Source organism: Pistacia vera, unplaced genomic scaffold (assembly GCF_008641045.1).
Source record: "Pistacia vera cultivar Batoury unplaced genomic scaffold, PisVer_v2 Contig441, whole genome shotgun sequence".
Lineage (NCBI taxonomy): Eukaryota > Viridiplantae > Streptophyta > Magnoliopsida > Sapindales > Anacardiaceae > Pistacia > Pistacia vera.
This window is the reverse complement of record NW_022196270.1, coordinates 672,009-732,720: the sequence shown is the minus strand read 5'-3', so window position 1 is coordinate 732,720 and position 60,712 is coordinate 672,009. Positions and strand designations below refer to the sequence as shown.

The 60,712-nt window shown below is 35.2% G+C and overlaps 5 protein-coding genes across 7 annotated transcripts; 3 read left to right on the top strand and 2 right to left on the bottom strand.

Annotated features, from left to right (window-relative positions):
- Positions 1 to 5,118: 5,118 nt before the first annotated feature.
- On the top strand, positions 5,119 to 8,523 carry LOC116144306 (alpha/beta hydrolase domain-containing protein 17C). Of its 2 annotated transcripts, none has more exons than XM_031429772.1 (7): positions 5,119 to 5,646; positions 5,750 to 5,786; positions 6,033 to 6,269; positions 6,375 to 6,422; positions 7,355 to 7,797; positions 7,938 to 8,021; positions 8,352 to 8,523. In XM_031429772.1, the coding sequence occupies exons 1-6, from the start codon at positions 5,336 to 5,338 to the stop codon at positions 8,008 to 8,010; spliced, it is 1,149 nt and encodes a 382-aa protein (XP_031285632.1). In that variant the 5' UTR covers positions 5,119 to 5,335; the 3' UTR covers positions 8,011 to 8,021; positions 8,352 to 8,523. The 2 variants fall into 2 exon arrangements, with proteins under 2 accessions (XP_031285632.1, XP_031285631.1); XM_031429771.1 differs by having other exon boundaries at positions 8,346 to 8,523.
- A 3,237-nt stretch (positions 8,524 to 11,760) lies between these two features.
- LOC116144310 (DNA-directed RNA polymerase 2, chloroplastic/mitochondrial) lies at positions 11,761 to 20,735 on the top strand. Its single transcript, XM_031429775.1, has 19 exons — positions 11,761 to 12,812; positions 13,094 to 13,309; positions 13,408 to 13,541; positions 13,630 to 13,696; positions 13,836 to 13,894; positions 14,271 to 14,388; positions 14,587 to 14,700; positions 14,816 to 14,947; positions 15,034 to 15,450; positions 16,600 to 16,650; positions 16,726 to 16,796; positions 17,558 to 17,642; positions 18,232 to 18,384; positions 18,519 to 18,593; positions 18,693 to 18,782; positions 18,875 to 18,922; positions 19,287 to 19,401; positions 19,481 to 19,584; positions 20,011 to 20,735. Exons 1-19 carry the CDS (start codon positions 11,892 to 11,894, stop codon positions 20,119 to 20,121), a joined length of 3,081 nt encoding a protein of 1,026 aa, XP_031285635.1. The 5' UTR covers positions 11,761 to 11,891; the 3' UTR covers positions 20,122 to 20,735.
- A 1,110-nt stretch (positions 20,736 to 21,845) lies between these two features.
- LOC116144317 (kanadaptin) lies at positions 21,846 to 30,409 on the bottom strand. Its single transcript, XM_031429782.1, has 12 exons — positions 29,919 to 30,409; positions 29,522 to 29,607; positions 29,328 to 29,407; positions 28,708 to 28,763; positions 27,614 to 27,662; positions 26,797 to 26,943; positions 26,453 to 26,548; positions 25,278 to 25,391; positions 25,012 to 25,142; positions 24,453 to 24,694; positions 22,473 to 23,303; positions 21,846 to 22,374 (listed from the first exon to the last, which is right to left on the bottom strand). Exons 1-12 carry the CDS (start codon positions 30,236 to 30,238, stop codon positions 22,325 to 22,327), a joined length of 2,202 nt encoding a protein of 733 aa, XP_031285642.1. The 5' UTR covers positions 30,239 to 30,409; the 3' UTR covers positions 21,846 to 22,324.
- Positions 30,410 to 33,260: 2,851 nt separating this feature from the next.
- LOC116144301 (cell polarity protein mor2) lies at positions 33,261 to 49,628 on the top strand. Of its 2 annotated transcripts, XM_031429767.1 has the most exons (19): positions 33,261 to 33,361; positions 33,467 to 33,582; positions 33,903 to 34,021; positions 34,443 to 34,488; positions 35,717 to 35,789; positions 35,871 to 35,928; positions 36,491 to 36,586; positions 37,253 to 37,370; positions 37,445 to 37,711; positions 38,005 to 38,106; positions 38,262 to 38,342; positions 38,723 to 38,999; positions 39,090 to 39,203; positions 40,152 to 40,783; positions 40,883 to 41,079; positions 41,487 to 41,709; positions 43,100 to 43,219; positions 45,032 to 45,805; positions 46,271 to 49,628. In XM_031429767.1, the coding sequence occupies exons 2-19, from the start codon at positions 33,487 to 33,489 to the stop codon at positions 49,328 to 49,330; spliced, it is 6,453 nt and encodes a 2,150-aa protein (XP_031285627.1). In that variant the 5' UTR covers positions 33,261 to 33,361; positions 33,467 to 33,486; the 3' UTR covers positions 49,331 to 49,628. The 2 variants fall into 2 exon arrangements, with proteins under 2 accessions (XP_031285627.1, XP_031285628.1); XM_031429768.1 differs by lacking the exons at positions 33,261 to 33,361; positions 33,467 to 33,582; positions 33,903 to 34,021; ... (6 more) ...; positions 38,005 to 38,106; positions 38,262 to 38,342 and adding an exon at positions 38,390 to 38,485 and having other exon boundaries at positions 38,642 to 38,999.
- Positions 49,629 to 50,581: 953 nt separating this feature from the next.
- On the bottom strand, positions 50,582 to 55,137 carry LOC116144305 (amino acid transporter AVT6A-like). The gene is made up of 6 exons (XM_031429770.1): positions 54,403 to 55,137; positions 53,827 to 54,313; positions 53,502 to 53,654; positions 52,576 to 52,779; positions 51,422 to 51,887; positions 50,582 to 51,007 (listed from the first exon to the last, which is right to left on the bottom strand). Exons 2-6 carry the CDS (start codon positions 54,248 to 54,250, stop codon positions 50,869 to 50,871), a joined length of 1,386 nt encoding a protein of 461 aa, XP_031285630.1. The 5' UTR covers positions 54,251 to 54,313; positions 54,403 to 55,137; the 3' UTR covers positions 50,582 to 50,868.
- Positions 55,138 to 60,712: the final 5,575 nt, after the last annotated feature.

Sequence of the window (60,712 nt, the reverse complement as noted above, 5' to 3'; positions counted from 1 at the left end):
ATACCCCGCACTTGCTTTGTAAGCCTGAGTTCGAAACCGGAATTCCATCGAATCCTGCAATAATTGAGAAATCGTTAAAAATTGCTTTGCCATGCACTGAAAATTACATTACAAAACCTGAAACTTAGCAATCTCACACATCAAATTAGACTCACTTTTTCAAACATTGAAACTTCACACAGTGGGAACCCATAAAAGATGGAGAGATTCATTAATTTCATGTGCAATTTTTAAAAGAAAAAATGGGTGCAATGTTAGGTACAAAAACAAAAGCATGGCCCATCAAAGCTAAACATTTTGTTGTAGTGATTAGTGAGTGATGGGTGGAGCCTTTTTTGTGCATAAAATTTGCTTAAATCCCTCACTAAATGTCAAAGGTATCGAAACACTCTGTTTCCAATTATGAGAAAAATGCTTCCTGTTTCTCCTCCTTAATGACCCCAAACCATGAGGCCATGACCCCTTTTCCATGGTGTCCAAACTCTTTTGTGACTTTGTGAGCTGTTTTTTAGTATGTTTTTTTTTTTTTTTTTTGGACAAAATTTCATCTTTTGATTGATCTAATGTAATCTATTTTCCAGTTTTGTATCAAGGTCATGGTCGACAACGTCATTAGCATCAATATTTGTCACTATCATCAATAAACTTGTATGTTTGTTATTGACGAATTTGTTCAAAAATACTATAATGAAAGAAACATAAGAGTTTGTCGCTATGTATTTAACCAAATAGAAGTGTTCGGTTCCTATAGGACCTATGACTAGAATAACTCTAGAGGGGGATAAGGCTAAGCAGAGCGAAAAGGGTTTTCCATGAGGCCATGACCCGTTTTCCATGGTGTCCAAACTCTTTTGTGACTTTGTGAGCTGTTTTTTAGCATTTTTTTTTGGGACAAAATTTCATCCTTTGATTAATCAAATGTAATATATTTTCCAGTTCCGTATCAAGGTCATGGTTGACAATGTAATTAGCATCAATATTTGTCACTATCATCAATAAGAAAACTTATATGTTTGTTATCGACGAATTTGTTCAGAAATACTATAATGAAAGGAACATAGAGTTTGTCGCTATGTACTTAACCAAATAGAAGTGTTTGGTTCCTATAGAACCTATGATAGAATACCTTTAGAGGGGATAAGGCTAAGCAGAGCGAAAAGGATTTTCCATGAGGCCATGACCCCTTTTCCATGGTGTCCAAACTCTTTTGTGACTTTGTGAGCTGTTTTTTAGCATTTTTTTTTTTTTGGACAAAATTTCATCCTTTGATTAATCAAATGTAATATATTTTCCAGTTCCATATCAAGGTCATGGTTGACAATGTCATTAGCATCAATATTTGTCACTATCATCAATAAGAAAACTTGTATGTTTGTTATCGACGAATTTGTTCAGAAATACTATAATGAAAGGAACATAGAGTTTGTCGCTATGTACTTAACCAAATAGGAGTGTTTGGTTCCTATAGAACCTATGATAGAATACCTTTAGAGGGGATAAGGCTAAGCAGAGCGAAAATGATTTTCCATGAGGCCATGACCCCTTTTCCATGGTGTCCAAACTCTTTTGTGACTTTGTGAGCTGTTTTTTAGCATTTTTTTTTGTTTTTTTTTGGACAAAATTTCATCCTTTGATTAATCAAATGTAATATATTTTCCAGCTCCATATCAAGGTCATGGTTGACAATGTCATTAGCATCAATATTTGTCACTATCATCAATAAGAAAACTTGTATGTTTGTTATCGACGAATTTGTTCAGAAATACTATAATGAAAAGAACATAGAGTTTGTCGCTATGTACTTAACCAAATAGGAGTGTTTGGTTCCTATAGCACCTATTATAGAATACCTTTAGTGGGGGATAAGGCTAAGCAGAGCGAAAAGGGTTTTCCATGAGGCCATGACCCCTTTTCCATGGTGTCCAAACTCTTTTGTGACTTTGTGAGCTGTTTTTTAGCTTCTTTTTTTTTTTTTTTTTGGACAAAATTTCATCCTTTGATTAATCTAATGTAATCTATTTTCGAGGTCCGTACCAAGGTCATGGTCGACAACATCATTAGCATCAATATTTGTCACTATCATCAATAAGAAAACTTGTATCTTTGTTATTGATGAATTTGTTCAGAAATACTATAATGAAAGGAACATAAGAGTTTGTCTCTATGTATTTAACCAAATAGAAGTGTTCGGTTCCTATTGGACCTATGACTAGAATACCTCTAGAGGGGAATAGGGCTAGACAGAGCGAAAAGGGTTTTCCATGAGATGTGAAATGAAAACTATTAGACTCACACGAAGTTTGTGAACAAGTGATTGTCTGATACTAAGCAAGGAATATCCGTCTTTCGGTTAAACAAGATGTATTGAACTCATCATTCATTCAATGTCATCATGTTTGATTGAGTTTATTTAGTGGTCAAAACAATTTATTTAAAGTTATAATCACTTTTAAAGTTTTTTTTTAGGTTGTTTGGTTGCATTTCAAATATACTTATAAGATTTTAAATAAGTTATTTAAATATGATCTCGATAAAATTAATATCGAATCTCCTAATTAAAGAATTATCTATCAAAAAGTTGCATCTACATTTGCCTTTAATAATTAGACCCCATATTGGAGAGATGGTTGTTGGTTTGGGTAACGCTCAAATCAATTAATTATTGCATGCGTAGATGATTATTAATTATTTATAGGTACTATGGTAAAGGCATTTTTCATGTTAAATATCATTAAAATTAATAATAAATGCAGGAAAAAATTAGTTAGGGCGAAAATGTTACAAGACAATCTCTAGTCCTTACCATATTTGGTTACTTTACACACAAATCAGTATCACCTACATGCATAATTAATATTAAATATCATTTATAGCCATAATATGACCAAAAAGAAACGACAAATAAAAGCTAATTATTCAATTAATTCCGTAAGGTATGATTTAATGACAAAAGAGTAAACGACTTTTTCCCATCAAAGGTTTGCCTCTATGACACTTTCTCATCTAAAAAGTTTTAAAATACAACTTTCCCATCAAAAATTTATATTCTACTAATGTCCAAAATATACTTCATTTTCTCAATTGGCGTTTAGCGAGTTACTAAAAGTTAGGGTAAAAAGGGTTTTGTAGAGTAAAGATCGGTGGATCCAATTGTGGTGACCGATTGAATATTTGCCGCTGAAATCAACCAGAAATCAGCGAAGAACAAGAAACCTTAGCTCTGCAGTGGTCGACAATCAGCGCAAAATCAAGTGTCGAAGTGAGAGATATTTTGTAGAGAAAAGACTGAAGGTTCAAATGGTGGTGACGGAGTGAATTTTTGCAACTTGAATCGGCTTTGTGTATTAATAGAATATAAACTTTGGGTGAGAAAGTGGTATTTTGAAACTTTTTAGATGCAAATGTCATTAAGCAAACCTTGGGTGGGAAAAGCGTTTACTCAATAATAAAAATCCTCTTTTGGTTTCAAAAATAATAAAAATTCTCTACCGTTAAGTTTTAAGTATTAAATTAAACGATAAGAGGGTAATATGATAATATTTACAACTTTTTAATAGTATAAATTTTATCAATTCATTAAACATCAGGGAGTTTTTTGTTATTTTAGAAATCTGAAGAGAGTTTATGTTATTTTATCATATCTTTAACCCATACTTCATCTCCAAATTATAAATTCGAAAGTGGTCATATAAAACACTCTTAAATAATCCCTAAATCAATTAGCTTTTTCATTTGAAATTATAATTATATTTTAATCATAAGCAATTTACAATATTAAATACTAAATCAAGGCATGAATAGGCCAAATGGATGCAAATCTTTGCTCATTTTTTTAATTAATTATTGATTCTATGGGCCTCTTTTTAATGGTATTTATTGGTATACAACCATTCCTAGATCTTATCCTATTGTATTTTTAATTATTAATTATACCATGGAATCTTAGTAAACAAAACAAGAAATTTTTACCATAAAATTAATATTTGCATAGGCAAAATAAAATGGGTAATCACAAAATTCACAATAATACAATAGATAAAGCAAGTTTCAACTTATTTATATAATTAAAAATTATATTATATATTTTTTAACGAGTTATTATTTAACAGCCCATAATATATTAAATTGATATTTTTTTAAAAGGTTATTATGGATGGATTAATATACAAGATTTTGTTTTCGGGCTTTCTGAAAACGCGATTTTGACAATTTAGGAACTCACACTCTATTTAATCGAGGGAAGTGATTTTAAATCTCCATCAAATTGATCACTATTCTTACTGTTAAATATACTTCTATTTTATTTTATATATAAAATTCTCTTTAAACCCCAATTTGATATAAAAAATAGCTTTACTTAATTAGGGTTTTTATTTGCACTCCTTTTCCCTTTAATTTGAAACTTAATTAGTTTTTATTCTACCATTTTTTCCTAATTTTAAACTTAATAAGGTTTTTTTGTTTACATCACTTTTTCCTCAATTTATTAATTATGTTTTTTTTTTCTTTATTTATAACCCTTTTTCCCAATTCCAAATCTGAAACTTACTTTTTTTTTTTTTCTTAAGATTCAAATTTATTTACTTTCTCCATAACTTTAGTATTATAGTTTCATCAAACAAAGAATTAATTGAATATAAAAAAATTCATTCTAATGGTTTATGTTATAATTAAAAGTAAAAAAATAAAAATAAAATAGAGAATAATAAATGTTTATTAAAATTAAATTTGTCAAACTAAAAGTAAATTTAAAAATGAGAGATAACGATTAATAATTAAAATATGTGATTAATTCATGTATTTTTAGAATATTTCTCATTTTAAAGTAATAAAATTGGATCAAGAAGGAATCTTTATCGTTAAAATCACTGTCTGTGACGGAGCTGCCCATACACGACACAGCAATTTACAGCCGTTACACAACTTCTCAAATCTCAAACAAACAAAACACAATACGCTGGCAATTTTGTTTATTTTTTATTACAAATTAAATAATTAAGTAAACACTTTCATTGCCCTACAAGGACACGTGTCATCCCATCACCAAACCCCGTTCTTCATAATTCAAAACAATCACCATCACCCCAATCACTACCCAGTTACTTTAATTATATATCTATCACACGTGCTCTCTTCCATTTTTTCGCCGGAGTTGCCTCCGCTTTTCCCCCAAACCCTCATTTTTTCTTTTCCTTCACTTTCTCGCCATCCAAACGCTCCCTAACTCCGTCTCTGTTCGTGTTTTGTCTTTCTTTTGTTCTAGATTCGACTATGTATTGACCAAATAGTTTCGGAGTGGAATTAGAGTTTGAGTTTTATAGTTTTTGGTCTTAAAATGGGGGGCGTCACGTCTTCGATGGCGGCGAAGTTCGCTTTCTTTCCGCCGAGTCCGCCGTCGTACGAGGTGGTTACGAGAGCGGGGGATGAGGTGACGAGGAAGCTGGGGATGTCGGGGGTGGTCATGAGGGAAAACGTGGACGTTTTGAAGCTGGATACGAAGAAAGGGAATCAGGTGGTGGCAGTATATATTAAGAACCCTGCGGCTCAATTGACTTTGTTGTTCTCGCACGGTAACGCTGCTGATCTGGGTCAAATGTACGAGTTGTTTTATGAACTCAGTGTCCATCTTCGAGTCAACTTGATGGGGTCAGTATACTTGTAATTTTTTTTTTATATGTATTTTATATTTTTATGTGAATGTTTAGGGCTTTGTATGTGTAAAGTTGTTGAATTCGTGGTGTTTATGCAGGTACGATTACTCTGGGTATGGCCAATCAACTGGGAAGGTATTGTTTTTGGATTTTTGCTATGTTTGGTTGCTGAGAAATTATGGGAAAATTGGAGAGATATGAATTTGGGCCTTTTGATGCTCTAATAAGCTTGGCTAAGCTTTTACACAGTTGTTAAGAATTTACTAGTTTCTTTTTTCTTGTTACCAAAGTTTTTCTGCAACTAAATGAAGTACTAGATTCGATTTGACATTTTATTGGAGATTGCTGAAATTTTGGGTTGTTATTCTATGTTCTGAACAGCCAAGTGAGCAAAATACTTATTATGACATAGAAGCAGTGTATAGATGTCTTCAAGAGAAATATGGGGCGAAGGAGGAAGAGGTTATCTTATATGGGCAATCAGTTGGGAGTGGACCCACTCTAGATTTGGCCACTCGACTACAGAGATTGAGGGCTGTAATTCTACACAGTCCAATCATGTCTGGCCTTCGTGTCATGTATCCAGTGAAGCGAACCTACTGGTTTGATATTTATAAGGTGTTTTTCCTCTGTGTGATGCACTCTTTCAGACGTTTGAGGTCTTTAATTATTTGATTTATCTGGAAATAACTCGTTTTATTGATTCTATTGTTTATGATGCAGAATATTGACAAAATAATTTTTGTGAATTGTCCAGTCCTAGTCATTCATGTAAGTATTTCTTAACTGTTAAGTGATTGTTTAAACTAATAGGTTTGGATCATGAACAAATGCTTTTAATGTGACTGTTGGTATTTAATGATGTAGTACCAATAAATTTTCTCATTCTGCTTAAATTGTGGAGGCCTTTTTGCATTATCCTGAAATGATTAAGGATTCATAGCATACATATTATAAAAATGTGGAACTCTAATCATATACGGAGTCACTGGGTCACCTGCTGTTGATTTTTTGGGCAAATGTAAATACTGAAATGGAGAGGGAATTTTCATACTTTTATTTGGATATATATCCTACATGGGAAGCAAACTCTCTTTTAAGCTGGCGAATCCTGCTGATCACTTGTTGATTAAGATCATCAGCAGTACCATCAAATGTTTTACTGGTAACTCAACCTTGTTCTGAAATTCTGTTTAGTTTTTATCTGAGCAGATTCAGCCATGTGAACTTGATGAAGAATTGAGGCTGATCACCAAATCTAACTAGTTTAATCATCTTATGTAGTCATGTTCTTTATTAAACAGCCATTCAATCAATTTTAAGGGGGTGCCTTCACTATATTTTCCTTTTGATATCTTATTAAGGGATTTTGCTATGTATATACATCAGAATTTGAGGCATGCTTAGGTGTATGTGAGCCCATGCATGATGAAGATGTATGACACACTTTGGTGTTTTGCACTCGTATTTGCATATGAACATATATTGTTATCAATCTCTACCATGAGGTTTAAATGAGCACGCCCTCTAAATATAACTGTGTATAACGTTAACATTCAGGCCATTGTTAAATGGTAGGCTTGTTGTTCTTTACGGAGTGAAATTTGTCTCATACAAATTTGGCATCGTGTACATTTTGTAGATTCTGAAGCAACCTTATTCACCAAGATATGCTGCTTTCTGACTTTGCATGTCACTTGCAGGGAACTGCTGATGATGTTGTTGATTGGTCCCATGGTAAGCAGCTTTGGGATCTCTGTAAAGAGAAGTATGAGCCATTATGGATTAAAGGAGGGAATCATTGTGATTTGGAGCTTTACCCCCAATACATCAAACATCTCAAGAAGTTCATATCAGCGATTGAGAAATCACATTTGAGAAATGGATCTGGGCTTATTATGGATCAGTCAGGGAATCCCAGGAAGAGCACAGATTTTAGAGATACATCCACACCAAGTATAGATCAGAGAGAGAAATGTAGACCAAGTACCGACCAAGGAGAAAAACCAAGAGCAAGCGTTGACCATAGAGAGAAATCAAGAACCAGCATTGACAGGAGAGAGAAATCAAGAAAGAGTATGGATCGCCCTGAGAAAACTGTTAATGGGACAGAACTGCCAGAAAAAGCCAGGAACAGCATTGACCGGTCAGATAATCTAACTGGCTAAAGAGTGTTTTTGCTTCTTTTTTTCCCTGCTGCTTTAAGCAATTGTGCCACCATAGACTGGTGCACATTCTTACAACAGCATGGTTTTCTTGACTGCTGGAACTGAATTATTGTGGCAGGTTTGGAGGCATGATGAGAACGGTTAGACTATGCAATATTGATTGTTTTAAGCCTACAGCAACAAATGTCTAGAAAGAGGAAAGGTCAGTCCACAAATTGCAGTTGTAATTTGCTTCACGTTTAGTTATTTGATTGGTCAGTGGGGTTGTCATGGTGATAGGAAAAATGTCTTATTGTTTCTTATATACATTTTCAGAGTAAAAATAGGAAATTAATTTGATCAACCTAATTATGTATCTTAATTTATTGTCTTTCCAAGTTAATAAATCTTGCCGGCTCTCTTGCTCGCCTGATTTTGTATTTTGATTGGACCTGATTGCAATATGAAAGTGGACTTCTTGGAGTCTACAATTTAGATTGGCCCTCTCTCCAGAAAGCCCATCCCTAACTCATAGTTTTTCTGCCAGTAACAGTTCTAAAAGGTGACAATATAGCCACAATACCGTAAGAAAAACTTCCTGCCCCTGTGTCGGCTTGGGAGTAGGGAACCAGTGAGCAATATTATGCAGTAGTACTCTGATTACTTTTCCTAGTATTTACTCTGTAATGGACATGAAGTTAGAATTTCAGCACTGATTATAGCTATCTGTAAATATCTGAGTGTAGTTGAAGCTTATTTGTATGCTACTACTAAATCAAATCACTAACATACTGCATAAGGAAAGACTCGAGTTCTCTGACAATCGTCTTGAGGGAGTATTGTCAAATTTATTCACTGTTACTTGGAATATTCAATTCTTGGAATGATTTATGAAGAAATCTTTGCCCTTCTCAAATTATGTTAAATGTTGGTCGTCCAAGAATGTGGTTGCCATCTAAATTGTCTGATGGAGGAGGCAAGTATATTTTGGAGTGGTTCCAGTTTCTAAAGTTGAACATGCCTGGCTCATGAGCAAAATAAATGTGTTTTTCGTGTTGTGTTAATTTTAAATGGACTGACATTAGCCCTCTCGGTTAAATATCATCATTTCCATTATCTGTATACAAAGACTTCGTATTATCTACCAATGTTTTAATAACCAATCCGGGGTGAAACTCGNGAGTCTCCAATTTAGATTGGCCCTGTCTCTCCAGAAAGCCTATGCCTAACTCATAGTTTTTCTGCCAGTAACAGTTCTAAAAGGTGACAATATAGCCACAATACCGTAAGAAAAACTTCCTGCCCCTGTGTCGGCTTGGGAGTAGGGAACCAGAGAGCAATATTATGCAGTAGTACTCTGATTACTTTTCCTAGTATTTACTCTGTAATGGACATGAAGTTAGAATTTCAGCACTGATTATAGCTATCTGTAAATATCTGAGTGTAGTTGAAGCTTATTTGTATGCTACTACTAAATCAAATCACTAACATACTGCATAAGGAAAGACTCGAGTTCTCTGACAATCGTCTTGAGGGAGTATTGTCAAATTTATTCACTGTTATTTGGAATATTCAATTCTTTGAATGATTTATGAAGAAATCTTTGCCCTTCTCAAATTATGTTAAATGTTGGTCGTCCAAGAATGTGGTTGCCATCTAAATTGTCTGATGGAGGAGGCAAGTATATTTTGGAGTGGATCCAGTTTCTAAAGTTGAACATGCCTGGCTCATGAGCAAAATAAATGTGTTTTTCGTTTTGTTTTAATTTTAAATGGACTGACATTAGCCCTCTCGGTTAAATATCGTCATTTCCATTATCTGTATGCAAAGACTTCGTATTATCTACCAATGTTTTAATAACCAATCCGGGGTGAAACTCGATAGAGTTGTCGGGTCTCGGGCTTACTAGTTTAACCGGCTTGACTAGCCGGTCAATTCGGGTGTCCAAAAGTTTAAATTTCAGCAAATACATCCTTGAAACTTATGTTAAGTCCATACAGGTTTGCAATTTATCAAACACACTCCAAATACAAATTGGCAGTCGATTAGTGCGTGACGGCGACACACCAAATGCAATCCTAATCATCTCTTGAGCCATTTCCCAGAAAATCTATCTAAGATCAAGCCGAAATCGTTTAAATTTCAACCAGATCTTATCACCGTCGACGTCGATAATCTAGGCCAAATCTCACTACTGTCAGCGTCGACAACCCTCCCTATCATCACGAAAATACTCTCTTCAGTCTCTTGAGTCTTGATCAAAACCCATATCACACCACTCTCGTTTGCCTCACCAAACATTGATTGTTGTTGTCATGAGTTTTTTCGATTTCTAGTTGATTTACTCATCGAAAATCACTTCCGTCGCAACCATTGCACTCATTGACACTTTCTCTTCAAAATCCTCAACATCTCGACTTTCAATTGTTCGTTGGTTATCATCCTAATTTCTAGGGTTTTTGGTGAATAGAGAAATTGATAACTCGGGTCTTGGTTGAATCGGTTCAATTGGTTGGGTCGGGCCGAGCTTGGTTTTAAAACATTGGGTCCGTTTGGTTCTTTATTTCCTACCCTATTCTCAATCATATTTTCAAAATAACTGTTTGTTTTATTATTTAGGAAATACTATTATATTTTATTTAATAACTTTTAGACCCTTTAGGTTTATTAATTTAATTAAACACCCTTAGGAAAAAGTTTAAAAATTAACAAAAACACCCCCACCCACCTATAGTTGCCAGATTCCGGCAACTACCGTCGGTGGTGATCGGAATCTATCACAACGGTATAAAAAAGACCGAAACTGATCGGTAATTAGCCGATCTGGTCGTCGTTGACGGTCATATCTTTGGCCATCTCTAACAAACAAATCTGGCCTTTTGTGGCGTTGACGGCTAGATCTGGCATTTTCTGGCCAGATCGACGCACGATCGGCCAGATCCAATCGATCTGCATCGTAACGCCATATTCCGACAAGATTTCGGCGATGGTGGCTGGAATCTGGCACTGTAGGTGGGTGGGGGTGTTTTTGTCATTTTACTGGAGTGTTTAGTTAAATTAGCAAACTTAAGAGGTTTTTTTGTTGTTAATTTTTAAATTTTACATTGTAATAATCATCCTATTCAACTACCTAATATTATTCCCAATATCTTATCCAAAATAACCAACCAAACGGACCCATTGTTATCTATGCCTCAAACCAGCAAATACATAACTATGTATTTTTTCTCCTAATCCTAAAAATTAATATAATCGGTGACATAAACTTTATTGGTTTAATGCTTTGATAACCTGTTGTATATTCCAATGATAATATTCTGGATTAAAATTGATTAAAACAATATGTTATCTATATCTTCTACTTATTTATTGTTATATGCCGCGTAAATAATATAAATAAATTCTGAAAGATAATCAAGAAATTTTGAATAAAAAATGGTAATGAATGATTTGATAATCGAAATTTTCTCACTCATCTTGAGTTGATTATCAAAAATATTTTAATAACATAATATTCATAGTTTTTATTTTCCGAAAAACCCTCTTTTAATATGATAAAGTAATATTATTTTTTTCAACCTTTGTTTAGGTTTTAATTTTTAACCGAAGAGTAATGCTATGTTTACTCACGATCTTACCAACCATCTTATTATTTTTTATAAATATAATGTATAATATGGATATTATACGCATAATATGGATATCATATATAATTTTAACAAAGGTAATAAGACGATTAATAAACTCGTAAGTAAGCATCGCATTATTGTTTAAACGAATATCTCAATCAAATTATTGTAGAACCCCAAAAGAATGGAAAATTCTGGGTGAACCCGACCCTTTTCAATTCTATTTTCTTCTAATTACGTATCAAGAAAAAATCTGAACAACATAGATAGAATATTGATAATTGATATATAAAAGGCCTAGCCAAAAAAACCCAAGGTTTAAGAAGGGTTCAAGTTTAAGGCGGCTACTTCTTCTTCTTCTTCTCTATGAGTTCATTTTTTTTACAAAACCATTTCATTTCATCTCCAAATCATTTCTTTATGCCATCATTCATTTTCCATAAACAATTTTTACTTATTAATTGATGTTCAATACCAAAGCCCCTATCTCTGCCCACAAACTTCATCTCTTGGGTCCTTGTGATAACAATAAAACCCTGCTTCTTTATCGAAACCCTGAAAATATTTCCTCAGTTATGTGGAGAAACGTTGCTAGGCAAGCAATTTTGAGATCTTCTTCCCTTGATTGTAAAAAACCCTTTTCACGTGCTTACAGCTTTCTGGGGTTTTCTCAAGACTCGATTTTTCGTGGACAGTGCAAATTTGGATGTTTGGAGCTGGGTTCTGGCGGAAATCATGAACTGGGTTCTCGTCCGGTTGGTGAGATTTTTAGTCATGAGGATTATTTGGGGAGGCCATGTTTTGGAGTTTTGAAGAATGGTAATTGGGGTAATGGCTTGTGTTTGAGAGGGTATGCCAGTGTAGCTGAGGCTGTTTCTTCAACTGACGTTGAAGAAGATGTGTCAGTTGTTGACGAAGTTCGGGAGTTGTTGCAAGAAATGAAGAGAGAAGAGCATAAAGAGGGAGTGAATACTCAGAGAAAAAGTAAAAAAATTGGGCACGGAATGGGTTCTAAGAAGTATCAAATGCTTAAGAGAAGGCAAGTGAAGATTGAGACTGAGGCATGGGAACAAGCAGCCAAAGAATATAAGGAGCTTTTGCGGGATATGTGTGAGCAAAAACTTGCACCAAATTTGCCATATATGAAGTCATTGTTTCTGGGATGGTTTGAACCTCTGAGGGATGCTATTGTTAAGGAGCAAGAGCGTTGTCGCATTGGGGAAAATAAGAAGGCGTATGCTTCGTATTTTTTTCGGTTGCCGGCTGATAAGATGGCGGTTATTACAATGCATAAGTTAATGGGGCTGTTGATGACTGGAAGTGACCATGGACGAGCTCGAGTTGTGCAGGCTGCTTGCATGATTGGTGATGCCATTGAGCAAGAGGTGGGTGAGATTTATTGTTATATTCAATAACTGGCTCTCTTGATTTGAATCCTTTGGTAATCTTGTTCGAATATGATTGAGTATATGATTCTTAGTAGGCCTATGTAAACATCGGGCATGAATTTTACCTGGTGAAACTTAATATTTTCTAGCCTCATGTCAACGTAATGCATTGTATTTTGGGCATGCTATTGTGAGTACACTTAGTGCAACCTCATGCCCTCCACCCTTTTTTCTTTTAAACTGAGTGCTGATGTAGCATTATTTCCTTGATGGTTCAGGTTAGAATTCACAAGTTTTTGGAGAAAACAAGAAGGAAAAAAGGATATATAAGTACTGAAACTGCAGGAGGAGAATCTGATGCTTCTATCATAGAACAGGAGAAGTTGAGAAAAAAGGTCACCAATTTGATTAAGAAACAAAAGCTTCCTGCAGTGAGGCAGATAGTGAAGGAACAAGATGATTGCAAACCATGGGCCCTTGGAGTGAAGGCTAAGGTTTCCATGCTCTCTTACAATGTCTAGTATGAGTTTGTGTTTTATTTGATTATATGCTTCTTAAATATGTGGTATTTGGTTGGTCTTGTACTTTCCAGGTTGGAAGCCGCCTTATTGAATTGTTGATGCAAACAGCTTATATACAGCCTCCACTTAATCAGTTGGTTGATAGCCCACCTGATATTCGACCTGCATTTGTGCATACGCTAAGAGCTGTGGTAAACGAAAACAAGTGAGTAGTCATTCCTCACGTCCCCTGGACAGATAAATTTTTCCTGTTAATCACCTCAAACTGGTGTTTTTGGCTTTTCTTTGAGCAGGGCCAGTGGCAAAAAATTTGGTAATATTGAATGTGACCCACTGGTTCTCAAAGGGCTGGAGAAAACTGTGAGTGAATCCTGTCATTATTGTAGTTCATTATTCTGGGATATTAGAGTCGCCTGTCTTCAAACTTTTGTTGTAGTTATTTTTGTTTGCATTCAGTTTTTTCATCCATGAGGAACTATAAAAGTTGTTTCTTCAACAGGCAAGACATATGGTGATTCCTTATATGCCGATGTTGGTGCCTCCAGTCAAATGGACAGGGTATGGTAGCTTAAATTCACGTTGCCACTTTTGCTGCCTTTTCTCTTATCTTTACCTTTGAACATTTTGCATTGCATTTAGACCTTATTAAAACTTAATGACCTTGGAGACTAAATCTCCTTAATATACCTAAAGGCTTGTTCAATTGAAACTGAATCTTGCTTCTAATGGTCTGACATAAATTAGTAAATCCAAAGACAGAAACTGGATAACTTGGAAATCCAGTATTGATCTTCATAATGGGGGGTCAAACATAGCTTTCAAAAATTTCACCATGCTTTTTTAGAAATGTGTATAAACAGCTTGTCAGGCTAATTGTTCAAGCTTGCATGGTCAACCCTTTATTTACTGCCCCATATATTTCTGTCCTTTGCAGTTATGATAAAGGAGCACACTTGTTTTTGCCATCCTATGTCATGCGAGTACATGGAGTTCGACAACAACGTGAGGCAGTTAAGAGGGCCCCCATGAAGCAACTAGAACCAATTTTTCAGGTTTGGAAAATAGTTAGATTTGCTGCATGATTGTTTTTATTTTTATTTTTTTTCTGTTTGATCTGCAAAATCTATTGTACTCAGCTATGGGACTTGTAACCACTTTTTGTACTTGTATTCATATGTATGTTTCATGCAGTTAACTCTGCTTTAAAAAGAATGCTTAATCTTAATCATTTGTCTAAATAATCTGTTCAGGCCTTAGATACGCTTGGAAATACCAAATGGAGGGTAAATAAGAGGGTCCTTAGCGTCATAGATAGAATATGGAGTAGTGGAGGCCGTCTTGCTGATTTGGTGGATCGTATTAATGTGAGTTATTTCATTAGTTTTATCCTTTATTTTCTTGGTTATTCGATTTTTCATGTTCAATATCTTCTATGAGATCAGTTCGATTGACTCATAGCTGCCAACTTCTACATGGCAGATTCCTTTACCAGAGAAGCCAGATACTGAAGATGAAACACTGCTTAAGAAATGGAGGTGGAATGTTAGAAGTGTGAAGAAAGAGAATATGGAGAGACATTCTCAGCGTTGTGACACGGAACTTAAACTTTCGGTAAGATCATGTCCCTTAATCTATGGAAAAATAATCAAAAACATTCCTCATAGGATTTATGTGAACTCTTTACAATTGGGGAGCAGGTAGCACGTAAATTGAAGGAGGAAGAAGGTTTTTATTACCCGCACAATCTTGATTTTCGAGGGCGTGCATACCCCATGCATCCATACTTAAATCATCTTGGCTCAGATCTCTGTCGTGGTATCTTGGAGTTTGCAGAGGGACGTCCTCTTGGCAAGTCTGGCTTACGCTGGTTGAAGATACACCTAGCTAATCTATATGCTAATGGTGTGGACAAACTATCTCATGAAGGTCGATTGGCTTTTACTGAGAACCACTTGGATGATATATTTGATTCTGCAGACAGACCACTGGAAGGAAAACGGTGGTGGTTAAAGGCAGAAGATCCATTCCAGTGCTTGGCTGTATGCATGAATCTTGCCGAAGCTTTGAGAAGCTCTTCCACAGAGACATTTATATCACATATTCCTGTTCATCAGGTACCCTTTTCATTTTTTCCCTGGATCCTGCTCGTTTCATCTCTTTATATTTTACTAAAAAAATTTCCTTGACTGAATCTTCATATTTTCTGAGAAAATTTGATAAGTTGATGTGGTAGAAATCACATTAATAAATTCTGCTTTAAACAGTCTTTAATCTTCTTAAGAGAAAAGATGGATCTTGTGTAAGGGAGTTACACTGAGCTTAGCCAACACTGGGTGCATAAAATCTGTGTGCTATACTCTCTTTCCCACTTTGTGTTTGTGTGTGTACTACTTTTTGTGTATATTTTCAGTACAAAAGTAGATGGGATATGTTTCTCTTGCCAGGTTTATCAATTCAAACAGAAAGCTAAGTTGTGTTTGTCAACAACCTTGATGCTGGAATTGTGTCATATATTGGGTTTTTAACAGTGTTTTAAAACCCAGGCCAGTTGAACCGGGACCCAGGGCCTTCACTGGCCCGGGTTACCAATTTTACTATTCATCAAAAACCCTAGAAATTAGGATGACGATCGGCGAACAATTGAAGGTTGGGATGTTGGGGGTTTTGAAGAGGAAGGGCTGGTGAGTGGAAAGATGGTGATGGAAGTGATTTCCGGTTAGTGAAACGACCGGAAATCACAAAACTATATTGGCAGCAACATTGGCGAGGTGACTGGGGATGGGGTGAGATAGGTTTTGGTCATGAGGTTGAGGGGAGATCTTTCGTGGTGATGGGGTGTGTTGTCAACGCTGGAAACAGGCCGTATTTGGCCTGGGTTGTCGACGCTGGCGATATAATTTGGGGTGTTTTTGCAAGATTTCAAACTTGTAGGAGCTTATGTGTGATTTTCAGGGGTGTTTTTGCTCAATTTTAAACCTTTTTACATGTTGATGTTACCGGTTTGGTTCACTGGTGAGACCGGTTCAACTGGTCAACCTGGGACCTGGCCACTTTGCTGGGTTTTACCCCGGGCCGGGTTTTAAAGCCTTGGTTTTTAACATGAATGTTATGCATTTTGATGGGTGACCACAAATTAATCATCTGTTCTGTCACTTTTTCCTTTTAAATATCAGTATCTCATCTCTATTCACACTCTGGTTGGAATCTGGTATATTATTATTGTTGTAGTGCTGAAAAGTTTCTTCCCTCTTTTTTTTCTCTAGGATGGTTCCTGCAATGGTTTACAACACTATGCTGCACTTGGAAGAGACAAGGTTGTGGTTTTTCTGCATTTGGCAGTTATGATTAAAGCTGTTATACTATTTTCTAATTGGAAATTCTCTTTTCAGTTAGGAGCAGTCGCTGTTAACCTGGTTGCAGGAGAGAAGCCTGCGGATGTTTACTCAGGAATAGCCGCTAGGTAGGCTGTTTTTCTCTTTGTGAAAAATGAATCCTTCGGGTCACCGCTTTCTTTATTTTGTTGAAATAGTGAGATTCAAATGAGTATTTAAATTTCTTCTCCTTTAAAGAAGAAAGAAAATAGGTAACCATTGATAAGTGTGCTTTTGTTGAAACAATTCATTTAAGTATAGGTTTATATGAAATTTGAAATATAAAGAATATAGTTTTAGTGACAGAAGTTAACTTTTGATTTGATAAAGGAGGTCCTGAATTCTGGAATTTCATACCATTTCCTGACAGAATAGAGGAAGCTTTAAATTCTACAAAAAGAGAATGGGAAAAATGTAGAACTAGTAGCTGCAATGAGCATGATCCCATACTTAGTTTTTGATGACCATAGTGTGATGCCAACTCTTCATGAGTAGATGCTGAATTCCTGTAGGGTTAAAGCAGGTAGCAGTCTGCCCATAAACTTGTTTGACATTATCTATTTTGTTATGCGAGAGCTTGTTATAATTGCTGGTGTTACAATTAGATATGCAGTGCTTGAAAACCAGAAAAACTGACAACTAATTGTATATGCCTGATAAGTATAACATTTTAACCTAACATCTGTGGTTAATTACTGTTATTTTAGTTTGATTTGTAGATTCTGCTTAAAATCCGTAAAGATATTTTCATTTTATATCTAATATTTATGGTAGTGCAAAACCAATTAAACGTCTGATTAAGTCGGTTAAGGCAGCTATATGAGGATGAGAGGTCATATTTTCTTTGCAGGGTATTGGATATTATGCGGAGAGATGCCCAACAGGATCCTGCAATTTTTCCCGATGCTTTGCATGCAAAGATCTTACTAAGCCAGGTTTTCAGCCAACTTTTATTTTTTTTTATTAGAATGGTATCATCAAAGGGTATATAATTTAGATGAAATTAAACTAGTTAATAACCATGTATGTTATCCGGTAGATACATAAGTAGACTATAGACTGCAATGCATGAGAGAATTGGTTATTTGGGACTGTACACTGCCATTTACGGTCCATTTGATATGGCTTCTTTAATTATAGCTCTTTGTAAATATAAATCTTAATGAAAAAATTGTTGGTTATTTGGTTTTATAAATATAGAAGAGTTTACTGGTAATTAATTACTAAGATTTTATTTAAAGAAAGTATAAAGTTGAATTTCTAACATAATATTGGTTATCCAAAAGAGAGCTTATTGGAAAAGTTTGCCCTAGATGTAAAACAATTTATGTCGTCACCCATAAGCTTTTCTTGAGTCGTAATGAAACAACATAGTAAGAACTGGAAAAAGAAATAGGGAAAAAAAAAAATTGTATTGAAACGCTCTTTTGTCTAATGGATAACTCGTAGCAAATGCATTTTCCTGTTTGGTCTGTGATTTTGTCTTGTCACTGATAGTTATTCTGATGGCTGGACATCAACTAGGTGGATAGGAAACTAGTAAAGCAAACTGTGATGACATCAGTATATGGTGTGACTTACATTGGTGCTCGTGATCAAATCAAGAGAAGGCTGAAGGAACGTGGTGTGATTGCAGATGATACAGGGACTTTTGGTGCTTCTTGTTATGCTGCAAAGGTAAGACAAACACTCTTTCTTGTCTACTTTCCTTTCATTCCTCAAATTTCAGTGGCTTGCTCTAGGAAATCCTGTGTCTGTTCTTGTAAAGATTTTATCTTTAATGGCAAGATTGGATTTTTCTCCTTGAGCAGGTAACTTTAACTGCTTTAGGAGAGATGTTTGAGGCTGCACGTGGTATCATGAACTGGCTTGCTGAATGTGCTAAGGTGTGTCTTTCTTCTTTTAATATGTTTATAACACACTTGTGTAAAATATGCTAAGTTGTCATTCTATTAGTTATGATTACAAATCTTTAATTGTTACAGGTTATTGCATCTGAAAATGTGCCAGTACGGTGGACAACTCCTCTTGGCCTTCCTGTTGTGCAACCTTACCGGAAATTAGGGAGGCATAGTGTAAGTATTAGATACTATCACCAATTTTAATCACATATGTGAAGACTTAAAAACATTTCCAGTCAATTACCTTCTTTGTAAATTTGATTCAGGTCCAAACTTCCCTTCAGACTTTAACTTTTAAACGCGAAACCGATAAGGTATGTGCCTTTGTTGTCTTTTTTATTTTGGTAACCATGAAACAATATTTATTTATTTATTTATTTTTTCGCTTTCTTTATTTTGTTGTTGAGTTATTTATTTCACTTTACATATATATGATTTAGTGGTGTTCATCTTCCATGCCTAGCACATCTAAATGAGAAATTCTATGATAACCTGCTTTTGTGACCAAAAGAGCGGCTCTATTCTTGGATCTTAGCATTACCAATGAGAAGCATGCGATTCTATTGTGTAATTTGATTTCATCAGTTTCTAGGATTTTATATGAGATCAACATTAAAATCACTAGTATTTAATTTTCTTAGCCAAATCTCAAACAATGTGGTTCTTCTTCTTCTATAGGTCATGGTCAGGCGACAAAGGACAGCTTTCCCACCAAATTTTGTCCACTCCCTAGACAGTTCTCATATGATGATGACTGCTGTTGCCTGTAGAAATGCAGGCTTAAATTTCGCAGGTGCTTTTCGTTGTGTTTTCTGCCATCAGCCACTTAATTTCAAATTTTCTTATTATTGTGAACTGGTACATGATTACAGGGGTTCATGACTCATATTGGACACATGCATGTGATGTTGACGAAATGAATAGGATTCTTAGAGAAAAGTTTGTTGAACTTTATGAAAAACCGATACTGGAGAATGTAAGTATCTTCACCTCTAAATCTTCAATTATTTTCCATTGTCAGATATTATCATTTACCAGTTTTAATTAAGATGTGGATATATCCAACTTATTTTTCTTCTAGTTTGTCGACGAAGTCAACTCTAAAGTGATCAATCTGCATTTCCAGCTGGTCAACTGTTGTTTTGAAAGGGAAAAAAGAATACTTATCTACTTATGTAGTAACTTTTGATCACCCGACAGTACCTACATTTCTTTAATTAATCATTGTTTTCAAAGCAAAGTAGATATGATATAAGATATGCAAATATAGATTACCTTGGAACACAAACCCCACCCCCCCCCCCCCAAAACAAAAAAAAAAAAAGGGACAGAAGGAATATGGATATTGTGGTCTATCTTCTTTTAGGGTGGTGATGTAAATTGTTGTTTGTTTTGTGCACAGTTATTGGAGAGCTTTCAACAATCGTGTCCTGCTTTGTCTTTTCCTCCGTTGCCTGAGAGGGGAGATTTTGATCTAAGAGATGTTTTAGAGTCGCCCTATTTCTTCAATTGATCTATTACAAGAGCCTCTCTTTTTTCTGACATGCAAGCAAACCCATGTTCAGAAGATCAATTTTTATCTGACATGTAGCACCTGATTCGGCACGGCGATGAAAACTTGGCTCTATCAGAAAACATGGCACTTTCATGGAGAGTTGCAGCACACGCCTGTACATATATGGAGAAAATCATCAACAAGATCATCATATGGTATTGTATATCTTCACTTGGTCTTAAACTCAGATCTTCTGATACCCCTGTATAGTCGACATAAATTCTAGTTTCAGAGCATTCATGCATTCTGTGGTGGTAGAAGTGTGGAGCTGATACATTTAATGAGTCCTCCTTATCAAAAGCTTAGATTCAAAATTATGTGTTACTTGAAGGAGCTTCTTCACAGTTAATTTATAGATTCACTTGGGGGACAAGGACATACACAGTTGCGACTGATCTGAACTGACGGGATGATAATTTCTCTATTAATTGCTGCCGCAGGCTGTTCTAAAAAAATTGCAGTTTTGACTGCTATCTGTAATGATATTGTTAATTACAATTGTAACTCAGTTCATCCGACTTCTTGTGATCATGCCATACAAATTAATGAGAAAGAAATGTAAAGATGAGTCATGTATATTTCGGTTGATGTGTGTCGCATGCAATTTTTAGCTATCTGAACAAAGCGTTTGTGTGATCTCAAATCTCTCTTTACCAATCTGCTGACATTGCTGCACCTTTGCTTCAACTAGAATACCTCCTAAGTTCCTAACAGAACTGAACTAAACCCTTATTTGGTTGTTAATATCTCATATGGGTTTATTTATTCAATCAAGATCACTTGACAAACCCTGTTTCATTAATTTTTTTTTCTCCTGTAACATGACAACTTGTAATTTTTTCTCATGTGGGTTTATTATGTCGCATTTGTGAGAGTATTAATGAGAATGGTTTGTAAGCGTAGTATCATCATTATTTATTATATCAGTGCAACGTTACATATTAAACAGTAAAAATTGTTTAACTGTTCATCCAAAAACCACCTATTCAAACTGGTGTACTCAAATCAAATGTTAGTAACATCTAATCACCATAAAGATTTTCATCTACTACAATCAAGAGTTGCTTTCTAGTGCATAATAGTGTTTTGATACTCGGCCAGTTGAATCAAGACTTGGAGCCTTTGCCGAGTGGGTTATCACTTTTAACTATTCACCCTAAATCCTAAAATTAATCCTAAAATTATAGACGACTATCAGTGAGCATATGACAACAATTATGTTGGGATTTTTGGAGAGGAAGTGCTGATGAGTCCAAAGATGGTGAAGGGAGTGATTTCCAATGGGTGAATCGACCGAAAAAGGCAAAAATCAATCAACCAAAATGACCTGTTGTTGGAGATTGGCAGAGTGAATAGGGGAGGGGTGAGATGTGTTTTGATTAAAAGGTTGAGGGAAGTGTTTTTTTGGTGATTGAAAGTATTATCGTCACCAAAAATAGACCCTATTTGGCATGGGTTATCGACACCAAGGATAGTGTTTAGAGTGTTTTTACAAGATTTCAAACCTTAAAGAACTTATATGCAATTTGCAAGGGTATTTTTGTTGAATTTCAAACCTTTAAACACCAATTTGACCTACCAATCAAACCAGGTCAACCCAAATCCTGGCCACTTTGCCGAGTTTCACCTCGGGTTGGTTATTAAAATATTGATGCATAACATTGGCATAGAGAGAATGGAGCTAAAAGTAAACTAAAATAATTTTATTTAAACAGAGTATACAACTTGCTTGAACCATTAGTGCAAGTGAATATCGAGGAGAACCGGCCCCACTAACACAGAAAAATTAACAATCCGAGGTGAACATACCCTGTTAGGCACAAGTTGCCTTACTGTAACACCTAAGTTCTTTACATAGTCTTACACAAAGCTTACACAATCACCTCCCATAACGAATCGGTCAATATTGGGTCACAGAAAACCAAGTATACATGATCTCTCAAAATTTTCACATAATTCAACTTGGTCAATGACAATAATGGCATAATCATCAGAGAATCACGGTCTATTTCTATCAAGCACCAAGAAGCACAAAATTGCGAATGATAACTCCCCAGCTTAGTTCCAGCTATTGCATCTTACCTCACTCAACTGTCTCACAATACAGCTTTTTGGTGCCCCTTCAAAGAAGTTTATAAAACCAGAAATTTGGCCTCTCAGTTCAGTACCCATAATGCTCATTGAGTGAAGTTCGTCCATCTCCGGATTGTCCTACATGATGAAACATGACAATCATAAAATCATGAGAAAATACCAAATTATTAAGTGTTGCTGCTATAGACATGAAATACAGAAATAAAAGAATTTACCTTCAGGAGGCACCCATGATTCATAGTCTGAACTGCTATTGAGAAATGCAGGCTTCTCAGGCCCAAGCACTCGTTTAGGCTTTTTCTTATCTTTTCTCGGTTGATTCTCACCCAGCATTTCTCCACTTTTGTACTTTCCCTCATCATCTTCTCCATGATACCCTCTTTTATGTTTCAATAGAAGTGCCACAGCATCCTCAGCCTTCAATTCAGTTCCCACAGAGGAAGATGTTGACTGATCAAGAGCTTTATTTTCAATACCTTCAGGTTGCTCAACTGGGAGCTTTTTCCTAAGAATCAGACCAGAGGTAGCAGACTCAATCCCAGAGTCCACCTTCAGCGAAGCATCGTCAGATTTGCTCAGCATTTTTTGTCTGTCTCCATAGTCTACAAATTGATCAGGCTCTTCAATATTTAAAGCAGCCTCTTCCTTCGGGCCGGCCTTCATTTCCCTATCCTCTACAGCCCCAAGCCATTGAGGCTTTGCAATACTATAAGCAGCACTTTTCTCCTTATTTGTATCACTGACAACCTTGTCAACTTCAGGCTTCTTGTTTGATTCCACAGGAGTGATTGGAGTTGTCTCTTTCCGCATGGAGACATTTACTGGTTCTCCTGATTTACCACTTCCCTTGGGTTCCTCTGGAGCTTTCTTCTTGATGGCAGAAACTGGCATTTCGGATTTGATGGGTTTTGGCTCCTGTGCTTTTGAATCTCTTCTTTTAGCAGCTTCTCCAGCCGGATCAGCAATTTTCAACAAGTAGAAGATCCTATCCAGCTCGGATTGTAGAGTTGATAATTCCTTCTGAAGTTGTTCTGTTTTATCAAGCACTGATGGCAAAATATGGGAAATCAACAAATATAGTAAGTCAGTTTCTTTTAACAAGAATTAGCCAATCATAAACTTAAAAGGAAAAAAAAAAAAATACACAATAGTCTATGCACAGAAGGTGAGAACCAGGTGAAACTTGAAGTATTTGAATCTTGGCTCATTAGTGTGGGTAACTCATGACAAACGTTTATGTGATTATAGACACTGACAGATACTATAGTCAGCATATTTGAATAAAACATTCATGTTCATGGTAGAACCATAAACAAATTACAAGAAGAAGGGGACCTTATNTCATTTCCCTATCCTCTACAGCCCCAAGCCATTGAGGCTTTGCAATACTATAAGCAGCACTTTTCTCCTTATTTGTATCACTGACAACCTTGTCAACTTCAGGCTTCTTGTTTGATTCCACAGGAGTGATTGGAGTTGTCTCTTTCCGCATGGAGACATTTACTGGTTCTCCTGATTTACCACTTCCCTTGGGTTCCTCTGGAGCTTTCTTCTTGACGGCAGAAACTGGCATTTCGGATTTGATGGGTTTTGGCTCCTGTGCTTTTGAATCTCTTCTTTTAGCAGCTTCTCCAGCCGGATCAGCAATTTTCAACAAGTAGAAGATCCTATCCAGCTCGGATTGTAGAGTTGATAATTCCTTCTGAAGTTGTTCTGTTTTATCAAGCACTGATGGCAAAATATGGGAAATCAACAAATATAGTAAGTCAGTTTCTTTTAACAAGAATTAGCCAATCATAAACTTAAAAGGAAAAAAAAAAAAATACACAATAGTCTATGCACACAAGGTGAGAACCAGGTGAAACTTGAAGTATTTGAATCTTGGCTCATTAGTGTGGGTAACTCATGACATACGTTTATGTGATTATAGACACTGACAGATACTATAGTCAGCATATTTGAATAAAACATTCATGTTCATGGTAGAACCATAAACAAATTACAAGAAGAAGGGGACCTTATATGATAAATTGCATCTCATTAATATGCCCTTATTGCTATATCCACTTACTCAAGAACAATTGTGTTTGAACAATAACAGACACAGAAAATTTAGCTGAATCATTTTCATATATAAATTTTTAAACATCAAGCATCACTATTTCTGGAGGTTTTCTCGAGTGTAAAATTCCCACCTAGCTGAGATGAAAGTCCAGACATGAAGGCATCAAGTGCATCTCCAGATTCAGTTTCTACTGCAGTTTCTGATGCCATTTTGTTCTTCTCTTTCTCAAGCAACTCCTTCTTGTCTTCCATTTCTTTCATGATTGCATCTCTCTTATCAAGAAGAGTATCAGCAGTTTCAATTGATTGGTTTTCACCAGATTTCTGAATGGGAGCCCGCTTCTTTGTCCGGTCATAGAATTCATCATCATCACTGAACAATGACAAGCATTAAAAAATAAGTGGTATTATTTAAGTACAAGTAATCATGATCTCTCTAAGGAATAGCATACTTTTATCCTTTCACAACTTGAAGAAGAAAAGCCAAAATTCAGTCTCTCATTTAAAAACAAAGCACACAATATGTAATAATAAATATTGTAAGAAGGTACTAACAAAATAAAGAACCATGAAGATGATTTTACACTGAGGTCCCAAACATTTGCAAGGAGATGCAATCATAGTATGCATTTTCATTTATACTAAATCATCAAAATCTGCCACTCAAAAAAAATTGTGATAAAAAATTACCTCAGATACTCTTCATCATCTTCTGCATCTCCCTTTTTCTTGCCACGAGATATCTTTCCAGATCGCGCACCAATACTTTCTCGAATACTTTCGTTTAATGTCTCTTCCAAGTTTTCAAGTTCTTCCATGATCTATCAAAACTTTCATGTCAAAAGAGAAAAAAAAAAAAGATAGGAGGGAGGAAAAAGAAAAGAGAATTGGCCCCATAAACAACCAGAATTTTATGATTTGAGGCCAGCTAACAATTCATCTACAAAGATCCCCACCTGTGTCATTCTTTGTTCATTCCTAGCAATCTGAGTTTGTTGCCCTTGTGTTAACCCACCTTGACCAATATCTTTAGCACGAATTTGATCTATTTCTCTCTTCATATGAGCTATCTGTAGTTAGAAAAGTGGCGCATAAGCAAACAAGCAGAAATAATCTTTAATAGAAAACACAAGAAAACTATACCTTACAAGTTTAATGGCTATTAAGCTACATTTCACTACTGATATAAGTTTGACAAAAGCTAATACAAAATCATAACTAAAGGAGGCTGCTCACAAGAAAATATGGCATGGTTGGTATGCATTGCATGACTGGAGAAAAACTATGCTGCTATGTCCAGCTCATAAGGATAGTGGCAAACCAACAATAATTTGAACTATAATAGTTTGTACCACTCGATACTAGAATACAACTATAATCAAAAAGGTAGTCATGCAACACAACAACATGGGTGGGGTTTCAGTATAAATTTTAGGAATGCCCAAAACCTATATATGACCTTCCTTATAATAGAAGGACCACAATAACGACAAACACTATCATGGAGAAAAACATGAAAAAGATGAAAGTTAAGCAAAGAAAGAAGAATGAGAAATATCAAACACTAGTTGATTTTCCAGAAAACCAAATTGCAAGCACAAACAACTCTAAATTCCCCTAGGAATTAAATTTTTTAAATTGTTCAAACACCTACTTCCCCACTACTTAGATTGCATTATGAATTGTAGTTTCTTGAAAATTCATTAACTACTATGAGAACAGCTTTCCCACTTCTCACCCACTTTTTGTTTTTCTAATTAATCCTTTCAGTGTTTCTTAACTCTTATGCATCACTCAAATTAAGAGGACCATACCCTCCTTATTTAGAGGTTTAAGCCCTCATTAAATGCCACATTTTTTTTTTTAATTGAAGCTCTCCATTGTCCTGGTTAATTTCAAGTAACCAGCTTCTAACTGAGCACTTTGCATACCATAAATATTACAGTAGAAGATAAAGTTAAATGTGTGGCAATCGAAGTATGCACTTACAAAACAACAATGGCTCAAACATTAATGTAATAATGTTGAAGGAAAAAACTGGAAACAATGCCATCTAAGTTACAGCCAGAGAGAAGTTGTTTTAGACATTTTACTGCTACAAAGGAAGTGTAATAAAGATATAACCACTTGCCTTTTCAGTCCTCTTTATCACTTTCTCGCGGGTTTTTTCCTGCTTCTCTGTAAGCTGTCCTTTATAAGTTTGCCAAGTTACTTCATCAATATCATCCTAAAAATACAAAGGTACATGAGTAGGAAAGACAGAAAATAAAAGTTTTTTGTTTATTTCACATCAAAAGAACCCAAATTGTGAATCAGTAGTATACAGAATATATGGGGCAATTGAAGTAAAATTTTCTGAACTTTAGACTAGAATTTATAGTCAGTCTAAAACCTTTCAGGAAACTTAAATTTGAAACGTATTAGAATGTATGGATATGCATTCTCATGCGATTTTATATTAAATTAAAGACAAACCTCATCTTCTTCAATAGCATCTTCTCCCATGCCCCATGAGATACCATCAGCAAGAGATGCATCCATTCTTGCTCGTCGAAGTGAATTCTCTTGATCTAACATCAATTGTTGGATCTTAGATTTTCTAATTTTTTTCAAGTCCTTTTCCTGCAACGGAAAACCAGATGATACAATATGGCAATCAAAATACATGCAAGTTTAAGCATTAAAAATTTTATTCTATTTATTATTATTATTTCGAGATCACAAACACAGAAATTTACATGTAAACTCAGCCAAAAGTAACACCTACATATTCTGTCCACAAAAGTTAAGATCCATCAAAAGGATCACAAGAAGATCTATACAGTGTAGACAGAACAGCTCAAAAACTCAAATGATCAAATTATTTCTCTATATATGGTCTAGGATAAATGGTATCACATCCTTTATGTAAATCATAACACAAGTTGTAGACCATTAGATCAGGATACTTCAAATGTTGAGATTGCATATAATATATATAATTCCTCAGGTGCATTATGTATTTTAAATTTCATCTTATCGGCTAAATATGCTTTGGTCAACTAGCTTAAAACGGTAAAAATGTGTCACAATTTGTGGAAAAAGTATGGTGCCATGGCTCCTATATATATATATATATATAACTCTAATTTAAGGAGGAGAATTGCAAATGCTCAAAATGGGGTAATGAAACGAAACAGTAAACTACAGAACCAAGTAATTTGACAATTGATAAGTAAAATCTGTAACAGGATGCTATATCATATCTAGCCACCAAATAACTATAAAACTTATATCGTCAAAGAAGCCTTACTGGTGGCATCAAGTCAGATGGTCCTTGAAAAATGTATAATCGAGATGACCTGTGAAAGAATAAACATAAAGAGCAAAAAACATTTATAAATATTAATCATGTAAGTTAGGAAAACCATGAGCATTTCCTGGTAATATCCCCATTTTTTTCCATTTCAAGATATTTAACATACAACCCGATAATCTAGTAGAGGTCAGACTAGAACAAAAAAAAAAAAAAAAAAAAAAAAGGATTATATCACATACCATGATAACACTGAACAAGCTGGACAATTACAACCAAGTCTATGTAGTGTAACCAAGAGTTGATTAAATAACACAATTAACAAAGGAGAAAAGGCACTGCTATACCGTCAACTTTACAGATGAAATAATGATAGGGAAAAAAAAAAAAAAACATCAAGGTTATCAAAGTTTTCAAGTCTTGTTTCAGTTTTATAGATCACCCACATAGTTGTTGACAGAAATCAGTGCCATTAGCTAAGCACTCATAAGTTGATGCAGAATCAAATAAACGTTTGAAGTGCTCTTATTCTAATGTCAGGTCCATGTGTCAGCTTGAAATCTTTTAAAGAGTTTCCTTTACTACTTGGGCCATAAGGAAGTAGCTGTGACTTTCTTAGACCAGACAACTATTCTGTAACTTTAAATCCACTAGAACTAAAATTGATTCTTAAACAAATTGGTTTAGAGGCAGCAGAACTTAGCAGTCTCCTTCATGGAAACACATCACCTGTTTTAAGCTGTTAGTATGAAATTCTTTATGAGCTATTTGCAAGCTAGCTGCTTTTAAGGAGCTTGTACGCAGCTAGCTTCACAAGTATAACAGCAAGACTATTGCCATAGTCAAACCACCATAGATTCATCAAGATACTTCTTAGTAGGACTAGTACACACATAACATGTAAGAATTCCTAGCAGATAAAGCATAATCTACAATAATATTTAGATACCTAGAGTCTGAAAATCACACTAGCCAAGTGAAACAAAAAAAATACATAAGGAGCGTCAAGTGACCTGGAAATGTGGACAAGCAAAACATAGACAAGGAAATAATATCACAAAGTCATTGCAGTCATGTTACATTTCACTTACTGGCCAAAACGAATGACATCACCAACATGTAGGTCCACATAAACCCTTTTCTGCACCTGGTAATATTGGAAAACCAAAGGACAAAAAGATCAGGATTATTGTATTACACTTGTTAAAAACAATGAAAAAGTATTACAAGTTGACTAGCATTCCTATTTAGAGAAAGGAAGATATGAGTTTCACAGGAAAGACTATTTAGGTAGACTGAGATAGTATCAAACAAGTATGAACTTCATAAAATGGGTAAGATATCATTATGATACCATTTGTACGCATACATTTCAATGTGAATTTAAATTAACAGAATGCTAAAATTTGTGAAATCTCAAAAGATTGATATAGTTGCCATGGTTTGAAACTTCTAATTCAAATCACTAAAGTAAAATTACAAGGACAAGTCAAGGTTGAAATTTCTTTTCAATTCCTACGGTATGTTCTTCACACACAAATTGGAGTGGGAAACTGAAAATAATTGCATTGTGACCAACTGAAAAAATTGAATTAAAACATTCCAGTAAATAGTAGAAAGATTCACCTTTCTCTAACCATTTGAAACATGCAATACAATTAGACAGATTCTATAAAAAAACAGTAAGTAAAAAAAAATGGCATTTTGATACCTGATTCTTGTTAATAGAAGTACCATGAGTACTGCCGACATCATACAGATATGCATTTCCACTTCTCTTAAACTGAATAACTGATAATTTAGGAACAAGAGATTCAGTTAGAACAGTTTAACTAACCAATGGAAGCCAGTTTAGAAATATATTATTGCATAGCAAAGAAGAAAATCAGAATAAGAAATATCTACCTGCATGAAATCGAGAAATCGTAGGGTGCTCAAGCACAAAATCACAGAGGTCCACACGTCCAAACATGTAAGCCCCCTTCTCGCACCTGAATAGTAATAACATTAAACCCTTTAACAATCAAGAAAACTGTTATTTTTATTGAGAAAAGATAAGATGCCTCGACGCAAATCCTGGTAATGTTAATGGGAACAACAATTATCACAACTTCATATTTCTTCAACTCAACATTGTGACCAAAGTGCTCAACAGTTTTAGGGACAACAATGTTAATTTAATATTGTCTAACTCGTATTATAACAGTATAAATCAGTAACAAAAACGGGTTACACAACAATACATGACAAGTAGATAACTAATCATCGTTTCATCAGTTTAATAAAAAGAAAATAAACTTACACGTCGAATTGATCAACAATGGAGCCATCCTTGAGGACCTCGACGTAGAATTTATGACAGGGGGGTCCACTCCATTCAGGAATCTTGTAGGGCACGGAGCCATGCTGGGTGACGGAATTTGATTTGTCTTGTTCTTCAGTGTCAGCTGAGGGATTTTCAGAACTCGGATTAGGGTTAGGGTTCTCGGGAGGAGGTGGGGGTGGGGGTGGGGCCATAGGGGCTATCGTTGTCGTTGTCGTTGTTGTTGATGATGTTGAAGAGGTGGCGGGTTCTTCGGCGGGGGGTTTGGGCGGTGGAGGAGGCATGGCGGTTGTCGTCATTGTGTCAAAAATTTGAACACAGAATTTTGCGACAGAGTGGTTTTACAGCGTTTGTGGATTATGGCGGACGGCAACTTTACAGAGGCGGCGATCCGGCGGGTCGGGTCTGATATTGACGGGGCTGGGCTCGTACGTAAAATGGGTTTGAAAAAATTAGCTTAAATAGCCACATAGAAAGGGATTTTGAATTGTAGCAAGTGACACGTCTGAAAACTTCTTATCATATTATCAAAATAAGGTGTCAAGTGACAAAAATGCCCATCTCTTTTTTCTTTTCTTTTCTTTTTTCAGTTTTATTTTTTACTTCTAACATTTTTTTTTTTCTTTTTAATTTTGAAGAAGTGGATATACTGTGATATATAATATTTTTCACTTTTACGAGAAAAAAATAATAGCAAACACATTAAGAAAGTAATAGGAGTTTGAAAATATATACAGTAAACTTAATAATTCAATCATAAAATCCAATAATTTCTCAATTATAACAATAAAGGTTATATTATTAATATATATAATAATTTCTCAAATTTATTTTTTAAATCTTTTTCTTTGATCATTTACAATTATTAAACTATTCAATTCAGCCCTAGGGCACACTTGTCACAAGATTGAATTTCGAATTTCTATATATCAACATTTTAATTGTAATTCTAACCTTTAATCTAGAAGCCAAATCCTTTGTACTCTCTTCCTCCACTCCTTCTTCTCCAAAATTTCTAAGGTATTGTTCATCCCTGCAACAATATCAACATATTTAAAGAGTGTTTGTCTGAGCTTATAAATTCTAAAATTAAATTGATTTATTTATTTATAACTTTTTTTTTTTACTTATAAATTGAGTTTATAAGTAAAAAAAAATAAAAAAATTACCGGCGACAAGAGGGGGTACTTTTTTTTTTTGTTTATAAGCTAATTTTATCAAATATATTATCACATTATCCCTATTTAATTTTAAAATTCTATCGTATAATAATACAATGTACTTATAAGCTATATTTTATCAAACGCGTCAACTACTTATCAATCATTTGTAAGTACTTTAACCAAATACGTAACTGCTTAAAATTTCAAATGCTTATAAACTAATTTTTATAAGTTCAACCAAATAAGCTCTTAATTTTTGAATTTCCTATATGTATGTTTTTCAAAAGTCAGATTTGAGATTTGACCTAGAGTTCAAATTTGAACATGGTGAATATGCAGGTGAAAATAGGATTCAATAACTCAGCCAGCTCATCTCTTGCCTTCGACTTAGCCTCCTCCTTCACTACCATGCCGAGTGGGGACTCGTTGAAGAATTGTTTTATAGAATCGAAGTACAAAAGCAATATTTTAATAACCAACCTAGGGTGAAACCTAGCAAAGTTGCCAGGTCTCGGGTTGACCAACTTGATCGGGCGGTCAAACTGGGTGATAAAACTTTTAAAATTTAGCAAATACACCCCTAAAGTAATTAAGTCCCTACAAGTTTAAAATTTAGCAAATACACCCCTGAAATTTACCAAAGATTTGGCCAAAATCTGTTTAATTTCAGCTAGATCTCACCAACACCAACATTATAGGCCAGACATCACTGACTTCGACGTTGACAACCCTCCTCATCACCCCAAAAATACTCTCTTCTTTCTCTCGACCAAAACCCACCTCACCTCATCCCCGTTAGCCTCACTAATCGCCAGCAAAAACTGATTGTTGTCGCCGCCTGTTTTTTCGATTTCCGGTCAATTCACTCACCAGAAATCAACCCCGTCACCACCATAGCACTCACCAACACTTTCTCTTTAAAAGCCCTAATATTCCGACCTTTAATTTTTCGCCGATTATCATCTCAAATTCTAAGGTTTTGGGTGAATAGAAAAATTGTTAACTCGATTTGGTGAAGCTCCCAGGTCCCGGTTAAACCGGTCGAGCTGGGCCGATCTTAAAACAGTGCTTAAAAGTATGAGCCTAGTAAAACTATGCCGTTTCTTTTCACAATTGTAATCGACGTCATTTTAACTCGCTCCACGTTATAGCACATGTCAACTATAAACTATCGTATCAAATTACCAAAAAAAAAAAAAAAAAAAAAACTTACAAAAGAAATGAAAAGTATATGTTAAAATCAATAAGCATAAACTCCTAGTTTTTATTCACTCCTTCTCTTTTTAATTCTCAGTTATTATTGGGATAAAACATATAAGATAATGTTGCTAATTGGTCTAACATAATAATAATCATTGATAATAAAATTATGTTAACATAATCAGAATGTGTAGTAATTAATAAAGCAAGCTCTATCTATTATCATATTACTAAGGAGTAAACAACTTTTTCACACTCAAATAATGATTTAATGGCACTTTCCCATATATAGACTTTTAAAATACCACTTTACTATTCAAATTTATATTATGTTTCTGACATCATTGCGATCTCACATCACCACCATTCTCTTCCCCTATCTTCACTCACAAAAACCCCTCAAACCCTACTCATGTCGACCCTGTCAATCGCCAACAATCGAACGATTAGAGTTTACACAGCCGCCCTTCCAAAGTCAAATTCCGATCAATCCCAACCACCAAAATCTAACCTTCAACCACCAAAAGACTCATCGGACTCTTTTCTTCAAAAGCCCTAATAACTTGAACCGAGTTCGCTTTTTTGTTTCGCTGTTGTAAGGTAAACTTGGGTAATAAAGTGGTATTTTAAAAGTTGTGGATAGAAAATTCATTAACCAATTATTAGGTGGAAAGTTTGTTAACTCTATTACTAAGCTAATCCATCCGTTTGAAATATAATAGAAATCACTTTTGACTATTTTATATACTATAAGTTTTTTTTTTTTGTTCAATTTTTTTCCCATATAATTTACAAAAAAAAAAAAAAAAAAAATTAACCTTTGGATTTAGGGAATTAATGCATTATAATCTTCCTTCAAATATTTTTGGATCATATGAATAAATAAAATAATTAATTTCAGCTTAATTTCCAGGCTACGATATTATTAACGTTATACTTATTACACAACATGCTCTTCGTTCAACGGAAAAAGAAACCACAGACACTGGTCGGCTTCAAGTTAGATCCTCAACAATGACACCAATTCCACGTCGTTTTAACCGGCATCACTACTTTCAGGTACTTGTAATTTCATTCTTCAATCATTTCTCATCTAAATTTCAGGATCCCTAATTTTATTAATCTTTTTTTTTTTTTTTTTTTAAATTTTCTTCTGCAATTAAGTGTGAAGTTAAATCTAGAAGATGAAGGCAGGAAGCGCTGCCAAGTTGATTGTAGAAGCATTGTTGCAGCGGTTCCTCCCGCTTGCACGACGCCGTATCGAAACCGCCCAAGCTCAGGTCCGTGTTCGGTTTGATTTTGTCGGTTTATCATTGATACTATGTAGAGCTTGAATATGCAATAATCGAACGTTAGGGTATCTGTAAGATTACTTGTAAAATCTTTAAGCCCTTGTCTTCATTTTATCTTTTAATGATGTGATTTTATAAGAATGGATCAATAAATGGTATAAATAGGTAATTTGCCATTGACATAAACCTTTTATGATTTCATAAGATAATGGTTTTTGTTCTTGTTATGCTGGTATAGCCAGTAAAGGTTCATATCTCATGTTTCATAATTATTATTATTTTTTTTCCTTTATATGGGGAATTTGCAGGATGGACAATACCTACGGCCGTCAGACCCGGCCTATGAGCAAGTACTGGATTCTCTAGCTATGATTGCACGACATACACCCGTCCCTCTTTTGGAAGCTCTACTTAGATGGAGAGAAACGTGCGTATCCTGTTCCCACTGATCTTTCTGAGCTTCTCTTATTTTTGTTTGTTTTTGTTTTTGTACTTTCTTTCGTCTCTGAGCATAGATTTTTCCTCGTTCCATCAAGTTTCTTTTTTTGCATCAGTTAAAATGATTTTAGTATGCCACGTCTGGGTACATGCTAAGGTAAATTGATTGTGTCTGGTATGGATATATATTGCAGCTGCGTTATTTGAATCAACAGTTTGACCTCTAAACAATTGTTGTGAAATTTAGTGGACAAAGACAGCAATTTTTTATGTTGTTCTTCCTTTATTAGTTGTAATATAAAAACAGCAATATGATATGAAAGCATTTTGTTCTTGAGTGGTGCTCATGTCCTAATCATTAGTTCATTTCTTTTCTAAATCTTTATTCTCTTTTGGGATATTTGTCGCAGCGAATCTCCAAAGGGCGCAAACGATGCATCTACATTCCAAAGGAAGGTTTGTATTTCTTTTAGCAGCTTGCAAATCTCAATACTATGAAACTCAGCTATTTTTAATTATATGTATTAATGCAAGTTTGTGGAATACTGATCTTAGTACTATACACTCAGAATCAGTTTGAAGCTAGAAATCAAATTGGATGTGATGCTAAAGACAAACTTCCATACATGAGATAAATCATGAGTTGGTGTTTAGCAATGTTGATTACTATACGTAAACAATGGGATAAAAGTTAAATACGATCAAATAATAGAGGACCTATGCAGAAGTGAGCCTTGTTTCCTCTATGAGTGAATATCTATGTTTGAACTATTGAGGAATGTTTTAATATACCTTTTACTAGTATAATATATTTACTTAAAACTGGTTTTTTTTTGCATTCAGTGTACAAGTATAAATCATATGGATTCAGTCAAGGGTGAGTAGGGTTGATGTTACCTTGAGTTCATCTTGATCATAACCCATGGTCCAAGCTCTGCTTTGCCTGAATTAAACTTACATGTCCAGGTCTGAGTTGGACTGAATTAGATTAATTGTTAAAGTCTTAGCAATTAGTTTAATTTGTATTAAATATTATTTATTCTTTTGGAAAAAAATTCTTAAGGCATCTTAAGATAGATTATTAAGATGTTTTCTTTTGCTTGTTTTATCACTTATTGTTGTTTTTAATATAATTTTATATAAATCCCAACCCAACGTATGGAGATTTATCTAAATATATGAAGACAAAGCTTATTTTTCTTAAAATATCCAGTAAATTACGGTAAACAATTTATTTAATTTACATGTCTTTACCATATAAGTTCAAATTCTATCTTTTTCTCATTCCTAAGTTATTGTCCATCACTATTGGCTCTTTCTCCCTCACTATTGATCCGTCATATTTTAAAGCTTTCCCACCAACTACAGCCACCTGTTGGTATTTATTTACTGTTTTTTATTTACTAAACTGTCTTATGGCTCAATTGTTTTTTATGTGTTTTTGAATGCAAACTCTGATGAAGACTTGACCTATTTTATACAAATTGCAATCATATTGTGTATATTTTTTTCACATGGATTCTAACGTAGTTTTGATTCATTTTTCCCTTATCTGATAAAAATGTGATAAGAATTTGACTTATGAACCGTATGTCTATCTTTATGCCACACTGCTACATATAGCTTGCCAGTGAAATGCAATTAATTGATCACAAGTTCAATAATATATTTATATGGGGTTCAGCTTGCTGTGGAGTGCATATTTTGCTCAGCATGTATTCGCTTTGTGGAGTGCTGCCCTCAAGAAGGACTTACAGGTTTGGTCATTGCATATTCTGTAGTTATTATTTTCATCTGTACTTATTATTCTAAAATGAAGTTGCTTGTTTTCATGGCAGAGAAGCTTTGGTCTGGGCTTGAAAATTTTGTTTTTGACTGGCTAATAAATGCTGACCGGTAAGGCTGCAATATATGGGTTAACAAACTTAAAAAAAAAAAAAAAAATAAAATTTAGAACTGCATATTCCAACTTCGATAGTTTCATTGTTAGGTAAAATCTCTTTTTTGATTGAGGTTATGTGAGCTGTATTTACCAAACAAATTCTGGGTCTCGCTTTTCATTTTCACCTCAGCATGAGATTTATGGAAACACTCAGATACTCTTTTTACATATGGAAAGATAACCGTCAGATGGATGCTTTGCTGATACTTTTCATGAAACGGTTATTTTACATACTTTTCCCAGTAGAGTCTCTATTCTGAGGAATTTTGCAATTGTCATTGTTCTTATTATTATTTTCTTCTATATGGAAAACATAATAGTAAGAACAGTACCTGACGTATTCTAGTTAAGAATCTTTTAGTTAATTACCTGATGTAAAATTATGCCTATGGGGTTGATAGTTGTGTAGAGTGCTATTTAATGTTCATTTGTTTTGTTTTTAGTTTGAATTATTTCTTTAACATGACTGAGGTGAGATACTATTTTTGGCATGTGCCTAATATATTGTCAGTGCAGTGTTGTAAGCCAGGTTGAATATCCCTCATTGGTTGATTTACGAGGCCTTCTCCTGGACTTAGTTGCTCAACTCTTGGGTGCCTTATCACGAATCAGGTAACTAGTTTATCACCAAATAATATTGAAACTGATAGTGATTAATTTCTTTGAAAACTGTTTAACCTTTAAAAGCAACATTTATCTTGTGAATTGCTTAGGTTGCTTCCGTATGTGTTTTGTTTTGTTGAACTGCATAAATACGTATACTATAAAAATGAGTGAAGCTTTCTTATCTGAAACATAACAAGCAAGCAAATAATAGTAATAATCAATATCACTTGTTGGATCGTGGGTTATCAGCATTCTTTTATGGCATTTTTAATCGGAATTTTTTTCTTCCCCCAAATAAGATCCATTGTCGTGGTAGCTTCATAATCTTGCTTTCAGGGTATGCTGCTATGCCTTATTGACAGCATCATTAGCTTTTCCTGACTTGATTTTGGTGTCTTGTCTCACTTTTATTTTTTATTTTTCTATCATTTTCAGTGGAGTCCTTGTTATGCTAACACAGGACTCAAATTTGACAGCTTAACAAGTGATGCACTATTGATTAACAATAATTATTTTCCTAAAAATGCAATCTCCTTCACACTTTAACTGGTTGACTGGAAAACATTCTCAATTTATGACTGAGAATTCAATGCTGTAAGTCGCATTAATTTGCCGTGCTGTACTAGAGTAAAACTTGTCTAACTTTTATTGTTTTTTGCCTTTCTTTTACAGGTTTAGTTCTGTAACTGAGCGCTTCTTTATGGAACTCAATACTCGCCGAATTGACACTAGTGTTGCCCGAAGTGAGACACTTAGTATCATTAATGGGATGCGCTACCTGAAGCTAGGGGTATGTGTATAATTACATTTTTTCTGGAGCACGTTAGCATGACTACAGCAATATGACAATTAGTATATTACCAGGTTTTGACAGAGGGTGGACTCAATGCATCAGCATCATTCGTGGCAAAAGCAAACCCTCTTAACCGTACTGCACATAAGCGCAAAAGTGAGCTTCACCATGCACTATGCAATATGCTGTCAAACATCCTAGCACCACTTGCAGATTGTGGAAAAAGCCAGTGGCCTCCTTCAGGTGTAGAGCCTGCACTTACTCTGTGGTATGAAGCTGTTGGGAGAATAAGAGGGCAACTCATGTATTGGATGGACAAACAGAGCAAACATGTGTCTGTAAGTGGATCTCAGATCATCTCTCTCTTTTTCCTCTGGAATTCGTTGTTCAAGTTCTGTAATCTGAGAAGTTATTAATTCTACTTCCTTGTTTTACTGCAAAAATTCTGCAAATTCTCCTTCTAATCTTTACAATGAAAATTCTATATGCATAGATACTTCCTAATTACAAGTTTGTTAGTTTTATGTTACAGCTGAATTTTCTGTTTTGCTACAAGCCTCTGGTGAACTATTATCTGCACTGATTTATACTTGCACATTTTTATTTAGTAATGAATTTTTCCTTGCATTAGGTTGGCTACCCTTTGGTGACTCTTCTTCTGTGTCTTGGTGATCCTCAAGTATTCCACAACAACTTAAGCCCTCACATGGAGCAACTCTACAAGTATCTAAGAGTGAGTTTATGCTATAAAGTTTAGCCTAGGCACAAGGAAAAAAAATGATTTCAGTTTATTGGTTGTTTTCTCTAACGTTCATATTGGATTAGGGGATTGATCCTATCCTGTTTTATTTCTGGTGTTAAGTGACTATGTTTGATTTTATTGTGCAGGACAAAAACCATCGGTTTATGGCCTTGGACTGTCTGCATCGACTTTTGAGATTTTACTTGTGTGTTCATGCAGCTAATCAGGCCCCTAATCGTATANAGCAATGAATTTTTCCTTGCATTAGGTTGGCTACCCTTTGGTGACTCTTCTTCTGTGTCTTGGTGATCCTCAAGTATTCCACAACAACTTAAGCCCTCACATGGAGCAACTCTACAAGTATCTAAGAGTGAGTTTATGCTATAAAGTTTAGCCTAGGCACAAGAAAAAAAAAATGATTTCAGTTTATTGGTTGTTTTCTCTAACGTTCATATTGGATTAGGGGATTGATCCTATCCTGTTTTATTTCTGGTGTTAAGTGACTATGTTTGATTTTATTGTGCAGGACAAAAACCATCGGTTTATGGCCTTGGACTGTCTGCATCGACTTTTGAGATTTTACTTGTGTGTTCATGCAGCTAATCAGGCCCCTAATCGTATATGGGACTATCTAGACAGTGTGACCTCTCAACTTCTAACTGTTTTAAGGAAAGGAATGCTTACTCAGGATGTCCAACATGATAAGCTGGTAGAATTTTGTGTTACCATGGCAGAACATAACCTTGATTTTGCCATGAATCATATGATATTAGAATTACTGAAGCAGGATAATATAAGTGAAGCAAAGGTTATTGGTCTTCGTGCTTTACTTGCCATTGTCATGTCTCCTTCGAGTCAGCATGTAGGCTTGGAAATATTTAAAGGTAATTATCAACTCTTCATATATTCTGAACTGTTGATGCATAGCTCTAATTTGTTAACCAGAACATCTTTTATTGTTGTTGCATAAGCAGGTCATGATATTGGGCACTACATACCAAAAGTGAAGGCTGCTATTGAGTCAATTTTAAGATCTTGTCACAGGACCTACAGTCAGGCTCTTTTAACTTCTTCAAAAACTACCATAGGTAATATTTTTCTGGAAGCATTTAAATTGTAGAATTATTATATGCAAGTGGTTTTTTTTTTTTCAGAATTGCTTACTTTTAAGTCAAAAAATTGAAGGAAACCTTGAATTATGAAATCGATTTTTTTTTTTTTTTTTTTTTTTTCATTTGGTTGATACCGTAGATTCATTTTAATGGATAGTTCTTTTTGGTCAAAGATGTAATCTGGTTAAATGAGTAATTATTTCAAGTAATCCATTTGATGTAAGAAAGGCAGGATTTTAAATTAGAGAGATAAATAAGGAGAAAGAATACGGAGAAAATTAGAGGAATTTGGGGAGAAACAAATAAAACTTGGGAGGGAAAGCCAATATTTATAATCAATGATAATAAACGTCTAGTCTCTACAAAATTCTATAGAGGTGATGAAGATCACAGAAGAGGAAAAATATGAGAAAATTATAGAAGAAAGTGGAGAAAAATCAGACAGAATTTGAGGTATATCAGTTTTATATCCGTTAGTAATTTTAATCAAATCTGAAAAATAATACAAACCTAGGCCCCCTAGTAATTCCTTGTCTTTATTCTTTGTTTTAATGTTTATGTATCAGTCAATTGTCAATGCTAAGCCTTTGCTCAATATGAGGCTTTAAGACAATCAGAAAATGTGAGCTAACTGACGTCAGTTGGGTAGCAGCAAAATGGTTTGAAATCTAAAAAAAAAACATGTCAAATGGCTCTTTTTTTCCACTGCATAGTTACTTACAGTGAGACTTGAACCCCAATTTTCATCTTTGCAGTAAAACTCGATATATAGTAGCCTAAGGCATACAGTTACTCAGAGTTGAAAAAGGATGAAGGAAACCTTGGTTTATGCAATTTGCTGAATTGCTCTCTGTTTATGCTGCTTGAAAATTTATGCTATTTTGCTGCAAGGGTACATACCACATGAATTTTATGCCTTTTCAGATGCTGTAACCAAAGAAAAGTCTCAAGGACATCTCTTCCGGTCAGTGCTGAAGTGTATACCTTACCTGATAGAAGAGGTTGGCCGAAGTGATAAAATCACTGAAATAATACCTCAACATGGCATAAGTATTGATCCTGGTGTTCGTGAGGAAGCAGTGCAGGTGCTGAACCGGATTGTAAGATACCTTCCTCATCGTCGCTTTGCAGTTATGAGAGGGATGGCCAACTTCATCCTACGGCTTCCTGATGAATATCCTCTCCTCATTCAAACGTCATTGGGGCGCTTGTTGGAACTCATGCGTTTTTGGAGAGCTTGTCTGGTTGATGATAGAGTAGAATATAGTACTGAAGATGCAAAGCGTGTTGAGCCTAAAAATGAGGGATTTAAGAAGCCTTCTTTCCGCCAACCAGGAGAAATTGTTGAGTTTCGTGCATCAGAGATAGATGCAGTTGGTCTTATATTCCTTAGCTCTGTGGACAGCCAGATTCGCCATACAGCATTGGAGCTACTGCGCTGTGTACGTGCCTTGAGGAATGATATACGGGATCTCACAATTCAAGAGCAGCCTGATCATAGTTTGAGAAATGAACCAGAACCCATATATATCATAGATGTCCTGGAAGAACATGGGGTGGGATATACTCTTGCTGTTGTATTTGTTTTTTTTTTTTTTTTTTTTTTTTAAAGCAATTTTGTAACCTTTTTCCTGACAAATATCTTGAAATTTTAGGATGACATTGTTCAGAGTTGCTACTTGGATTCTGGTCGCCCATTTGATTTGAGACGAGAGTCCGATGCAATTCCTCCTGAAGTCACCCTTCAGTCTATAATTTTTGAGAGTCCTGATAAGAATAGGTGGGCTCGGTGTCTTAGTGATCTCATCAAACATGCTGCTGAGCTTTGCCCAAGATCTGTTCAGGAAGCAAAGTAAGAAAACATTTGTTATTTAATTTGTTCCATCTGTTTTCTCCGTGCTGTCTTTTTGCCCATCTTGTTTCTGTACTTCGTTGATTCATTGCTCTCCTAAAATATAATGATCAATGAGCTGAACCCAAAAAAGTTATGTGTTTCTTGCAGAACTTGTGTTCTGTCTGCATATTTTCTTTGTTAGTATACATAGCTGATTTTTCTAATAATTTAGCATGCAAGGTAGAATCTCTTCAGGAGTAGTTGGTTGACTAGTTGTGTAGAAACTTGTTCTCCTCTGTATGTTGATGGTATTATCTTTCTGCCTTTGCTAACATGCTTTTTAGTTTCTGATCAGATTTCAGTGTGAATCAATTCCATAAATAAATTGTCTATGGAACTCATGGTAATTTAATCTTAATCGGCAGGTTAGAGGTTGCTCATCGTCTTGCTCATATTACACCTATTGAGTTAGGAGGAAAGGCTCATGCTTCACAAGATGCAGACAACAAACTGGATCAGTGGCTCATGTATGCGATGTTTGTATGTTCATGTCCACCAGATACTAGAGATGCTGGTAGCGTTGCGGCAACCAAAGATCTTTACCATCTTATTTTCCCCTCGTTGAAATCTGGTTCAGAAGCACACATTGTAAGTGAATATTAAAAAGCAATCTTCTGATTTTTCATGTTTTGATAAATAATTCAACCTCATTGGATAATAATGTCTTAATGAGCCCTTCTTCTGCGGTGTGAAAATGAAAGATGCAGATGAAGGGATTATTTGTATTCTTTATTTGACTTATCTGATTCAAATGTATTTGAAATGCTTTTCTGTCGAAGGAAGTGTGCTTTCAATGCATTCTTTTGTCCAAAATTAGCCTAGATTGTAATGCATCAATGGACTCAATTGTCCAAAATTAATCTAGATGGTAATGCATCTGTAATGTCAGTCTAGCAAGTTTAGTTAGTTAGGTCTCTTGGTCTTGTATAAGAGGTTTTGGGATCAAATCCCAATCACATTGAGGTTGGGGTCTTGTTTTAAATTTGAAATTTAAAAGAAGAAGAAGAAGAAAAGCCCCATGCATAGTTGCAAAATGTACTTGTCTTTCTCCTGTCAATCAATCTTTTAAGAATCCTTCTAACTCTTCCGTAGTTGAATAAACTAATTTAACTAGTGAGGGAATGATACAAATTGTCATCAACCCCACTACCTCTTATTGTGGAGTGAAAGCTCTGGGGACTGTTCCACTTCATACTAGCTTATTGGGGGTAGGATGGAGACTTCTCTGTTTTTGTGCATTTGGGTAGGGTGTGTGTTAAAAAGAATCTTGATGGTAACAAACATCTCAATTATCTCTTAGGTGGGAAGTTGTAAGGGCCATCTCTTGGTTTTTGTGGTGGGTGCCAACTAGTTATATAACCTTGTGTAACTGGGAAATTTTAGATAGTCATGTATGTATTAACATATTTATTCTTAGCGTGGGCTTTAAATTATATTTGCATATTGGCAGGTTTGACTACTTCATTCCATTTCATTTCATTTGGGGTGGAGGTGTTAAGAGAACATATGATATGCATCCAGTGTTTCATGCATTTGTAGTATGTTGACATTAATGGAGCCTGAAGTTATCGTGCCTACTAGAATCTGTTTGCATTTGTGCATCTTACTATGCAACCTTGCGACATGTGATACACTTGCAATATGTTCAAAACTTTTACATTTTGTGTTTGTCTCTTTACTGTGATAATTTAGTAAAGGATGGAAATAAAAGTTTTTTTGTTCAACTTGAGTGCATTTTAATTTCATTTTCTATTGGTGGTGGGAAACATGGAGGGGTCGGGGTTAGGTATTATTGATGATGAGTTGAGTTTTAACACAACAGGAACTACAAAGATAGAACTGGTTAGGATGGATTCGTACAATATTACAGGCATCTTTTGTTTGTAGTCTCTTATAATTAAATAATTCTTCGTTATTTTTGCTCGACTGCAACTAGATCTAGCTAATGCTTTATTTGGTTTTGTTCCCTCTATTGTAGCATGCAGCCACCATGGCTCTCGGCCACTCACATCTGGAAGCATGTGAAATAATGTTCAGCGAACTGGCATCTTTTATTGATGAGGTTTCTTTGGAAACTGAGGGAAAGCCAAAGTGGAAGGTATGGTATATGATTAAATGGCTGAAACATCTTTCATTTGTAGTTTCAAGAAGCTCAGGGAATTTTTGCTGAATGTTGTAACTGTGTACATATGAACAGTGACTTTCAACTAGTCCTGGACTTGGTTATCTAATTTGCTGTACTTGTTGATGGGTCCTGAGATAATGTAGACTTCATGTTGCCAACCTATAAGTAACTGCAACAAGTCACTATTAATTATAGTAAATAAACTTTTGGTTCTTATCAAGTGCAAAGAGGCTTTTCTTAAAAATATTATATCGGTCAAGGGGTAACTTGAGTAAACCTAAATAAGTATTTCAACTTGGCAAGTTGGAGAAAAAAGGAGACAAGAAATTGCCATGCACAAACCTCACTCTAGTATCAGAACTAGAAGTACTAGGGGTGCTAGGTATTATATGAAACATAATAATTGATTATGAGTCAATTGCATGGTTGCAACTGGCTATTAATTGTTGCATATGGGAGTCCATTTGCAAGCACCCTAACGTCCCTTATATTGGTCATTCAAACTCCTATAAGTCCTATCCACATTCCATGTTTGTAACTTTTAGTGCAGCTCTTAAAGATATGGGAAAAGGAAATATCTAACCATGAATTTTTTTTTTTTAAATACACCTTTTTTTTTTTTTTTAATATCTTTCCAGTTCTGCTTCAGCTTGTTAATCATCTTGTGTTCCATTCATTAGTTGGTTGACATACCATTTGTTACTTGGTTTCTTAGTGGGAATAATCTTACTTTTTTTAAGATATATACAAAGAAATCGGCATATCCTTTCTTTTCTTTGGAGATGTCATCTGGCATCTGTTTTGGTTATGTAAATATGTTGAAACTGTTTCTGCTGCTAACTGACTAAAGTCTACTTGAATCCAAAAATAAAATTATGAGTAAAGGCTAAAATTTCTTGCTTTAGAAATTACTTAAATAGTTTCATTGAAGTTTGATATATAGTATAGACTACGTAGAGTACATCTTTTTCTGTTTTTTTCCACNTGCAAAGAGGCTTTTCTTAAAAATATTATATCGGTCAAGGGGTAACTTGAGTAAACCTAAATAAGTATTTCAACTTGGCAAGTCGGAGACAAAAGGAGACAAGAAATTGCCATGCACAAACCTCACTCTAGTATCAGGACTAGAAGTACTAGGGGTGCTAGGTATTATATGAAACATAATAATTGATTATGAGTCAATTGCATGGTTGCAACTGGCTATTAATTGTTGCATATGGGAGTCCATTTGCAAGCACCCTAACGTCCCTTATATTGGTCATTCAAACTCCTATAAGTCCTATCCACATTCCATGTTTGTAACTTTTAGTGCAGCTCTTAAAGATATGGGAAAAGGAAATATCTAACCATGAATTTTTTTTTTTTAAATACACCTTTTTTTTTTTTTTTAATATCTTTCCAGTTCTGCTTCAGCTTGTTAATCATCTTGTGTTCCATTCATTAGTTGGTTGACATACCATTTGTTACTTGGTTTCTTAGTGGGAATAATCTTACTTTTTTTAAGATATATACAAAGAAATCGGCATATCCTTTCTTTTCTTTGGAGATGTCATCTGGCATCTGTTTTGGTTATGTAAATATGTTGAAACTGTTTCTGCTGCTAACTGACTAAAGTCTACTTGAATCCAAAAATAAAATTATGAGTAAAGGCTAAAATTTCTTGCTTTAGAAATTACTTAAATAGTTTCATTGAAGTTTGATATATAGTATAGACTACGTAGAGTACATCTTTTTCTGTTTTTTTCCACTAGAAGCTTACGTTATATCTCACTCCTGTGGATGCAGATTCAAAAACCTCGTCGTGAGGAACTTCGTACACACATAGCAAATATATATCGCACTGTCGCTGAAAATATCTGGCCTGGCATGTTGAGCCGTAAACCAGTTTTTCGTCTCCATTATCTGAAGTTCATTGAGGATACAACCAGACAGATCTTAACTTCATCTGCTGAGAGCTTTCATGAAACACAGCCTCTCCGTTATGCACTTGCTTCTGTTTTAAGATCTTTAGCTCCTGAATTTGTTGAGTCTAAATCAGAGAAATTTGATATCAGAACTAGAAAGAAGTTATTTGATCTTCTTTTCTCGTGGAGTGACGAGACAGGCAGTGCATGGGGTCAGGATGGTGCTGGTGATTATCGACGTGAAGTTGAACGTTATAAAGCTTCACAGCATACCCGATCTAAAGATTCTATAGATAGAATTTCATTTGATAAAGAATTGAGTGAGCAAATCGAGGCCATCCAGTGGGCTTCCATGAATGCTATGGCTTCCCTTTTATATGGACTTTGCTTTGATGACAATGCAAGAAAAATGAGTGGCCGGGTAATTTCTTGGATAAATAGTTTGTTCATTGAGCCAGCAGCCAGGGCTCCATTTGGCTACTCACCAGCTGATCCAAGAACACCATCTTACACTAAACACACAGGAGAAGGTGGACGTGGAGCTGCTGGTCGAGATAGGCATAGGGGTGGCCATCATCGTGTTGCTTTGGCAAAATTGGCTTTGAAGAATCTTCTTCTTACAAATTTGGACCTTTTTCCTGCTTGCATTGATCAGGTAAAATTGTTCTCCTGCTGTTGGTGTGCACCAAATCCCCCTAAGTATATATGCATGGAAGTCATTATTTGGGAGATTGATTGATTATTAATGGATGTCATCTTCCACTGACAAAACTTCAATTTGGGAAACATAAAATAAAAGAAAAACTGTAGCTTGTTGACTGCTGAGTAGGAGTAAAGTCAGCTGGTAATGCATAAAGATCTTGCAAGCAAAAATGGAAAAAAAAAGGGTGATTAAGGCCTTTATTGTATTTTAAAACTTTACCTGTGTTTAATAAAAACTTGCATAACCTTTCAGTATTTAGTTGCTTTTATATTTTTGCTACTCTACTTCTGCCACATAAGCATCCTCTCTGTGCTTTATCCTGCCTGTGATCACTCTCATAACTAGCTTAATTATGTAAATCATGACTAATGACATTTTCTTTATGCGGAACTAATCAACATCAACTTTTACTTTCAGTGCTACTACTCTGATACTGCCATTGCTGAGGGCTACTTCAGTGTGCTGGCTGAGGTCTACATGCGCCAAGAGATACCAAAATGTGAAATTCAGAGGCTCCTGAGCCTGATCCTCTACAAGGTTGTTGACCCAGCTAGACAAATCCGTGATGATGCCCTTCAGATGCTTGAGACACTTTCTGTCCGTGAGTGGGCTGAAGATGGTATTGAGGGTTCAGGAAGCTATCGAGCTGCTGTTGTGGGCAATCTACCTGATTCCTACCAACAATTTCAATACAAGCTCTCATGCAAACTTGCAAAAGATCACCCCGAGTTGAGCCAGCTCCTCTGTGAGGAGATCATGCAGAGGCAATTAGATGCTGTTGATATCATTGCACAGCATCAAGTCTTAACCTGCATGGCTCCATGGATTGAGAACCTAAACTTCTGGAAACTCAAGGACTCAGGTTGGAGTGAAAGATTATTAAAAAGTCTCTACTATGTGACCTGGCGCCATGGAGATCAGTTCCCTGATGAAATTGAAAAGCTTTGGAGCACAATTGCTAGCAAGCCCAGGAACATCAGTCCGGTTGTTGATTTTTTGATCACAAAAGGGATTGAAGATTGTGATTCAAATGCTTCTGCTGAAATAAGTGGTGCTTTTGCTACATATTTCTCAGTTGCAAAGCGGGTAAGTTTATATCTAGCAAGGATATGTCCGCAGCGCACAATTGATCACCTGGTTTACCAACTGGCTCAACGGATGCTGGAAGATAACTTGGAACCAGTTGGGCCAAGTGTGAATAAGGGTGATGCCAATGGAAATTTTGTGTTAGAATTCTCTCAAGGACCTGCTGTGGCACAAATTGCATCAGTCGCAGACAGTCAGCCGCACATGTCACCATTACTTGTCAGGGGTTCCCTTGATGGTCCACTTAGGAATACTAGTGGGAGCCTGAGCTGGCGAACAGCAGGCGTAACAGGGCGAAGTGTCTCAGGCCCACTTAGCCCAATGCCTCCTGAGTTGAATATTGTCCCAGTAACTGCAGGCAGATCAGGCCAACTTCTTCCTGCAATGGTAAATATGTCAGGACCGTTACTTGGGGTTAGAAGTTCAACTGGAAGTTTGCGTAGCCGTCATGTTTCCCGAGACAGTGGAGACTACCTCATTGACACTCCAAATTCTGGTGAAGATGGGCTGCATTCTGGGCTTGGTATGCATGGTATTAGTGCTAAAGAACTTCAGTCGGCTTTGCAGGGGCATCAACAACATTCACTGACGCATGCAGATATAGCATTGATTCTACTTGCAGAGATTGCATATGAGAATGATGAAGATTTCCGCGAGCACTTGCCTTTGCTCTTTCATGTCACATTTGTTTCTATGGATAGTTCTGAAGATATTGTGCTGGAACACTGCCAGCATTTGCTTGTTAATCTATTGTACTCACTTGCAGGACGACACTTAGAGCTATATGAGGTGGAGAACAGTGATGGTGAAAACAAGCAGCAGGTTGTAAGCCTGATCAAATATGTCCAGTCAAAGCGTGGGAGTATGATGTGGGAGAACGAGGACCCCACCGTTGTGAGAACTGAACTTCCAAGCGCAGCACTCCTGTCTGCTCTTGTCCAAAGTATGGTGGATGCTATATTCTTCCAAGGAGATCTTCGGGAGACTTGGGGGGCTGAGGCACTCAAATGGGCTATGGAGTGCACATCAAGACATCTAGCTTGTCGTTCTCACCAGATCTACCGTGCATTAAGGCCTAGTGTCACAAGTGACACATGCGTATCACTCCTCCGTTGCCTTCATAGATGTCTAGGGAATCCAGTACCTCCAGTTTTAGGATTTATTATGGAAATATTGATGACTTTGCAAGTAATGGTGGAGAATATGGAGCCAGAAAAGGTGATACTCTACCCCCAACTCTTTTGGGGGGGTGTGGCCATGATGCACACAGATTTTGTTCATGTCTACTGCCAGGTCCTTGAGCTCTTTTCACGTGTGATTGACCGTTTGTCATTCCGGGACAAGACAACTGAAAATGTGCTTCTTTCAAGTATGCCTCGAGATGAGCTTGATACAAATGGTGGCAATGGAGATTTTCAGCGGACGGAATCCAGGGGCTATGAGCTGCCACCGTCCAGTGGGACTCTCCCTAAATTTGAAGGAGTGCAACCTCTTGTGCTTAAAGGACTTATGTCAACTGTTAGTCATGGTGTCTCTATTGAGGTCCTGTCACGAATTACAGTGCATTCATGTGATTCCATTTTTGGGGATGCCGAAACAAGACTCCTGATGCACATTACAGGTTTTCTTCCCTGGCTTTGCTTGCAGCTCAGTAAGGATGCTGTTGTGGGGCCTGCTTCACCACTTCAACAACAGTACCAAAAAGCTTCCTCTGTAGCTGCCAACATCGCAGTATGGTGTCGAGCAAAATCATTGGATGAATTAAGTGCCGTGTTTATTGCTTACTCTCGAGGGGAGATCAAAAGCATTGATAATCTCCTTGCATGTGTCTCACCATTACTGTGCAATGAGTGGTTCCCAAAGCACTCAGCTCTGGCTTTTGGACACTTGTTACGGTTGTTGGAGAAAGGTCCAGTTGAATATCAACGTGTGATCTTGCTCATGCTTAAAGCATTGCTCCAGCACACTCCCATGGATGCTTCCCAGAGTCCACACATGTATGCAATCGTGTCCCAGCTGGTGGAGAGCACTTTGTGTTGGGAGGCATTGAGTGTACTGGAAGCCCTTTTGCAGAGTTGTAGTTCACTGACTGGTTCACACCCACACGAGGCAGGGTCATTTGAGAATGGAATCGATGAGAAGATGCTTGCTCCTCAAACCTCATTTAAGGCTCGTAGTGGTCCTCTACAGTATGCCCTAGGATCAGGGTTCGGAGCAGGTTCAACTGCAGCTGCTCAAGGAGCTGCAACTGAAGCAGGGATGTCACCGAGAGATGTGGCTTTGCAGAACACACGTCTAATGCTTGGGCGTGTGCTTGACAACTGTGCGTTAGGGAAAAGAAGGGATTATAGAAGGCTGGTTCCTTTTGTGAGCACCATCGGGCACCCATGAAGTTGCAGGTACTCATAGTGATCACATATGTATTTTGAATAGGAATGTGAGGAAATTTGGGGGCTGGTTTTGTAAATAGGACTATGAAAATAGTTTAACGTGTAGTTTCAGCATTTTTTAAGCCCCCCTCCTCGAGTAAATATTTTATTGTATCTCATGTTTTTGTAAATTATAATTGCCTTGCTTTTCTCACTTGGACTACCGTTCTGGTAAAAATGGAGCTATGCAGCTCTGATCAATTTTTGACCTGTTATTCAATCGTTTTAACGATAAGACCAGTATTGTTCGCCATCACCATTGCAGCACTGCTGAAATCTTCATACGAATGCATTATTACCATGATCTCAAATACTGTCTTTGAAGCTACAACTATGTTCTGAGTATATGAATTCTCAATTTGTCTTAGAAATAATATTGATATTCAATTGTGGGTTGATATGGGTACTGGTACTAACACTCTAATAGTAGCCAAAATAACAAGATTAGAGCCGATAATTATTAAATAATCGATGAAATTAATTAATAAAAATAAGTCTTATCTTACGATTCATCCAATTAATTAATAAAATTAAGTCTTATCTTACAATTCATCAAATCGGAAAAATTATTCTGTACAGCCAAAAAGAGATTTTTTTTTTTTTAATTTTTTTAATTTTTCTTTTTTATCAGAAGGGAATAATTGTCAAAACACTCCATATTAAACCATCACCATTGGTGGTCGAATGGTTAACTAATGCTTTTAGGTGTATTACTCAAGAGGTCATGCGTTTAATTACATCGACCGTTAATAGGGGTAATCACTAGAACTCTTTGCTCGTTTGGTATTTCTAAGATTAGTTAAGGCGTATGTAAACTGGTCTGAACACTTTTCATCGTTAAAAAAAAAATAAAAATAAAATAATAATACTAGATAGTCTTATATTTATCCAATCGTGAGCATTGACTCTTCTCAAAATTTGTACCAGTTTTTAGTACATACAAAATGAAACCGTGGTTACTTCTTTCCTTTCAGATGGAAACCGGAAAGCATGTTCACGTGTTATAAGTTTTTTTTTGTTTACAAACGTTTTGTTTTACGAAGGCATCAAGTTAAAAGGTTCTCATAAAGACGAAGAAAACACTGATAATTATCAAATAAAAAGCATTCCTTCCAGATAAATATAAGTTGGATGTGCAAAATTGATAATCACACAACAAAATCATGTAAACATCACCATATGGATGGATCTGATAGCAGGGGAAAGAAAGGTAAGAGCAAAAGAAACATTTTATTATACATTTCTACTTCTTCTACAAACAACAAACCAAATCCATTATCAAGCATCAACCAACCCAATAGGAGGGTATACAGACTTCCACACACTCCTTTTAACAAACTAACTTTATACATCAGGAAGAGAGTTCTTATTAAATTACAGTTTCAATGAACCTCCATAGAAAACCTGGATTTTCTAAAGGGATTTTGCCCATGTCAATGTCCCATTGGAAATATGACCATACCTCTCGGTCCACTTGGTTCTGAGGAGTAAGATGATAGATCACTCGCGTGGTGATGGATTCTTTTTAAACAAGGAATAGGCGTCACTGTATATGGCCACTAAATTTGAGAACACAGCAAGCACAATCATGAAAACACTCAGAATCTTGTCCTTCTTTGTTGCTATGTGGTGACGATCCCTGAAATGGCCGAAGGAAAATTTAGTGAACATAAAACCAGGGTTTAGAATGTAATGAAGATTTAAAGCAAAAACATTTTTTTTTTTTCATTTGTGCACCAGTTTCCCAATGTTGAAATAAACATAAAACTTGTATATCAGAGGTAAACAAAAACTACACAGCCTTTTTAGCCTGCATCTTTGCCCAAGTTATTTCTATGAAATTTCATAGGGATATGACATTTTATGTGAAGGAACAATTTTTTTTTTTTTTTTCAAAGAAACCACAGGCCAACAAATTTGCCATGTTGCACAGGTGGCCCTTAAAATAATAAAACATGAAAACTTATGCCAAATCCTAGTCTAGTATGCAAGGCTTGATATTCACTTTCTAGAATTTAAACCCGAACTTCCAATTTCACAGTCAAAAACTCACCTGAGAGTAATGGCAGCAGGAAAAATGAAACCAATGCAAACAGCAGCAGTTGCTCCAGTGAATTGAAAAGCGTCCCAGATGCTGGGGATGAAATTTGCACCCAAAAAGATAACAGTGATGAGCCCAGCAGTGATCAGTGCAAACCTAACATTAGACGAAGCTAGAGGCCTTGATGAGGGAAAGAGGAGGCCATCCATGTTGAGCCGCAATGGATAGAAGACAATAGGAAAAACAAGCATGAGGTGAGCAGCGTAACTAACACGAACCGCATCATTAAGCAGGGAGCTATAGGGAATGCCAAGGTCAGTGTCAAAGTTGGCAAGCACATCATCAAGAGTATTGTCACCAAATAGAAGGAACCCAAAGAAACTTGTCGTTATGTACACAGTTGAGCACAAAGCAAGTGATGTACGCACAACTCCTTTAATCTGTGTAGAGTCCTCAAGTTCATTATCTATGCTGTGAACTGCACAACAAGCATACAAGAGATGAGTGCTAGAAATAAAACACCTCCCATTTGATTAACAGGAAACAGCACTTTAAATTGAGAGTAATACAGACCTCCTGAAGAAAGTTTAAACTACTCTAGGCCTTTGAACACAGACATGTTAAATTTCTAGAGTCTATTCTAAGCTTGTAAAATTTCAGTAAAACTCAGAAAGTGTGTCTTACTCATTTTATATGAATATAATGGTAAAATGATGATAAAAGAAACTACAATTAATCAATCCGGAGTAAGAAAAAACATAAATCACAGTTAGATATAAAGTCATAATGAACAAGTGAGTCATAGGGAGTATTTGCACTCATTAAAAAACAATTACTCTAGGAAAAGGAAATGCAATTTGCAAAAATATACAGGTTTAGAAACTAATCAGGTTATATACGGACAGCAATGATCTGGTGCCTAACCCAATAGATTGCCTCTGTATTGGTCCACCCTCCGTGGGGTTTTAGCACTCACTGTGGTCTACTATCCACTTCTGTAACTTGATCTCATTTTCAATATTAATTCAAATTCTATAGTGTTTCTTATCAATAAATAGATAAATATGAAGAAAACCAAATTAGTCCTGCTACTCAAACTTTATCAGACTTAAAAAATTAACAGGTTCCAGGCATGCCAATCTCATATAATTAATCAGCTTTCTTACCATTGTAGTGGCAGATGTATGCTGTGACCAGAACAGGAACTACAGTGAAGAGCTTAAAGACAGATGTCAAATCAGTTACATCAGGCAGTAATCTGGGCATCTGTATCCCGCCACTGATCAACTTCACAATTGAAATGCCCACAGTGATTACAAGAAACACAACAGCAAATGCAACTGATAAGGCAGATGTGAATTTTAAAGAATCTGCAACCACAAAATTGCACAATATGTCACCGGTGAGAGTCCAACAAAGTAAATAGCTAAGGCTAAAAATTTATGCAATAAATAGAACATCATCTTCGACTTGAATTTTACAATGACTAAACAGATGCATAAGATTCTGATGATCCCTAGGCAACGTAAGCAACGAAAATATCAAAATCAATGATCCCAAATATACCAATTATTCTTAAAATGTATTCATGCAAATATTACTTCATTGAATATTAAATAATATTTTATGAGGGAATCATTTTATGATACATATGAACAATTGGATGAAGATCACCTCATATTTACCCAATAGTGGTCATCCCTTTCCATGTGACCATAAGGACTCAGCATTAATACCTTTCAATTGATAGAATAATCCACTACAAAGTAGAATTATTGATATAACAAGTGCACAAATACTGAGAAACTACAGGGTGGGGGAGACAAACAGACAATGAAATTTCACCACAAGCTTTGAAAACCTGGTGTCAAATGTAAATCCAGCTTAAAGGAAGTTCGCAGGCTGTTTTTTCATATTGCCAAAAAGCAGTACATACTACCGATTTGATTCAAACATAATAAAAACATATTCACATCTAAGCATGCACGGTCTAAAAGATGTTTTACCTGATCAAAGATACAACAATCTACATATAACAAAATAAGACACCAGATTATATGTTAATCCAGTCAAGTGAAGGAAACTCAATTACCTATTCGCTTAAAGCATGCCAATGGAGAAAAAATGCCCAGCGTCACAATAAGAAGAATAAAAGTACGCCCATTCCACCAGTGATCTCCAAACCATCCTTCAAGAACACCATAATGGTGAACTCCACTTGAAGATGTTCCAGACAGCACATCACCTTCAATATCAATTAATACACCATACTTAGAGCTTTCCATGTAAGTGTGAAAATCCTCAAAAAAATTATTAAGTAAACAAAAACTTCACTCCAAGCAAAATATCAGGTCAAAAGCAGAAATGAATATAAAACAACAAATAAACATGAAACAAACAATAAAATATAGTCATACCAATGATAATCATGTACACAATGAGTACACCAACGTTGTTGACTAAAACACAAACTTGCAACAAACTCTTCCCACACCTTCCAAATGCTTCCCCCATAAGACCACCATAAGAAACAGATTTCCCTGCCCTACTGAACCTAAGCAACAACTCGATTGAAGCCTCTGTCAATATGGCCATAAAGATGATCAAAGCAATCCCAAGACCAAGACCTAGCACTTTCATGGTAGCAGGCAAGGCCATGATTCCAGCTCCAACAATGGTAGTTGATAAATTAAACACTGCCCCAGTAAAGGAAGCTCCATTAAATTCATCAAAACCACCATCTTCCTCCTGCTTTGTAGGCAACAAAGGAGCGTTCTCATCAACAGGTTGTTTGCTCCTCCTGGATTTTTTCTCTTTCGGTAAGTTATTTCCAATTGTCATCTTTCAACAACCAAATTTCACAAAATCTCAAGACTTCAATTATTCAGTACACTCCAACAATATCTGTGCACACCAAACACATAATTAGCTTCCAATTATCCGGTAACTTTAAAGATCAAATTCAAGTTATATGTGATTTTAACACTCCTAACCTGTGATATTTGCAAGACTTGGAAATGAACTTGATGAGTCTATGGACTGAAAATTAGGCCTTTTTAGCTTAAATTAATATAATTTTCAAATTTAGAAACACAGAAGGTTGAAATTTGAAAAATCCAGCTCTCTATAGCTGTAAAAACGGTAGATCTATTCTTTACAGTCACCAATTGAACAATAAATAAATCAAATAGAACAATTAAGATTGAAACTAACAGTAAGTCACAGAGAAAGATGATATCCAGATATAATAAAGCTTCAAAATTAAGCTTCTAATACATCTGAATTCTTTCAATTGTCACAATTCGATAACAAGTATATACAATTAAAAGCAAACCCAAATCCCCCATACACCAAAACTGAAAACCCAATAAAATCTTTTCTTATTTTGATCCCAAACAAGTCCCAGAGCAATCAATCCAACCCACACAGAATCCGCACTGATATAATAACAGAATTGAGCTCGGAACAGCAATTAAATTGTGAACAAGAAAGGAGTCGAGAATTTTGAAATATTAGAACAAGTCGTTGTGAACTCTTGAGTCTTGAATTCGGAGGGATAATTTATAAAGGAAATGGAAAGAGAGAAAGCTACACGTAACAGCCTCTGATTTGACCCAGACTTGTCCGTATAGGTGTACGCATAGATTAGGTGTATTTTGTGGTAAGAAAAGGACGGCCTTCACTGTAAGTTTAACCGTCTCTTTTCCATTTTGGTAACTCCACCGTCGCCACTCGCCATCAAGACGACGAAATTCTGAAATAAATTTTAATCATCAACGCCAACGGTAATAAACATTAAAAATAGAAAAAAAAAATATATATATATAAATAATTGGTAAAATAAATCATATATATAAATATAAATATTATTTTTGTAAAGGAGAGAATCTGAATATTAGGTTTACACATGGTTAATAATAAATATAATGTTATATTAGAGATGTAAATAAAGGATTTTAATAAATAAAGAGCAATAATTTATCCATATTATAACGTAAATAATATGAGTTCTTTTATTTACCGAATGAAACACGTGAATAGCCGATTCTATATAAATTATTTTAATATTTTTATTTTTATTATTATTCAACGTGTTTGAGGGCTGTAATAATTTAGATGAAGACAAAGACATTAATAATTCATAATAATAAGAGGGTTGTGTCGTGTTGTGTGGTGGCCGGTGGGCAACTTGACCTGAGAATGAACCGAGAAAAAATACGAGCCGTCTGTTTGAAAACGTGCTACACGTGGCAGGCTTCTAAAGGTTGGACAATTCTGAAAATTTTCTTTTCATTTTTCATTTTTTTTATTAGCCATCAAATTTGTTGGTCTAGGATCATGACGAGGACGACAATATTTTACAAATAAATCCACCTCGGCCATTAGTGGGCATTTTAATTCAGTTTCATATATTTAATATTTAGTTAAGGTATATGTATCTTGACTCGAACGCTCTAAAATTTTCAATATTTATCATGTCGTATGGGCAACAAAAGCAACCAAGTATCCATGAGGAGACCAAACTCCTGGGCGTAACAAGGTTTGCCTGCTCAACAGTTTTTTCATAAGCAGTTTTATTATTTATAAATATAATAATTTAATATCTTACAATATAAATTAGATGAAAAAATTTAAGTTAAAGATGAAGCCTCGAGATTTTATGTGATAAAAAAATACAATTTACAAAAATTTTAAAATAACATAAATTTTTCTACTATTTGTAAATCTTTAAACTCTATCGTCATTAAAAGCTTGAACAATTAAATATTAAAATTTTCTAAACTAACAAATAAATTAACTAAATAAAAAAATATAATATAATGTTTTTATGTAAAAGTTACTTTTAAATTTGTAAAATACATTGAAAACTATTTTTTCTTAAAATTCCCACTTGTGTACTAGAATGGCTTTTTTTAATTATTAGAGCCAAGGGGGTCAAAATGGTAAATTTATATTTATTTTGTCTTAAAGTAAAAGAACAAAAAGGAAAAGCTGCCTCGATTTCTAGGGCCTGAGTAATGTATTGTCTGTTTACATGATTAATGAGTGGAATTATGTGATGAAATAATTCAACATCTTTTCTTTCTCCAAGTTCACCTCGATTAATCTCAAGGGTTAGATTGGCGGTTAAAGCAGTTTGTTTGTTTTTTTTTTTTTTTTAATTTTTGGATTTAATTTTAGGATCATCTAATATAATAATATTATAGGGTTTATTTGTTTTCATATTTTATATCATATTCTCAATCCTATTCTCAAAATAACGGTTTGTTTCATTATCCTCAAAATACTATTATATTTTCTTCAACTATATTCTAAATCCCTTAAGTTTATTAATTTAACTAAACACCCTTAGAAAAAAGTTTAAAAATGAACAAAAATACCCTTATCCATCCATATTTATCAGATTCCAACCACCACCGTCGGAAGGTGGTTGGAATCTGGTATAATGACACACTGCCAGCTGGATCTGGTCGGTAGTGTGTCGATCTATCATTTTTCGATCAGATTCACCCTGGATCTGGCCATTGACGGACAGATCTTTGGTATAGCTGGTCGTCAACGAAGACCATATCTTTGGCCATTGACGGCCATAAATGGTCGTAGATCTGGCTTTTCCGGTCAGACATATGTTGTAACGCCAGATTCTAGCAGTGGTGGCCGAAATCTGGTAACTATGGGTGGATGTGTTTTTGTTATTTTATAAAAAAATTATATATTGGGGTGTTTAGTAAATTAGAAAACCTAGAGGGATGTTTTTGTTAATTTTTAAATTCTACCTCGTTATTCTCACCCAACTCTAAAAATATCCAAAATCATATCCAAAATAATAAAACAAACGGACCCATAGCTTTTTTGGTCTTTTGAGTTTGTAAGGTGTTCAATAAATTTGAGAATTAGTTGAGGTGCACACAAATTAACCCAAATACCCTGGTTAAGAAAAAATAAAAAAAGATTGAGTTCAATTATTAATTTTATTTTTTTTTATTTTTTTTTTGTGACAGGAGATGTCTGAGTTAATTTATGTGCATCTTAACTAATTTTCCGAGATCCTGAAGTTAATGATAGAATAAATCCTTTAGCGGCCACCACTATTAACAATCAAACTCAAAACTTATTAAGTAATACACTTAAGAGTTTCTATTGCCTCACCTGACCACACAATAATGGTTAATTGAGCTCAATTATTTATATCACTTCGGTGCTTGTATCTTTTGCGTCATTCGATAAATTATAATTAATACATAACCAACTCTCTAAATTTGATATTAATCATATTAATTCGTTTAAAAAATAATTATATGATAATAAAATCTTTTGCTATTGATACTAAGATTCGCATTAACAAGATATATGTAGATTCCTTGGTGAAATATATGCAAGGAATTGTATTGAAAGCACAAATACCAAGAGATTTTTATGGTCGTCCGAATGCTTGATGTAAACCCTCTCGTCCTTTGTTTTTCTATTGCTTTTTTTTTCCTTTTCTTTTTCACATACAAGTGTGACTTACAAAAGTATGAATGAAAAGAAAACCCTAATTTGAGTAAACAGGAAGCTAACATAATGTTACAATAGAAAACTTGTAAATAAAGTTAATATTAAATGGAATGACACGTGATGTGAATCTATGCTTCGGGGATTGATCGTACAACATTTACTGTTTGTTATTTTCAAACTGTAAATCTTGTTATAATACAACTTATATGATCGACACATCAACAACATTTATATAATCTAGTAGACATCATGTACAAACATAATTTGATTACGAAAAAGATATAATAAACATTGATTTGTCTCTTAATCATAATCAAACATGTCGTTAAACGTTGATTACACTAGTTTACATAATACTAATAAAGATTATAATACATTAAACATGAGGCTGAGGTTGAACCAAAAATTTATTGAATATAATAAGTTAATAAAGGAATCCAATTAGGCCACTACAATTATGAATAAAGTAGTCATTACATATATCAATGGGCCCATTGTGACTAATCAGGAACATCCAAAATTAATTTAATTAAAATAATAAAGCAAAAATAATCTTGGGCACTTGTTATTTGTCCTTTAAGATGGATTATGGGTTGTGACGGAGTGGGATTGGGCCCATGGGCCACTGTAGCCCATGAGAAGTTGTGTGGAAAATGGTAATTATCGATGGTCCCCCCCCTAGTTTCACTGTCGGGTCCATTAAAGGTAATGCTACAGCCACCGAAGGTTGCGCACTGAATCTGTGCACCGAATGACGTAGTAAAATCTTGACCGTTTATTCATTATCAGTTAATATTAATCAACGGTCAAGATTTTGTCACGTCATTCGATGCACAGATTCGGTGCACAACCTTCGGTGGCTCTATCATTTTTGTTAATTATATGGGGACGCGGAGACAAGCAAATGAGTTTAAACTAAGGTGGACGCGTGTCATCATTCATTGCCACAAATATGTGACTCTCCTTTTTTTGTGTTAAAGTGGTGTCGTTTTCATGTGCTTATAATGACATTTAATTTAATTTAACTTAAAATACGTGGTATAAAATCTTATAATAATGTTTTACTTATAGCTGAATTATATAAACAGATAAAAATTATATAAAATTTATAAAAAATAATTATTTTATCTTTTGTTTATTGTCTGTTTGTATAACTCAATTGTAAATATAACATTGTTTTAAAACCCTGTGACTTACTATTTATACTCTAAATGAAACAATCAAGGATTTGTCCTTTCACATATCACACTAGACTACGCTAGACCATACTAAATTATGTTAATTTTTTTTTTCTTTTTGGGTCATATAAACTATGTTAATTAAACACATTTAAGACTATGTTAGAGTTAGACCATATTACATTTAGTAGTCTAATGTATTCTGCTTAATCTTGTTCCCTTTTTTTTTTTAATTTTTTTTTTTTTTTATTGAGGGAAGTTAGAATAACTTACATAATTTTATGGTTATTTATGTCTTTTAAACAAAATCTCAACATTTTGGGAATTAAAATTAATGGTTTGGCCACACAAGGGTTATGTGAGTTGTAAATTCATAAACCCCTCTTGATTTTGGAAATAACTCCCAACTCCCTACCATTTTCAGAGATTCTAAAATGTAATTTACATTTTCCTTAATTATTACTACTTTTATAAAATTTATAAATTATTTATTTATTTATTTTATCTTCTTTGTTGAGTAGTAATGTATTATAAATAGCAAAGGTTGAGAAAAATGTCCCAAATTAGAGGGGGTTCACCACATCAGTATGCTTCGAGGGGTTTATATATTATCATTTGACATGAATTGGGACGAGAGGGAACGATAACATACAATAATAGAATGGTACTACACATAAAAAGTTCACATACATTTTATTTTTAGTTTAATTAATTAATTATCATCTGTTGATACAGGATTTTGTACCAACTAGAGTGATCCAATCGACCTAGTCGGGACTGGAACTGACGTTTGCATGATTACAGGTAACCAGTAGTGAGTAAATAATAATTGCAGTAAAGTAAATGACAAAGAGATTTTTAAAGTGGTTCGACGAGTTGAACTCTTGAGCCTACGTCTACTGTTATTGTATTTGCTGTGAGAACTTATAATGACAATCCTAGAAATGTTTTCTCACCCCTTTCTCATCGTTGGAGGGGGTTTATATAAAGATTATGTATAAAGGAAAATACGAAAATAAAGGGATTACAATTAAAATTGAAATGCAACTATGATATTCTCGCGATTGAGCGCTGAGATTGTGTTAGGATTATTGTTGATTTGATCCCTTTTGAGATATACGGGATTTGAAGTTATCTGTGAGCTAGTTGAACAACTGCAAGGATTGGTCATGACTAGCTTGTGTTAGGTTGAGCTACAACTTGACGAGCTTATGCTGGGTCAGATAGTCAATTGAGTCGGATTGATTCTGGATCAAGCCATTACCTTGCAACTCTCCGAGCTTGATGGAAAAATTACACATAGCATCTGCCCCCCAGTGTTTGATGCTCGTTTCGAGCTTCGAAGACCATTGCTTGATTTGATATCAAGCTCGGCATTATTGGTAGGGCATTAGATGCAGATTCGGTCAAGCTTCAAGAGTTGGACTCATGCCCAGTCGACTTACTCCACACTTTGACCTTTTCTCTTTTGTGGCACTCTTAACAAACTCGGAATTTGAAAAGAAAGGATAGTTGTGTAAATTCTACATGGTCATGTTGCATTAAATGCGGCAGCCTTTGGCAATTACTTTTCATTGCGCGTGGGTGACTATAGTTGTCCATGAGCGGAGCTGAGGCGACTTGCATC

Coding starts and splice junctions, on each gene's coding strand:
- LOC116144301 (XM_031429767.1), top strand. CDS start 33,487: ATGAAGGCAGGAAGCGCTGCCAAGTTGATTGTAGAAGCATTGTTGCAG. Junction 35,790..35,870: donor CCCTCAAGAAGGACTTACAG/GTTTGGTCATTG, acceptor TTTTCATGGCAG/AGAAGCTTTGGTCTGGGCTT. Junction 41,080..41,486: donor AGATCTGTTCAGGAAGCAAA/GTAAGAAAACAT, acceptor CTTAATCGGCAG/GTTAGAGGTTGCTCATCGTC.
- LOC116144306 (XM_031429772.1), top strand. CDS start 5,336: ATGGGGGGCGTCACGTCTTCGATGGCGGCGAAGTTCGCTTTCTTTCCG. Junction 6,270..6,374: donor ACTGGTTTGATATTTATAAG/GTGTTTTTCCTC, acceptor TTTATGATGCAG/AATATTGACAAAATAATTTT. Junction 7,798..7,937: donor GCCAGGAACAGCATTGACCG/GTCAGATAATCT, acceptor TTATTGTGGCAG/GTTTGGAGGCATGATGAGAA.
- LOC116144305 (XM_031429770.1), bottom strand. CDS start 54,250: ATGACAATTGGAAATAACTTACCGAAAGAGAAAAAATCCAGGAGGAGC. Junction 51,888..52,575: donor ATACATCTGCCACTACAATG/GTAAGAAAGCTG, acceptor CTTGTTGTGCAG/TTCACAGCATAGATAATGAA. Junction 51,008..51,421: donor CCTGCTGCCATTACTCTCAG/GTGAGTTTTTGA, acceptor CGGCCATTTCAG/GGATCGTCACCACATAGCAA.
- LOC116144310 (XM_031429775.1), top strand. CDS start 11,892: ATGTTCAATACCAAAGCCCCTATCTCTGCCCACAAACTTCATCTCTTG. Junction 14,389..14,586: donor AACTAGAACCAATTTTTCAG/GTTTGGAAAATA, acceptor TAATCTGTTCAG/GCCTTAGATACGCTTGGAAA. Junction 14,701..14,815: donor ATTTGGTGGATCGTATTAAT/GTGAGTTATTTC, acceptor TCTACATGGCAG/ATTCCTTTACCAGAGAAGCC.
- LOC116144317 (XM_031429782.1), bottom strand. CDS start 30,238: ATGACGACAACCGCCATGCCTCCTCCACCGCCCAAACCCCCCGCCGAA. Junction 27,663..28,707: donor GATGTCATTCGTTTTGGCCA/GTAAGTGAAATG, acceptor ATTCTTTCACAG/GTCATCTCGATTATACATTT. Junction 22,375..22,472: donor ATCATGGGTGCCTCCTGAAG/GTAAATTCTTTT, acceptor TTCATCATGTAG/GACAATCCGGAGATGGACGA.